The sequence below is a fragment of the Helianthus annuus genome, chromosome 3 (assembly GCF_002127325.2).
Source record: "Helianthus annuus cultivar XRQ/B chromosome 3, HanXRQr2.0-SUNRISE, whole genome shotgun sequence".
NCBI lineage: Eukaryota > Viridiplantae > Streptophyta > Magnoliopsida > Asterales > Asteraceae > Helianthus > Helianthus annuus.
Genome location: NC_035435.2, coordinates 161,632,194 through 161,704,282, shown reverse-complemented (window position 1 = coordinate 161,704,282; position 72,089 = coordinate 161,632,194). Strand labels below are relative to the sequence as shown.

Sequence of the window (72,089 nt, the reverse complement as noted above, 5' to 3'; positions counted from 1 at the left end):
AAGATCAAGCTTCTTAAGTCATATTCAGGAATATATTATGAAAAATATGAGACAACCCATTTTTCAAATATACATATATATGTATTATTATATTATATATTGTAATATAAAGACATTTTTTATATTATATTTGATATAGATGAAATATTGAATTATGCATGAAAGAGAAATAAGTTCTTGATTGATTAGAATCAATCCATGTGGGATAAGGGAATCTTTACTAGAAATATTTTGGTCCATTTATTGTTTGCATATGTCTTGTATTCATCATTGTCAAATTTTATATATAAAATCATTTATAATTTTATATTTGCCCCACAAAAGTCAAATGTGTAATAGTTGTATTAACTTTCTTCACATTATTGTGTTACAATTATTGTAGGTAATAGAGGGGAAGACCGGGTCACATTGACTTGGGAAACCCGTCTTCAAATAGCGGTCGGTGCGGCCCGCGGCATCGCTCGGGTCCACACCGAAGCAGGCGTGAAGCTCGTTCACGGCAACATTAAATCGTCAAACGTTTTCCTAAACTCCCAAAACTATGGGTGCATCTCTGACATCGGTTTGTCAACAGTCATGTCACAAATTGCCACCCCGATTGCCCGGGCCGCGGGTTACCGGGCCCCGGAAGTCACCGACACCCGAAAAGCTACCCAGCCTTCGGATGTCTATAGCTTCGGTGTGCTCTTACTCGAGCTGTTGACTGGTAAGTCACCGGTCCACACCACGAGTGGCGATGAGGTCGTTCATTTGGTTCGGTGGGTCCACTCAGTGGTGCGGGAAGAGTGGACCGGAGAGGTGTTTGATGTGGAATTACTAAAATACCCCAACATTGAGGAGGAGATGGTGGAGATGTTGCAGATTGCAATGTCGTGTGTCGCAAGGGTACCTGATCAGAGACCGAAAATGACCGAGGTTGTTAGAATGTTGGAAGATGTTAGACGGAGTAAGGTACCGGAGAACCGGCCTCGCTTGCCGGAAAGTTCGACGCCGCCAAGGCCGGAGATTTTTGAGACGGAGTCGTCGGGTGTTTAACGAGTGTTCAGTTCTTGCTTCATTAACTCGATGAATTAATTTATGATGGCATTATTTTGTGTTGTATCCTTGCAAAGTTTTCATAGTATTTATTCTGTATGCAAGATTTAATTTTAATCTGAGTTAAATTTCTACTTGTTTTATTTGTGATTGTGGTCTGTTATTTAGTTAGTTAAGTTGTAATGAGCTTTTCAATTTTATTTCATGTTATTATGTAGTTTCATTTTAGTCTTTTAAGTTGAAATAGTTTTTTCTTTGCAATAAGACCATATGTAGTGGTGATACACTATAATGCCCCCACCATGGGGCGTTTTGCGCCATGTGGCGTCCTAGTCAGCATGGGGGCATTATAGAAAAAGTGGTGTAGTGGTATAATGCCCCATAATGCCCCATTCAATCATTTTACAATCATTTCCCAATTATTTTTTTAAATTTAAAACATAAAAAAACTTCATTAATTTAAAAATAAAATTACATACCATGAAAAAAAATAAAAAAAAACTAAAAAAAAAACCGAAAATAAAAAAAAGCAGAAAAAAAAACCGAAAATAAAAAAAAAAACAGAAAAAAAAATACAATACTAGAAAAAAAAAACTAGTTTTCGTCTTCGCTTTCGTCACCCTCGCCAACTTCGTCTTCCTCGTCCTCCGTTTCTTCCTCTCCCTCAGGTGGTACGTAACGAACCGACCATGCGTGGTGTACCAAATCAACCATTAACTGGGAATGGTACGGTTCGTAACGCAACTCTCGCGCGTTACTCACTCTTTCTTCCATTGACGCCTGCGGATGCTCCTGGTGAACGGCTTCTGGCACATAATTCTGGCATATCGCCTTTCCTTCGTCTTCCAAAATCATGTTGTGCATGATTATACAAGCGTACATAGCATCTCTCATTTTTTGCTTGCTCCATGCACGACAAGGATTTCTCAAGTATTGCCAGCGTTGTTTAAGAACCCCAAAGCATCTCTCAATATCTTTTCGTGAAGACTCTTGAACCTTTTTAAAGTATGCTCTTTTCTCATCAATAGGATCACTAAACGTCTTCACAAAAATCGAATACCTAGGATAAATTCCGTCGCTCAAATAATATCCATGGGGGTAGTAGTTTCCATTTGCGTAAAACGACGCTTTTGGAGCTTTGCCAGAAATCCACTCCTCTAACAACGGCGATTGTTCTAAAACATTGATATCATTGCATGACCCGACCACGCCAAAGTAAGCCGACCAAACCCAAAGATCCTGTGAAGCAACCGCCTGAAGAATAATAGTGGGTCCTTTTTGGTCACCACGTGTGTGTTGGCCTCGCCATGCAGTCGGGCAGTTATCCCAACGCCAATGCATGCAATCTATGCTCCCGATCATACCAGGCAAACCATGCTCGGCATTATGTACCTCGTAGATCTTTTGAAGGTCCTCCCATGTAGGCGTTCTAAGATAACGTGCACCGTACACATCAATTATACCTTTATAAAAAAAAATATAGACAAACATAAGATTCAAAAAAAAAAAAATCTAAGCATACGCGTTGTTTAAAAAAAATTAAAACTAAAAAAAAAATTGTACCGCGACAAAAATGTTCCAAGCTATCCCGTGTTGTTTTCTCCGCCATTTTTAGATACCCGTCGTTGATGTCGGTGGTGTTACCATAACCAAGGATTCGTAATGCCGACGTACACTTTTGGATACCGGTGAATCCAAGGTACCCTCTCGCATCCGCTTTTTGTTTAAAATAATCGTAGTTGGCTTCCAAGTCGTTGGTTATGCGTAGAAACAACCGTTTACTCATCCGGAAACGACGCCTAAAAACTTCGTTTGAAAATGTCGGCGCCTCGTCAAAATAGTCTTTCATCAAACGCTCGTGTGCCGCGCGTCGGTCTCGTTCAACATAGCTTCTTTTATTTTTTGGGGCTTCGGGCCGACGAGAATGGTTGACATAACGAACCGCTAGTTGACATGCACTCGTAACCGCCTCTTGCTCAAGCTCCTCATCGGTCGAACCATCGCCATCCGCAAAAAACTCGTTGTAGTAAAAATTCATCATGGATGAAGAACTAGGAGAATCCATCAAGTTTTTTTATAAAATGTGGGATTTTTTAGAGAGGTTTTGAGAGTGTTTTTGTTGAAAATGGATGAGTTTTGATTGTTTATATATATATATATATAAAATAGATTTTAAAAAAAATAAAAAATGGTCAAACTAGCCGTTGGTAAAACTAGCCGTTGATTGGAGGATGGATGGTTCGAATGGCGTTTTAATTTAAACGCCGGAATCAATTTTTTTGAATTATAACGCCTCATAACGCCCCCTGTAATGGGGGGAGGGGCGTTATAGGGCGTTTTCGGCGAAAAATTTTTAAAAACAACGCCCCATTACGCATGGTCTAACAATTCTTTGACATGAATGGTTGTAAATCAACCAAGCATTACTTCATTTCATTTAAAAAGTTAGGGCTATTTGTTTAGCTCTTAACGAGGCTCTTAATGGTCTAAAAAAGTTTCATCATTGCGATTTTAGTCCATTGGGTTAACTTTATCAATTTTTTTCTGTTATCGAGAAGGGCAATTCGGTCATTTTATATGGCCGAATTGTCCTTCTCGTTAACAGCAAAAAAAAAAGATAAAGTTAACCCAGTGGACTAAAATGATAACAGTGAAACATTTTTTTGACCCAAAGACGAAAAATGAAACATTTTGACTAAACTGTCAAAATTGTCTAAACCACAGGAACTAAAATAATATTTAACTCATATTTATATGAAAGTAAAATTAAAAGTTAGCTAAGGAGTATTTATATAAAAGTAAAATTTTTAATTAAAATAGTGAAATAACATCAAAAATCATCAAAAGCAATTAAATATCGTCCAAAAAACAACAAAAGTAATATGTTTTTATTTTTGGAATACGTAGTTATGTGTTGTATAGTTGTAATGTTGCATACGCACTATAATCATGTAGTTATGTATAGTTGTAATGTTGTATACGCATTATAATTATGAACAAAACAATTACAAATGTAGATGAATTCCACAGAATGACATCATATGAACAAATAGTTTGTGCTTGATAAGTTTAGATAATCACGAATTTGAGATCATGTATTGATTCCATGACGAATCCTTCTTCAATTTTTGACATTTTCTTGAGATTTTGGAAGAAGTCTTCTTCCCCTCTCTCTCTATACACGACCTACACACTATGTGTGTGTTTTATTTTCTTTTTCCTTTTATGTTTTCACAAATGTAGGATATGCAATTTTTGACATTTTCTTGAGATTTTGGAAGAAGTCTTCTTCCCCTCTCTCTCTATACACGACCTACACACACTATGTGTGTGTTTTATTTTTTTTTTCCTTTTATGTTTTCACAAATGTAGGATATGCAATTTTAGTCCCTCCGTGTTTTGTTAGTGATTAAGTAGGCCCAACCTACTTAGTTCCATCAATATTGCCTCTTATTAACTAGGTTAACATTTCTAGTTAATTTAGTAGGTTCATAAAGGTTATAATCCGTTTTATTTTAAGTCCCGATAACCCGGGCTTTTTTTAAACTTTATTTACTAAAAAACATTTATATATCTTTTATTTCACATTAGGTTTATTTAATTAAATCTTAATGTTTATCGGGTTAACTTTTACCGCTAACGGTAATTTACCCGCTCATCCCAATTAACTTGGTTTAAATTTCCAAACTCGTTTTTTAGGTGTTACAAGTCTACCCTCCTTAAAGTGGTTTCATCCCCGAAACCCTTCTTACGTAGTTCCTTGGGTCAAGCCTAAGGGAATTACTTTTGGTTTTCACTTGAGCACTGTCGAAACTTTAATTGTTTAATAATATTATTAAGACGAGCGCAATGGCTAGTTTATAAACACTATTTGATCTTTACCGTTTTGTCGGTTAATCTTATTAATCGCCGGTTACTTTATACTCCATTATTCGGGTATATCCACTTTGCATTCCCAAGGCTTTACAGGCATTTATGACCCCATTCCCGCAGCTTCTGCGACAATGTGATAAACATCCCATGTTATTTTCTTGACCGTGATTGCATCACGTCATGTTCAAGTTTAATCATAAACAATTTATTTTTGAAATTTTCCTTTCGAAAACATTGTCTTGCACCTTTTAGTGCCCGAACGTGTTTCTTATAATATTAACCATTTTTTCCTAATCCATTACTTATTATTTACATTTGTTTTAAACGTTATCATTAACTAAACCGAATTTCTTTTTCTTTTTTAATTTGACATTTCTCTTTTTAACTCGTGTCGATTTCTTATATCAAGAAATCGACAATCAAACGTTTTCTCTTTAATAATTTCATTTTATTCGGGGAATCGTACCCGATTTCCACGCCTTAACTCAGTTAACCAATATGCCCTTTTTAGTTTTACCCCATAGGTTATTTCTTTAGTCATCTCTTTTTATTTGTGACCTGGAAGTCACATTGGTCCCATACACCTTTACCACTTATTTACGATCCGAAGGTCGTGATAGTCCAGTATATCATTTTTTTTACCCATGTCATCCTTTAAGTGTGTTTGGTGCTAACACACCCATTTTATGGTTATTAAAATTGTTTTCTTCATCCGTTTTTGACTCGTAAATCATGGCCCATTTTTGTTACACCGACCATAGTCCACGACTATGATCAGTTTCCATTCAGGCAACGCCTCTGCTTCTATGACCCCGTGCGTCATTTATGCGTTGGTTTATTTCACGCTCCAATTACCCCGTTTGCGTTTATGTTCATTTTTAATTACGACCCATTACCCGGGTTCATTATTCTAATGTTTCACTCTCCCGTTACCTGGTTTGCGTTTACATGTATACTCAATTACGTCCCATTACCCGGGCTCATTATTCTAATGTTTCACGCTTCCGTAACCCGGTTTGCGTTTATATTTATATTCAATTATGTCCCATTACCCGGGGTCATTATTCTAATCCGTTCTAGTTAACCATGGCTCTTTCGTTCAAAATGACTAAACTCAAGGATTTCCTTAGGTCACTTATTTATACGCGCGTCATACTTTGTTTTTATGGATCCTGCGAGAACCATTTATATGAGTATGCCCGTAAGGTTTCTTGACCCCAAGGACCCTTCAACTCTTCCCATTAACCTCGTCCTTACTACATCGGAGGTATATGCGTTTATTATAAAAAGTTTATGGTATCATGTGTTTACTACTTACTTGGCCAAGGTAAAAAAAATCAACACATGGTACACGTGAACTTATGATAACTAACACATTACCCCATGTAAGTAAATTCTCAGTTCATGTTCGTATCTCCAATTTTATTTGGTAAAACCTCTTTTTATTGTTATTTAACAATTATTAGTTTTACTCATTTTCGTCTCTAAACATTTAGAATCTTTTCGTTTTATAAAACATTTATGCGATAACATTCATCAATGTGATCGTTACTTTTCCTCAATAAGGTTTTATTGAGAATGCCTACTTGGATTCAACCCCATCCAAGTTTTTAAATCTGAACTCTTATGTACCTTTGTCATTCACGATTATGGATAATGCGAATTACCCACTCAAATTTTTTTCTTAGGAACATCTTCCTGGATGGGTTTCCCATCCAGTTTTCCAAAACTTTTATCCAGTACGCAACCTTCATTCATTACTTGAATGTTGCATAATACTGTTTATACAATAACTAGGTTTTTACCCGGGATTGCTTCCCGGACTCGGGAAACTTAGTTATATTAATTACTATTTGTTACTAATACAACCACATTACATCAACCATCTCATTCGATTCAACAACAATGTCTTCAAATCACCGGATTAGATCATGAACTCATATTAGAGGACAAAAAAAAGCACAACAGGACCATATGAATAATATCATTTCCACTTTTACTTCAATGCACTTACATGATAGGGTGATTTGGGATTTTGTAAAAATCTTTGTTTTTGTACTTCTTTACAAAATAAGATGTTGACCAAATTTCAAACAGATGTTGACCAAAAGTCAATCAAATGTTGACAAATAGTCAAACAGATGTTGAACTTAAACAGATGTTTGGTTTAAGGCCAAACATCTGTTTATGGCCAAACATCTGTTTAAGGTCAACCATCTATTTAAGTCCAAATATCTGATATAGAAGGCGAAACATCTGTTTAAGGCAAAACATATGTTTAAGGTCAAACATGTGTTTAAGGTCAAACAACTGTTTAAGTCCAAACATCTGATATAAAAGGCCAAACATCTGTTAAAGGCCAAACATCTGTTTAAGCCTTAACAGATGTTTAACTTACTAAGATCTACTGTCTTCTCACACTGTTTTCCTCTTCAAAACACTGTTCAACCTAACATGGGTTTCCATTAACTATTTACCAAAAGGCAAACAGATGTTCAAACCACTGTTTGTTATTGAACTTTTTTACAAAATTAGATAGAATTCAAGAAAATGAAACAATGACTTAAAGAACTATAATTTAACACATAATCTAATTGGGCAAATATAAAACATAAAGTGCTAATAAAAGTGTTTTATGATCTTAGCCATACATAGCAACAAATCATCAAGTTAATAATTAAAAAAAAAAACATACAACATCACCATCAAAAAATTCATAGTTATAGTATTTGATATGAGAACAGACTTAAATGTGTTTGTTAAACTGATGTAACTTGATTTAATACAATCTTCTGTTGCGAATACACGTATGTGAAGTGCAACATATCACCAAACCTCAAGTTATTGGCAGTCATAAACTTTCGCCAACCGTCCAACGCACAACGTGGGTTCAATTCATTTAACTCCGACTTAACATCATAAACCTCCACAACTCCAAACGTGTTTTGAACTTTCGAAGGATGAAGATCAAGAGAAAACCTGCTCGTCTGGCAACTTCAGCAGGAAGACACTACATGTATTGTGTGGAAAAAAATAATAGTCAGACAAATAAACATAAATCATTAGTTTGTTATAAAAAATGGTATACCAGCCTATATTCTCCTTTGCGATCAAAATGAAAGAACTCAGGGTCGAGAGGATCTCCAGAATGTTTTTTTGCAGTCTTTGCAATATTATTTCTACGGTTAAGCTTTTTCTGAATGTTGGTGGCTCTCTTCCCTTTGATGAAAAAGTAAACATATACATGTGAATTAAAGGAATGTTGAATATTGTCACACCCCGATTTCCACGTGTCACCGGTGGGCCCGGTGTGGGGTACAGTGACGTAGTTGGCATCGTCATAGACAATCAACACAATATAATAATGCACAGCGGAAGCAGAATAGATACATTTCAACTTTTAAATAAAGTGCAATAATAAATATCACAGTAGTTGAAACGGATCCACAGGCGGATCAAATAAAAATGAAAATAAATAGTTCAGCAGATATTTGTCGTCCGAGCTTGCGAGACTATAGTGGACGCTCTTAGGAAACAGCCAGCCTATTTTCGTATAGTACCTGCACTTAACCTTTTGGGAAAAATACGTCAGTTTACACTGGTAAATACAATTCGACTGACTCATTTTGAAAATGATTGAAAATTGATTTAAATGCACAAGGCATAAATGTTTTTATTAACTTGGGATAATTATACAATATAAACTTGTGAACGATTTACATGCACTCGTATCTTTGGTGGCCCGGGATCTGCTGTCCGGGCTAAGAATTAAATGACACACCACATTAAAGAGTTATACACGCCGAGTGTACGCCTACACCCTGTGCTCTGGTCGTGGCCATCTCGTAAGATAATGCCAAGGATATCCGGGACACGGTCAATAACCCCCAAAGCCTAAAGTAAGACAAGACTGTTTAAACGAGTCGCACAAGCTATTCAAGACTGTACACCCATAAGGCGCAGGACTTGTGCGCCCGATCAAGCGGTATTTTAAATACCGTACCCCAAGCCCGTATAGGGAAAATAAGTCAAAATGTATTTACCTGAGCAAGTATGTAACACAAACGGTAAGTGTGGTAGCTTTTACTGGGCCTCCTAATCTGGAACAAAGGTTTATAATAACCTATTAGATTTCTAACGGGTCTTTTATTTAAGCCTAAGCTTTGACCGGTTAGTTTTAAGGACGATACGGTACAAGCGCGCGATTAAGCGAAAGACCGGATAGAATGTGATTTAGACCCGACAAGTTGGAATACTTGTATAATATGGGTATAATAAATACATTCTGGATTTTGAAATAAAAATGATGTCGTTTGACCCGTTTCGGTCAATTTACGCAAACTAGTTCCGTAAACCGAACCGAACGCAAAAAGGGCGTTACGGGTAGCCAAAAGAATCAAATGCAAGTTTCCTGAGATAATATGCTTTAAATATGATACAACATCAGTAAGTTATGTTCCATATTGCCCGGAATAAGTTTAAACTCAATTTATGCCTTAGAAGGGCATTTTGGTCATTTAAAAGATCATAAAAGAGTAAAATTAAAAGTCTGAGTTTCGGGTCTGGTTCATACAGTAAATATACTTAATTTAACATGTCATAATAGTAGGGTATGACCCATATATCAAATCTATCATTTAAAACCAAACTATGCGCCGTAGGGGTATTTTAGTAATTTCACAAGGGCTAAAAATGCCAAAACTGGAAATCTGAGTTCAACATATTATACTTACTGTTATTATATGAAAATATGCAATTTACATCAGTAGGTATAAGTCTTATAGGTTTAAAACAAGGATAACGCTTACTATGCGCTAAAAACGCTAAAAATGCGATTTAGAGCCGTTTCCGGGTTTATATATGAAAGCTGAGATTTTTATATTTCCAGAAGGCTCAAAATAATTTATTTAACATATAAAATCAGTAGGAAAAGGTTTCGGGTCAAAAGGATGTATAAAACTCGTTTTATGGCTTAAACGGTCAAAGCCGACATAAACCAAAATAACTAAGCGATCTAAGATCCGTTCAGCCAAAAATTAATTAAAAATCATCTAAAATCCCAAAATATTATATATCATCAGTTGGTAAAAAGTTTTGTATCAATTTGTGGTCAGAAATGGTTTCTACGCGAAAAGGACCGTTTATGTAACTTTATAATATAGTTTTACGCTAATGGCCATAACTCAAAATCTGGACCACCAACTGATCCGAAATTTTCGGTGCAAGTTTATATATTAGAAATAAAGATTTCTATCCTTTCACTTTTCCAAAAATCACGTTTTATATCAAAAAGGGCAAAATAGTCAACTTTTAAGCATAATCGGAAACATGCCATTTAATCGGCTAAGTATAGACTCAAACAACAAAAATTCCAGAAAGTTTTACCAAAATAAAAATGGTCAAAAATACTTTCCAATACAGATCTCAAACATGCATGTACGAATCCGAATCGATAGTCTACTAATTAGTCGTTTTACAAGACTTTCGGTTCCGATTCGTGTCTATACTATAGATTGTCGAGTTGATCGTGGTAAAACACATTCTTATATTCATTATGAAGCCATCTATGATGATCAAACAGGTTGCATGTAATTTATATTACCATTCAAGCTTATTTTTGCAAAAATCACTTCTGTTGACTTTTTAGAAACACGTTTGACTCGACAATTAGCATGCATATAGTGGGATTCAGATAATGCCCTTTAGAGGGTTTGTTTCCCACATAAATACCAATATATATCAGGTTTCAATTCGAGAAATGACTGAGTAATTCTCGTTTAATCAGAAAGTCAAAGTTTATGAACAAACAGTTTGACTTTTAGCAATAATCAAAGCACGAACGGATTAAGGACTGAATTAGAAGCTTACCAAGGTCCTATTGATGTTAAGCTATCACTAGAAATCGGCCTTGATGTCCAGAAGTGCTCCAGAAGTCTGCCTTGAATGTTCTTGAGAGTTGAGAGCTTTTGTTTACAATTGCAAGTGCCAAGAAATGAGCTCTTTGATCAATATATGGAGGAAATCAGCTGATAAGAGGAGGTTAATGTGGCCTAGGCATGCATGGATGTTTATTGGAGCTTAAGGGAGGTGAAAACAGCTGGAATGCACACAAAATCGGACCCAAATCGTTGCTGTTTGCGAAATCCGGAGCTGGGCGCTGGGTCGCGGCCCGCGTAGGACCTCAGGCGGGCGCCTGGGGTCAGCAGCTCCAAAGTTTGCTCATTTGTTGCATGTTTGGTCCCTGTACTTTAGTTGCGATGATTTGGCCACGAATCTTGACTCGTAAACCCTCGAATCTGGTTTTTAGGAACCTTAGGACTTTTACCAACATGGTAATGTCCTCGGATAACTTTGCGCTCAACCGAAAAGCCACGAAATTCGACGTTGACGCTTTTAGTCCTTCAAGTACGGTTTTGGCCATAACTTTCTCATACGTTGACGAAACTTCACGAAATTTTAACCACATATTCTAGTGAGTATATTTTAGCTTCTCAAAGCTTCGGGTCTGCCAAAAATTCACTCAGAGGTATAAATTAAACATGTTGACACTTTTGGCCCCTATAGTTTGCAATTCCTCACTTTTGTGCAATTTCCGCGTCGTATGATCCATGAACCATCCGTTTAAGGTTATAAACATTATGTACGGTTATCATAGAGTCTATTTATCCATTGTTGACACTTTGGACCCTTACGTTCCATAGTTTTCACTGTTTGTCACTTTTAGTCCCTCTAAAGTTTACTTTCACATACCGGAACCTTATGACACGTGTCAAGACATTATAGGACGAAATTTTTCGAGGTGTTACATCCTCACCCCCTTAAAAGAAATCTCGTCCCCGAGATTTACTGAAACAAATGGGGATATTTTTCTTGCATCGTGGATTCCACTTCCCACGTGTATTCGGGACCTCTACGGGCATCCCATTTGACCTTTACAATAGGCACGTGCTTCCTTCGAAGCTTCTTTACCTGTCGATCCTCAATCGACAAAGGTTTTTCCACAAATTTCAGACTCTCGTCTATGTGTATATCTGTATGCGGTATAACCAGTGATTCGTCAGCGAAACACTTCTTCAAATTACAGATGTGGAACACATTGTGAATAGCACTAAGCTCTTCAGGCAAGTTTAACTTGTAAGCGACTGACCCGACACGTTCGATAATCTCGAAAGGTCCTATGTATCTCGGGCTCAGCTTGCCTTTCTTTCCAAATCGCATCACACCCTTCCAGGGCGATACTTTAAGCAATACTTAATCACCTACATCAAAGTGAAAATCTTTGCGCTTAGGATCCGCATAACTTTTCTGCCTATCCCTGGCAGCTTTCAAACGATCACGGATCTGAACGATCTTGTCTGTCGTCTCAAAGACGATATCTGGTCCTGACATCTGGACGTCTCCAACTTCTGCCCAACAAATGGGCGATCTACACTTCCTACCGTATAGGGCCTCAAAAGGCGCAGCCTTGATGCTGGAATGGTAGCTATTGTTGTAGGAGAATTCGATCAGTGGTAGGTTCTTATCCCAACTACCACCCAAGTCGATCGCACATGCACGAAGCATGTCTTCCAAAGTCTGAATAGTACGCTCACTCTGACCATCAGTCTGAGGATGATAAGCCGTACTAAAATTCAAACGAGTGCCCAACGATTGTTGGAAACTCTTCCAAAAATGTGACGTATATCTAGTATCTCTATCAGAGATAATAGATATAGGTATACCATGTAACGCTACAATCTTATCGACGTATAATTGAGCTAACATATCGGAGCTATACGTCTCCTTGATGGGTAGAAAATGAGCTGACTTAGTCAGTCTATCTACAATGACCCATATGGTATCATTTCCCTTTTTCGTCTTCGGCAACTTGGTGATGAAATCCATTGTCACCATTTCCCACTTCCATTTGGGAATTTCAGGTTGTTGAAGCAAACCTGACGGCTTCTGATGCTCGGCTTTGACTTGCGCACAAGACAAACACTTAGCCACATGCTCAGCTACTGACTTTTTCAAACCAATCCACCAGTAGTTTGCTTTCAAATCCTGGTACATCTTATCAGCTCCAGGATGAACGGAATATTTAGAGCTGTGGGCTTCCTGGAGGATAACATCCCGAAGTCCTCCATAAACTGGAACCTATATTCGTCCGTTTAGTCGTAGCATTCCATCTTTGTCGTAGGATAACTGCTCCTCAGTTACTCCCAACTTTTCTGCAGGATAGTTAGCTTCCAGGACAGCTTCCTTCTGTGCAGCTAACACCCTTTCATTCAAATTATTTCTTATTTCAATGCGCTTGGCATTGATCCTGATTGGTTTCACCCTTTCCTTTCTGCTTAAGGCGTCGGCAACTACATTTGCCTTACCTGGATGGTATCTTATCTCACAGTCATAATCATTGAGAGTTTCCATCCAACGCCTTTGTCGCATGTTCAATTCCTTCTGATTGAACAAGTGTTGAAGACTCTTGTGATCCGAATAAATTATACACTTGGTTCCGTACAAGTAATGTCTCCATAGCTTCAAAGCAAACACAACAGCACCCAATTCCAAATCGTGGGTGGTGTAGTTCTTCTCATGCACCTTGAGCTGTCGAGAAGCATAGGCAATGACTTTGCCTTTCTGCATGAGTACACAACCCATGCCCGTATGTGATGCGTCACAATACACCACAAATTCCTCTATTCCATCAGGCAATGTCAACACTGGCGCATTGCTCAACTTCTTCTTCAAGATATCGAAGGATTCCTGCTGCTTAGGGCCCCAATCAAACTTAATCTTCTTACGGGTCAATGTAGTTAGGGGTGCAGCAATCCTAGAAAAGTTTTCAATAAATCGTCTATAATATCCTGCCAATCCAAGGAAACTGCGAATCTCGGTGGGAGTCTTCGGCTCCTGCCAGTTCATGACTGCTTCTACTTTAGCGGGATCTACTTGGATACCACGCTCGCTTACTACATGTCCAAGGAATTGGACTTCTCGAAGCCAAAATTCACACTTCGAAAATTTGGCATAAAGCTTTTCTTGATACAAAAGTTTGAGAATACAACGAAGGTGTTTCTCATGTTCAGCTTGGCTCTTCGAGTAGATAAGGATGTCGTCAATAAAGACGATAACGAACTTATCTAAATAGGGTTTGCAGACGCGATTCATGAGATCCATGAACGCGGCTGGTGCGTTAGTGAGCCCAAACGGCATCACTAGGAACTCGTAATGTCCATAACGAGTCCTAAACGCGGTCTTGTGTACGTCTTCATCCTTGACCTTTAACTGATGATAACCTGACCTCAGGTCAATCTTGGAGAAGTAGCTTGCTCCTTGCAACTGATCGAACAGATCGTCGATCCTGGGTAACGGATATCTATTCTTGATAGTGACTTTATTAAGCTCACGGTAATCGATGCACAGACGCATCGATCCATCCTTCTTTTTAACGAACAAGATTGGTGCTCCCCAAGGAGACGAGCTAGGTCTAATAAAACCTTTGGCTAAAAGCTCATCCAACTGCGTCCTCAACTCCTTCATCTCCATTGGTGCCAATCTGTATGGTGCTCTTGCTACAGGTGCGGCGCCTGGAATGATGTCTATCCGAAACTCCACTTGCCTATCCAGTGGCAAACCGGGTAGTTCTTCAGGGAATACTTCAGGATATTCCGAGATAACAGGAATATCTTCAATCATCTGGATGCCTTGAGCATGGACACTTGTGCCATATAAATGACACATCCTTTCTGCAAGCATCTGGATGCCTTGAGCATGGACACTTGCTCCGGCAATCCATGCTGGGTATCTCCCTGGATAGTAAGTGACTCACCAGACGGAGTCTTAACTATTACTTGCTTTCTGTTGCACAGAATCTGGGCCTGGTTACTCGACAACCAATCCATGCCTATCACTATGTCGAATCCAGCTAACTTAAAGGGAAGCAAGGATAACGGGAAAGAATGATTCCTAATGGATATAACACATCCATCTAGAACAGTCGAGGCGGTTTCTATAGTTCCATCGGCTAATTCCACCTCATATTTCACACTTAAGGTTTTAACAGGAAGGTTCAACAATTTACAAAACTTATCATCTACAAACGACTTATCAGCTCCTGAATCAAACAAGACTCTAGCAAAAACATCATTTACAAGAAACGTACCTGTAATGACGTTGTCGTCAAGAACTGCCTCCTTGGCGTCCATTCTGAAGACTCTCGCGTTAGTCTTCTTTCCATCATCAATCTTCTTCGCATTCTTTGGACAGTTGGGCCGAATGTGCCCTTTCTCGTTGCAACCAAAACAAGTTGCATCCTTCATTTTCTTGCAATCCACAGCTTTATGATCTGTGGACTTGCAGATCCCACAACGTTTCTCGAAAGACTGGGACTTAGACTCCTGCCTGCATCTCCCAAAATGATGCCTCTTACAAACCTTGCATTTGGGTTTCTCACCCGACTGATCCCCTTTCTTGAACCCCGACCCTTTCCTATGGTCGTTGTTTCCCTTGTGTCGTTTCTCAGATCTTCGTGAGGTGTCATCCTCACGTTTCCTTTTGTTTTCCTCCGAGCTCTTCAAAGCTCTCAATCTGACAACATCTTGAGTGAGGGAGAGGGATAGATCAGCTACTGATCTAAATGTAGTAGGCCTTGAAGCCTTGATGCTTGCCTTTATCTCCGGTGCCAGACCCCCAATAAATCGAGCGATCCTACGCGGCTCCGGGGTCACCAGATAAGGCACTAACCGGGATAAGGTGTTGAACGTCGTAAGATACACTTGACAATCGAGATTCTTCATAACTAGAGACACAAAATCCGATTCAATTCTTTCGACCTCATGCTGCGGACAGAAATTCTCCTTGATCAGTGCTACAAACTGATCCCATGTCATGCTATACAGAGCGGTCTTTCCAGTAGCTTGTAGAAGCGACTTCCACCATGCTAACGCGTCTCCCTTGAACGACTGGGACGCGTACTTCACAACATCCCTATCAGCACACCCGCTGATATCAACTACAGTATCCATCTCATCAATCCACGTCATACAATCGACGGCCCCCTTTTCCCCAGTGAAATCTCTGGGCTTGCAAGATACGAAATACTTATACGTACAGGACTTGCTGTACGTATCATGCTTCAGCTTAATCTCTTGCTTTGGGACGCTGCTGTGGTTGGAGGAGTGATTATCATCCTCAGCCTTCTTCGGCTCACTCTTTTTAGAAGGTGGCTTACTATGAGCCTCAGAATGAGTCTTGGGCTTTGCGTGCGTTTCTGTTCGGGTCCTACTCCGAGTACCACTAGATTCCCTGAATTGCCTATCCATAGCTTTGGCAACAGCGTTATCTATTAGTGCTTGTAACTCTGCACCGGTGACGTGAATCTTTGCATTATCTGAGTGTTCCCCAGAATGACTGTTGGTCTCCTCCAATTTGGCCATTGTAGCTTTAAGCTACAATAAAGGACAAGGTCTATTTAGAAACCTAACGGTATGATCGTTCTAGACGATTTATTAACCATGGTATCAAGAACCTTAGCAGTTAATTTAATAAATTTCATTCAAGCTCTTATTAGCAATCAAGGAATGAAAATACATATATTGGCACCATAGGCCTAGTCACTTCGGACAATTACTAAATTATAAATTTAGATTTTTATAGGATTATAAATTGTATAATTAAACAAATAATCCTTTTTCTAGACAGAGAGTCATAAACCACAACTGTCACTATATGACATAGTCATAACCCGTAGGTATCAAGTCATTAATAGACTTGTATACAGATATAATCTGTAGATAATTTATTAAAAGGGTGGCTTGTGTGATTCTACCGATCACGCTTAGCCAGGAATGTTAACATGTTTTCAGATGTCAACAGGGAGTTGAATCCTTTCAACCAGGTTTTACCATCATGGCCAGGCCTGTTAATAAGGCATTCAAGCTAGGTTATACCTTACTAAGATTCTTATAAAATGGCAAATCAAATAAAAATTGATATTTTCCATTATTTTAATATTATATTCATGCATATAAATAAAAATGAGAAATTCAAATTAACCATTTCAAATTTTTAAATCAAGTACTAGTACATCTTTGCCCTAAACGGGACTTTAATTCAAATAACATGAATAACATGCCCGCGCAGGGGCTAAACAACTAACAACAATTAAAATAAAACAAACCCACGCAGGGGTTAACAGAACAACATACCCACGCAGGGGTAGAATACAGGAATAGATGTCCACGCAGGGACATGAGTAAATGAGATAACAATCAAAGGATTCAATGATCCTTCTTACTCTTACCCTTGAGTAAGTCAAACACCTTCTTGAACATGCCACTGTTGCGTCGGCGATCGGCTCGCATCTCGTGTTGCAACTCACGTCGCATGCTGTTAATCCCATGCAGGATTTCTTGAACCTGCGGCGGCGACATCATAGGCGCCGGTGGCGGTGGCTGATACTGCTGCGGCTGCGGTGGCTGTGGCTGCTGGTAACCCGGAGGGTAACCAAAAGTAGACTGCCCAGCAGTCCAAGTGTCTCCAAATGGACCACTAGGTGGGAGCGAGCTGTAGTTTACAGCTTGCCAATAAGGGTCTCCTGTGTAATCGTAACCCTGAGGGAAAACCTGCTCGAACGGGTTAAACTGGGCTGCGCTCGCGTAAGCCGGAATCGGCTCTCCATAGTTCTGCGGCGGCAGAGGCGGGATCGGTACTGAAGTGACCTCCGATACGGGATGCGGAGACTCTCCCGTCTCGGACTCCTCGTGAAGAGGCGTGTAGCGACTGCTACCAACGTGTGGAGGGGTGCCTATGCGAATCCCTCCGCGCGTAGACATACGCGCATTCCTCCTTGGCCTCTGAGGCGGAGGAGGTAGAACTGGTGGCGGCGGTGGCGACGGAGTGATCACGTCGCGCCAGAGGGCCTTAGATAGGTCCTGCTGTAGAGGCGGCTGCTGCTGAAGCTGCTGCTGCTGAGAGTGGTGCTGCGAGTGCACCGGCGAACCATGGCGAGACTGGAGCATCGGAGAGTTGTGGCGGCTGGGGGTGTAATACCAATCGTGCTGCCGAAACCTCTCCTGAAAGCTGTCAACACCATTGTAGGGTGATCCCCTAAATGGTGACCCATCCGATATCTCGATGGGATGGTTGGGCGTACCTGACGGTGGCAGTGAAGGGTCCGTGTCTTCGTCTACTTCCATCTCGTGATCACCAGGAAAGTGGTCCTCCGGTCCTAGTGGGTTATGACCCACTGGCTCATCCACAAAAGCATCAGGGTTATACAGACCCTGGTAAACTGGTGCTGGGTATTGGTGAGGCGACTGATGAAGAGGTATATAAGATCCATGGGAACCATGGGGCCCATTCTCCGAGTGGGGCCCAAATGACTGGGGTAGTGATGGCGAAGTGCTCATAGACACCGAGTGTCTAGCCGGCTCGGCGAATGATCCCCAGAGATCATTGGCTGCAGTGTGGTGCGTAGCTGACGGGGCTCGCCTGTGTGAAGGTCCTGCCTCATGGTCGTGAGATGTAGCGAATCCTCCTCGACCTCTCATCCGTGGCGGCATAATGATCCTGTAAAAATTTAAACAAGTTGCACAACAGAATATATAAGACAAAGATAATAATTAAAAATAAAATAAAATAAACGAAATGTTGAACATTTCCTAAGTTCTTTGTCTAGACTCGAAAATCGAGGAATGTGCAATTGTGTAACTGAGATTAAACACAATAGGATAGTGTTTAATTCACTCAGCGTTGGCTCTGATACCAACCTGTCACACCCCGATTTCCACGTGTCACCGGTGGGCCCGGTGTGGGGTACAGTGACGTAGTTGGCATCGTCATAGACAATCAACACAATATAATAATGCACAGCGGAAGCAGAATAGATACATTTCAACTTTTAAATAAAGTGCAATAATAAATATCACAGTAGTTGAAACGGATCCACAGGCGGATCAAATAAAAATGAAAATAAATAGTTCAGCAGATATTTGTCGTCCGAGCTTGCGAGACTATAGTGGACGCTCTTAGGAAACAGCCAGCCTATTTTCGTATAGTACCTGCACTTAACCTTTTGGGAAAAATACGTCAGTTTACACTGGTAAATACAATTCGACTGACTCATTTTGAAAATGATTGAAAATTGATTTAAATGCACAAGGCATAAATGTTTTTATTAACTTGGGATAATTATACAATATAAACTTGTGAACGATTTACATGCACTCGTATCTTTGGTGGCCCGGGATCTGCTGTCCAGGCTAAGAATTAAATGACACACCACATTAAAGAGTTATACACGCCGAGTGTACGCCTACACCCCGTGCTCTGGTCGTGGCCATCTCGTAAGATAATGCCAAGGATATCCGGGACACGGTCAATAACCCCCCAAAGCCTAAAGTAAGACAAGACTGTTTAAACGAGTCGCACAAGCTATTCAAGACTGTACACCCATAAGGCGCAGGACTTGTGCGCCCGATCAAGCGGTATTTTAAATACCGTACCCCAAGCCCGTATAGGGAAAATAAGTCAAAATGTATTTACCTGAGCAAGTATGTAACACAAACGGTAAGTGTGGTAGCTTTTACTGGGCCTCCTAATCTGGAACAAAGGTTTATAATAACCTATTAGATTTCTAACGGGTCTTTTATTTAAGCCTAAGCTTTGACCGGTTAGTTTTAAGGACGATACGGTACAAGCGCGCGATTAAGCGAAAGACCGGATAGAATGTGATTTAGACCCGACAAGTTGGAATACTTGTATAATATGGGTATAATAAATACATTCTGGATTTTGAAATAAAAATGATGTCGTTTGACCCGTTTCGGTCAATTTACGCAAACTAGTTCCGTAAACCGAACCGAACGCAAAAAGGGCGTTACGGGTAGCCAAAAGAATCAAATGCAAGTTTCCTGAGATAATATGCTTTAAATATGATACAACATCAGTAAGTTATGTTCCATATTGCCCGGAATAAGTTTAAACTCAATTTATGCCTTAGAAGGGCATTTTGGTCATTTAAAAGATCATAAAAGAGTAAAATTAAAAGTCTGAGTTTCGGGTCTGGTTCATACAGTAAATATACTTAATTTAACATGTCATAACAGTAGGGTATGACCCATATATCAAATCTATCATTTAAAACCAAACTATGCGCCGTAGGGGTATTTTAGTAATTTCACAAGGGCTAAAAATGCCAAAACTGGAAATCTGAGTTCAACATATTATACTTACTGTTATTATATGAAAATATGCAATTTACATCAGTAGGTATAAGTCTTATAGGTTTAAAACAAGGATAACGCTTACTATGCGCTAAAAACGCTAAAAATGCGATTTAGAGCCGTTTCCGGGTTTATATATGAAAGCTGAGATTTTTATATTTCCAGAAGGCTCAAAATAATTTATTTAACATATAAAATCAGTAGGAAAAGGTTTCGGGTCAAAAGGATGTATAAAACTCGTTTTATGGCTTAAACGGTCAAAGCCGACATAAACCGAAATAACTAAGCGATCTAAGATCCGTTCAGCCAAAAATTAATTAAAAATCATCTAAAATCCCAAAATATTATATATCATCAGTTGGTAAAAAGTTTTGTATCAATTTGTGGTCAGAAATGGTTTCTACGCGAAAAGGACCGTTTATGTAACTTTATAATATAGTTTTACGCTAATGGCCATAACTCAAAATCTGGACCACCAACTGATCCGAAATTTTCGGTGCAAGTTTATATATTAGAAATAAAGATTTCTATCCTTTCACTTTTCCAAAAATCACGTTTTATATCAAAAAGGGCAAAATAGTCAACTTTTAAGCATAATCGGAAACATGCCATTTAATCGGCTAAGTATAGACTCAAACAACAAAAATTCCAGAAAGTTTTACCAAAATAAAAATGGTCAAAAATACTTTCCAATACAGATCTCAAACATGCATGTACGAATCCGAATCGATAGTCTACTAATTAGTCGTTTTACAAGACTTTCGGTTCCGATTCGTGTCTATACTATAGATTGTCGAGTTGATCGTGGTAAAACACATTCTTATATTCATTATGAAGCCATCTATGATGATCAAACAGGTTGCATGTAATTTATATTACCATTCAAGCTTATTTTTGCAAAAATCACTTCTGTTGACTTTTTAGAAACACGTTTGACTCGACAATTAGCATGCATATAGTGGGATTCAGATAATGCCCTTTAGAGGGTTTGTTTCCCACATAAATACCAATATATATCAGGTTTCAATTCGAGAAATGACTGAGTAATTCTCGTTTAATCAGAAAGTCAAAGTTTATGAACAAACAGTTTGACTTTTAGCAATAATCAAAGCACGAACGGATTAAGGACTGAATTAGAAGCTTACCAAGGTCCTATTGATGTTAAGCTATCACTAGAAATCGGCCTTGATGTCCAGAAGTGCTCCAGAAGTCTGCCTTGAATGTTCTTGAGAGTTGAGAGCTTTTGTTTACAATTGCAAGTGCCAAGAAATGAGCTCTTTGATCAATATATGGAGGAAATCAGCTGATAAAAGGAGGTTACTGTGGCCTAGGCATGCATGGATGTTTATTGGAGCTTAAGGGAGGTGAAAACAGCTGGAATGCACACAAAATCGGACCCAAATCGTTGCTGTTTGCGAAATCCGGAGCTGGGCGCTGGGTCGCGGCCCGCGTAGGACCTCAGGCGGGCGCCTGGGGTCAGCAGCTCCAAAGTTTGCTCATTTGTTGCATGTTTGGTCCCTGTACTTTAGTTGCGATGATTTGGCCACGAATCTTGACTCGTAAACCCTCGAATCTGGTTTTTAGGAACCTTAGGACTTTTACCAACATGGTAATGTCCTCGGATAACTTTGCGCTCAACCGAAAAGCCACGAAATTCGACGTTGACGCTTTTAGTCCTTCAAGTACGGTTTTGGCCATAACTTTCTCATACGTTGACGAAACTTCACGAAATTTTAACCACATATTCTAGTGAGTATATTTTAGCTTCTCAAAGCTTCGGGTCTGCCAAAAGTTCACTCAGAGGTATAAATTAAACATGTTGACACTTTTGGCCCCTATAGTTTGCAATTCCTCACTTTTGTGCAATTTCCGCGTCGTATGATCCATGAACCATCCGTTTAAGGTTATAAACATTATGTAGGGTTATCATAGAGTCTATTTATCCATTGTTGACACTTTGGACCCTTACGTTCCATAGTTTTCACTGTTTGTCACTTTTAGTCCCTCTAAAGTTTACTTTCACATACCGGAACCTTATGACACGTGTCAAGACATTATAGGACGAAATTTTTCGAGGTGTTACAAATATATGCACAAAAAAAAAACAGTTTATATAACATATACTAATTAACTGGCAAGTACAGATACCTTAACTTTATGAACAGACGAAGAACATCCAATATGATCACTTGTGTCGACAGGTAAGGCAGCATTTCCCTTAGTCCTATTCTTGACCATCTCTTTTCTCTCAGAAGTAACTTTACATTTCTTCTTAACCTGTTGTCATAGAGTAACTTTAATAACAATAGTAATATAACAATCTTTAAGATAGTAAACTTACATCTTGGGTTTTGTTCAATCGTGAAGACATGCGTCTCTTCGACGTGCATTCGGCATTGGTTGGTAAGTTCTTGTAAATAATACATTATTGGATAATTATAACATCAGTAAACAGCTGTAATGCCTGGATTTTTAAATAATAAAATATTACTTATATTCAATAACAATAACATGTTAATAATGGTATTAGTTAAATACTAAGTTTTCATCATATGTATTTAATATATTTAAAACTATATAGAATGATATATAATAAATAAATGAAATAATCTTGATATATATCTTCAACAAACAGATGGCAGTTACTACCCTACTTCTTGGATGTTCTTTTTAAATTACACCACGTATTGCTTTTGAACACACCTCACCACAACTATATTTTAATTTATTTACCTTTAGCTTATTGAGCAAGGGAAAAATAGTATAAAAGAAAAAAAAGGTAAGACATATTTTATCTCACATCTCTTTACATGGACATATATAAATTTCTATTCCATGCTTTCAACCTTAGATCTTGTTTTTCCGAAGAGATTTAATATGATGAACTAGATTGTTGCAGACACAAAGACAGTGAGGTATCTTTTATTAATTTAATTTTAGAAGATTATTTTTCAAGTTTAGTTTGTTAAATGGGTTTTAATATAATATATATATATATATATATATATATATATGGGGTAAGGAGTTTGAACCCTATAACCTCTTAATTTTATTTTTATAACCAAGTGAGGTTGTCTTGAACAATATTTTATATGGTTTAAGGAAAAGTATTTTACTAAATTGTCGTTACTACTATTTTAAAAAAAAGATTTTGGTTTCATAAATAAAATGTATTAGTTAAATGTAAGTTAGCTTTTAACTATTTTAGTTAGTTTAAAAGTAATAATAAATAAGATATAATAAGTACTTATTTAAAACTTTTGTTAAGACAAGTCTGTATGCATATATTGGTGATTAAGCTATAGTCTTTTAAATATTATATAACCTCTTAAATTTTAGTTACTGATAACCTACAGATTTGTTATTTCATTTTTAAGAATTTTGATTAATGATAACCTATAAAGTTATTATTACGTTTTTATGGAGTGACTTGCAAAGTTTTTTTTAGGTGTCAATATTGACGACAATTATAAACCAACAACCCAATATATTACCAACTTCAACAAACTAATTTGTATAATTTAAAATAAATAAATTTTGTAGGACTCAGTGATCGTAGACGTAATCTATTATCTTAGGTGTGATCATCGCTTAAGGTATGGACCCCTTCCCACATATGTGTACGTATTTAGATTTCCACTACCTCGTAGTTGGAAATTTAGATTCGTTACTGTCTGCTTTTGTGATCTTCAAGATTTTGTGATATTATATTTAAATATATAGTTATATTGTTTTAGCAAATATTGATTATGATGCACTGAACTACTGATTGTGTCGCACCGAAAGGTGACGCGCTGAAAAACTGAATGTGAACTACTGAATGTGATTATGTGACACGCTGAATGTGAACTGACTACGCATTGAACTACTGAATGTGACACACTGAAGGTGACTAACTGAATATGTGTTATATATATTGTTTGATATATAGATATTGTTAAGAAAACGTATATTGCATTGTCTTTGTCCCACTGAGTAAACCTCGTTTACTCAGGCGTACATTTTCCTCCTTATGTACGTTAGGTTGCAAGGATTGTCGTGAAGATTTTGATGGATGGTTCGAGGGATTAAAGACGCACATGGATTTTCATAAAAGTTTAAAATGTTTTGTACAATATTTCGATTCATTTGAAATAATGTAAATTTTTACAATTTATGGAATGATGTTTTGACCTCTGGTATACTGTATAAGTGACACGTCAGCCCAAGCCAGGTTGGGGTGTTACAACAGCATTACTAATAGTTGTAAAATATTAAATTCTTATATGTGTTAAATTAAAAATAAATAATTTTAATAATTTAGCAAGTACATGAGTAACGGTTGTACCTTCACCTACAGACACGACTTCTTCATCCTCATAGATGTCCTGGTCAACATTAATGAAATAATTAATATAATGCTAAAAAAAAATTAAAACTTTTATTGCTAATGCTAAATACTTACGTACCTTGAATGCATTATCAACATAATCAACCTTCGATATCTCAAGTACACTATCACCATCAGATTCAGGTTTCTTCAAAAAGCAAATCTCAGTCTCATCTCTATAAACTACTACCTCAAAAACAACATCATCAATTCTGCTAAACACAAGCAAATCATCCTCCAGTATCCCAACATCGTTGCACATTTCCGACCATCCTCTAGAAAATACAAAGTTGGTATCAACCTTAGACGCCTCAACATTCCAGTATGAACCCTTATAACAGATTTGAAATTTGCCACTTGGTGGGCTGTTTGCGTAAAATTGTTTAATGAAGCAGTCTTCAATTACCTGCATAAAATTAAAAATAATGAATACTATACGTGAAGTATGTATCTTATGAGAATAAGGGTTAACACGTTAAAGATGCAAAAGAATTGAAGTTAAGATCAATACTTGTTAGGAAACTTTATTTGTAAGTATTGAAGAAAATCTCAATCAACTGGATCTCTGAAGAAGATAACAGTCCTGAAGAACACAGCAAGATGAAGAAAAATAGTTGGGACAACTAAAAGGCAAAGTATCTACTACAAAGAATCTCAGGTTGATAAAGAGTTGATTTGTCAGAGAAGGTCGTTTCTGATGGATCTGATGATATTTCTGATGAAATATCATCAGTTTCTGACAAATTCTGATCATCAAACTTTCTGATGATTTGTTCACCAGAATTTCTGATGAAGTGGCTTATCAGAAATTCTGATGACAGACCCACTTGTCTAAAATCACAACTCTATCCTGCCACCCATGACCGAAGCATGACATTATTGGTTTTCATGATTACAAATGCAACTTGAACGATGGATTCAATGAATATGTCAAACTGCTACTTTATGCAGGACTTATTGCATGAATAAACAATTGTTTATTCATGTCCACAGCCGTCTATAAATAGAAGGCTCGAGAGGCAGAAGATACTTGAGTTTAAAGCTTAGCATTCACATACAAACACTCAAACTCCAACTGCTCTTCTCACCCACAGAAATCAAGATTCATTTGTATTAGATAATAATCTTACAATCACCTTGTTAAACTAATTTGTTTCAAAGTGATATAAACTTGATAATTCTGTAGGTCTTGTTTCTTGAAAGTCTGATTTCCATTTCCGCACATCTTTTTCACATATACTGAAATCACTTGCCATATTACGTAAAAAGAAGTTGTTAAGGCCATACTGGGTCCAACAATTGGTATCAGAGCAGATTGAATAAATTATTTTCAAACGATCAATCGCTCTTCTTCTTTTTTCTAAATATGGGCCAGCTTTCAAACCTGGAATAATGCTTTTAACATTGGTTCTATGTCCAAACCTCCGACTCTGGTCAGAGAGGAATACCCCCAATGGAAAATCAGGATGGTCAATTTCCTTAATGGTCATGACCGAGCTCTGTTTCAATCCATTGAAAGGGGTCCACATATACCAATGACTGAAATACCAGCAATTCCAGCAACTGACCAAACACCAGGAATCCCTGCCTCTCGTGCTCCCAAAAGTGAAATAAACTGGAGCCCGGAAGACAAGGATCTGGTGGTTAAGGATGAAAGAGCAAAATCACTCTTAATAATGGCCATCCCTAATGACATATTTTCACAAGTTGATGCTTGTGCATCAGCCAAGGAAATATGGGATCAGTTGGAAAATCTTTGTGAAGGAGGAGAAAGGATGAAAAGAAACAAGAAAACAAACAACGTCTCATCCTATGAAAGGTTTAAAAGTTTACCTAATGAAAAATTAAATGATACATATCAAAGGTTCACAAAACTTTTAAACGAGCTAAAGAAATTTGGAATAACTAAATTAAATGATGAAAGAAACATTAAATTTCTTGATGCTTTGCCTAGAGAATGGAGAAGTCTCACAATGACTTTGTCCTCAACCTTAGAACTAGGAAACATGAGTCTTCACGACTTATATAGCATCTTGATCCCCAGAGAGGAAGAAATATTTGAAGAAACCATTCAAAGAGGGGGATCTTTAGCTCTTATCTCTAACTCACAAAGACAAACAACTTCCAATGATCCACAACCATCAAACAACCAGGCCTTTGAAACTTCTGATTCATCATCAGATTTTTCAGCCTTTGCTGATGCAATAGCACTGCTCACCAAAACATTTGAGCAAAGGTTGAGGGGAGGATGCCAGAGGTACCAGAGGAGTGATAGAAGGAGGATGGATGATAGATCTAAAGATGATGTTAGATCTAAGGATAAAGGAAAGGCTGAGGTGGTGTGTTACAAGTGCAAGCAAAAAGGTCATTATGCATCTGAGTGTAAGACCAAGAAGCTGAAAGATGTTGCTTACTATGAAAAGAAGCTTGAGGAAGCTAAGAAGCAACAACAGCAAGTCAGCTTAATTGCTGGAACAGATACATGGCTATCTGATGACTCTTCTGATGATGAAGAAGAAGAAATGGCCAACTTCTGTCTCATGGCACTTTCTGATGATATACCAGAGACTTCAGGACAACAGGTAAGTTTAGACAATCTTGATCTTGAACACAAGCTAAATGAGCTCATGTCAGATTTTTTAAACCTGCAAGTTAAACACCAATCAGATGGTAAAATATCTGATGAGTTGCAGAGGACTTTGAATAAAATCATTCTTGAAAACCAATTACTGATAGAACAAAGTTTAGATCAAAGAGCTAAAATTGAGTTCTATGAAAATGAAAGAAGAGATCTTTACAAGAAAATCAATGATAAAGAAATTAATGTAAGAGGTTTTCAAGAAGCAAAAGAATTCATAAATTTCATAGAGTCCACTCCAAAGAACAAAGGAGAAGGGTTGGGTTATGTAAAAACAAACAATAACAAACCCACTGTCTTTGTAAAAGCTACTCAACAGAATTCTGATAAAAACTTATCAGAATCTGATTCTGAAACTTGCAAATCAACATGTTCTGAATACTCATTTGACAAGCCAAATTTTGAACCAAAAAGAAGTGAATGCAGTCAAGAGTTTGTAAAAACTCCAGAAGCAGTTCACTCATCTTTTCAAAACTATCCCTTCATTCCATCACAAGAAGGAAAATTAGAAATTTCTGATGACTCCTGTATGTGTGTTGAAATACTGAAGCTTGTTCAACACCATCTCCAAAAGAAAAACAAAAATTCTGTTAATGGCTCAGCATCCAACAGAAATTCTGATGAAAGGTCATCTAGAAGAATAAATAGAACCAGAATATCATCAGAAAGTGTACCCAAGCATACCTGGGTACCTAAATCCCTCTAATCATTTCATTTCAGGACCATCATGTGCAGCAGATCTGGTACTGCGACTCAGGAAGCTCCAAGCACATGACTGGAGATAGGAGCTTACTCAGCAACTTTGTCTCAAAGCTGGGTAAAATGGTGAACTTTGGAAACGGAGTGAAAGGAAGGATAATGGGATACGGATGTATCAGGTATGGATGTTTGACCATTGAAAGAGTAGCTTATGTTGAAGGCTTAAAATATAATTTGTAGAGCTGTGGTCAATTCTGTGACAAAGGTTTTCAGGTAACATTCTTACCAGAAAAAATGCTTGCTAATAGGTATGGATGATAATAAAGTATATTTGAGTGGGAAAAGGATAAGACAATCAATTTATTACTTTGACTTCAAAGAAGAAAATGAACATCCTAAACTATGTTTATTTTCAAAGATTAACAAAGGAAGTAGTTGGTTGTGGCATAAAAGATTGGCTCACTTAAATTTCAAAAACCTAAACAAATTAGCAAGTAAAGGTCTGGTAAAAGGGTTACCTTTCATATCCTCTAAAAAGGATAAAATTTGTGATGCTTGTGAGATGGGAAAGTCAAAAAGAAGCTCTCACAAGTCAATTTCTGAATCTTCCATTACACAAAATTTGGAACTTTTACACATGGATTTGTGTGGACCCATAGGTACAGAAAGTTTTTCTGGAAAGAAATATATACTAGTAATAGTTGATGATTTTTCCAGATATACATGGGTTGAATTTTTGAGAAAGAAAAGTGAAACACCTGATCTGATCATTAATTTTATAAAGAAAATTGAAAATCTGTTAAAACTAACAGTAAGAAGGATCAGATCAGACAATGGGACAGAATTCAAAAATTCTAGAATTGAAAGCTTTCTTGTAAACAAAGGAATCTCTCATGACTTTTCTGCTCCCAGAACCCCTCAACAAAATGGGGTTGTTGAAAGAAAAAATAGAACCTTAGTAGAAGCTGCCAGAACAATGCTTGCATATGCCAAAATGCCCTCTCACTTTTGGGCAGAAGCAATTGCAAATGCATGTTTTACTCAAAACAGAACTCTCATCAACAAAAGGCTAAACAAAACACCCTACAACATAATAAATAATAGAATTCCAAGTGTAAAATTTTTACACACATTTGGTTGTAGATGTTTTGTTTTCAATGATTTTGAAAGCCTTGAAAAATTTGACAGAAAAGCAGAAAAAGGTATTTTTCTTGGATATTCATTGTCCTCAAAAGCTTATAGAATTTTCATTCTTAATACAAGGACAATCAGAGAAAGTTTATATGTCTCATTTGATGACTCATCAGAGACTGAAGTTTCTGATGAATACATGAAAGAAATAAACTTTTCTGACAAACAAGAAAATTATGAGCATCTCTTTGAAATAATATCAGAAGATCTTTTAGAACATGATAAAGCTTGTACATTTAAATCATCAGAAATATCATGTACTAACCCTGAAGAACAAGTAAATAGCACAACAGAAAATCAAAATTCTGATGCTTTACATGAAACAGAGGTAACTGAACAGGGGGAAACTTCAAATCCATCAGAACCAACAGTTGTTCAAAACAGGTTGAGATGGATCAAAGGGCATGTTCATTCTGATATCATTGGCAATCCAGCTGATGGTGTGAGAACAAGATCTGCAACTGCACATGAATGTGCATATGCTGGGTTCTTAAGCACAATAGAACCCAAATCTGCCAAAGAAGCTCTGAATGATCCAGATTGGATACAAGCTATGCAAGAAGAGCTGGATCAATTCGAAAAGAGCAAGGTGTGGGATCTGGTACCCAAGCCCAAAGACAAATCTGTCATAGGCTCAAAATGGGTATACAGGAATAAATCTGATGAAAATGGCATAATCACAAGGAACAAAGCAAGGTTAGTAGTCAAAGGTTACTGTCAACAAGAAGGTATTGATTATGATGAAACCTTTGCACCAGTAGCTAGATTAGAAGCTGTGAGAATTTTTCTTGCTTATGCTGCATCCAAGGATTTCAAAGTTTATCAAATGGATGTAAAATCAGCTTTCCTAAATGGTAAAATTGAAGAAGAAGTTTATGTGCAACAACCTGAAGGCTTTGTTGATCCAAAATTTCAAAATTATGTTTATAGATTAAACAAAGCCTTGTATGGATTGAAGCAAGCTCCAAGAGCCTGGTATGAAACATTATCAAACTTCTTACTCAATTCTGGATTTACCAAAGGTACTATTGACACCACACTGTTTCTCAAAACACACAAAAACCATACCTTGTTGGTTCAGATATATGTTGATGACATTATATTTGGATCAACAAATGAAAAATTTTGCAAAAAGTTTCAAAAGTTAATGACCAGCCATTTTGAAATGAGCATGATGGGTGAATTAACCTTTTTCTTAGGGTTACAAGTCAAACAAAGAATTGATGGAATATTTTTGAGTCAATCAAAATATGTCAAAACAATTCTACAAAAATATTCACTTGAAAACTGCTCAGTTTCAAAAACTCCCATGGCAACAGGGAACAAATTGGATTCTGATAAAGATGGAATAAGTGTAGATATTAAAACCTATAGAGGGATGATAGGGTCATTATTATACTTAACTGCAAGTAGACCAGACATCATGTTTGCTACATGCTTTCTGGCCAGATATCAATGTGACCCTAAGGAATCTCATTTAAAGGCTGTAAAAAGGGTTTTCAAATATCTTAAAGGCACTTCAGAACTTGGTCTCTGGTATCCAAAGGATACAAACCTTGAATTAATTGCATACACAGATGCAGATTATGCAGGGTGTAAGATTGACAGAAAAAGCACATCTGGTGCTTGTCAAATCTTGGGGGAAAAATTGGTATGTTGGGCAAGCAAGAAGCAAAACTGTGTTGCCACATCAACAGCAGAGTCAGAATATGTAGCAGCAGCAAGCTGTTGTTCACAAGTGCTGTGGATGCAAACTCAACTGAAGGACTATGGAGTAAATCTGACAAAAATACCAATTTTGTGTGATTCAAAGAGTGCAATTGCAATAATAGAAAATCCAGTTCATCACTCAAGAACCAAACACATAGATGTCAGATATCACTTCATAAAAGATCATGTGGAGAAAGGTAACATTGAAATGTATTTTGTTCCAACTGAAAACCAAATTGCTGATATATTCACAAAACCTCTTGATGAAAAGAGACATAATTTTTTGATCAGCAAACTTGGCATGGTCAACATAAGAGATGAAAATGTTTCAGAAATAAAAGCAAAACAAAATGAAAACCAAGTTGATAATCATCAAGTTACTGAGAATGAAAGGACAATTAAACAAAATTCTGATGCAGAAATTCATCTATCTGATGAAAAATCAGAAAATTTAATAAATCATCAATAAAATGTGATGATTTACCAGAAATTCTGATTTACATCAGGAACTTTTGTTTAATTGTGCATAATAATCAGTAATCATCAAAAGTCCATATCTTCATACATATTCCATTTGTATAAATTTTTTTATTTTTTTTGTTTGTTTAAAAAAAGGGAGGGAAAACATGACATGCATGAAGATAAAATTAAATCCAAAGAATTCAATCGTCACAATTTTTTTAAAAAAAGGGATTTTTTTAACATGCAACGTCATTCGGTTATAAGGAGTTTAACAGAAACACGTAAGCACCAATATCATTAGGAGCTATGAAAGTAGCCGCCCACCTATTAACTGCTTACTCACATAAAAGGCTCAGTAGACTGTCATATTCACTGCAATAGATATCGTCTTAAATGAAGAGAAGAATTTTTTTTTGTTAATATGAAACTATCACTTTCACCTATAAATATTAACAATCTGAAAAAGACATTCTTCACAACAAAATCTTCTCTTCAAAAGCCTACCATCAGAAAAACTTCTTATTTCAAAATGAACCACCCAAGATCAATGGAATCCAACCAATTTCCTCTCAAACTTTACGAACATCATAATCTCAGATTAAGATCCAACTTAGAAGGACCTGCATGGGAGGACTGCAGGTTTGTGTACAATATGATCATGAGAAGTCCTTTGGGCTTTGCCATGTCTACACATGTCACCATATATCCAGAACTTCTTCAGGAGTTCTGGTGGAATGCTCAAGTTGTTATGAGTGGCACTTCTATGTGGATAAGAAGTGAGGCTATGGGGGTAGAGATCACCCTAAAAGAGGAAACACTTAGAGATGTCCTCAAATTAGGTGATTATCAAAGGATCAGTATATTGGAAAAGGCAGAAGTGCAAAGGACCTTGACTGAAATGGGCTACAATTCAAGCAATGTGTCAAGGCAAATTTGCAAATCTGGGTTCATACCACCTTTTCAATATTTGGTAACACAGCTGAGTGTCTGCTTTTCGAAAAAGACAGGACACTTTAATGAGCTGTCTTACAGGATGATGGAAGTGGCGCATGCTATTGTACAGGAAAAACCTTACAATTATGCTAAGTTTCTCATGAGAGACTTAGAAGGAAACGTCCATGACCGTAATCCTTTTCCGATCTACCCTCGTTTCGTAACCAAAGTAATCACAAGTCAACTTGACTTTGGTGGTGTGAGAAGTTGTTATACAAGAGCTGAACTGGCACTTCAAGAAAACTTAAGAGTTGCTTCCCTGGTTCCATCAACCTTTCATACAGGAAGAATAACCAGTCTCTGGTTATATGTGAAGTGCATGTATAACGTGTTGGATGAAGATGATGAGTAGTTAGGTCTATCTGTGTTTGTTTTAGCTTGTTAAATTTTTTTTGTGTGTTCAAACCTACTTTTGTTCAGTAATATATTCAGTTTTTCTTAATTAAATATTAGTTAAATATGTCAATAGGTCCAGGGGAACTAAGAAATCTTGTCTGATGATAACAAGGAAAATCTGGTAAGAATCAAATGAAATCTGATAGGATATGATAAATCATCAGAATCTGATAAAATTTATCAGAAATTTCATTAAAACATCAGAAATCAGATGCAAAGAAACAAAAAAAATTCTAGATTATTTTTAGATGTGTTTCTTTCAATTTTTTTTTCTGAGGACTGGAACAAGCTATATGAGAGAGACTTCCTGATACATCAGAACAAAAATGCGGAGTTCACAAGATCAAGGTAAGAAATTTTATCAGACTCCACTCATTCCCTCTCATCTTAAAAAAAAAAAAAATTGATTCAGACTCCTATAAATGAATCAAATGTCTTCTGATGATATAAATATAAGAAAATACAACTCTTTATGAAAACATTTAAGAGATCTTATATATATCATTAAAAGGACAACATGGGAAAGCACTCAATTGAAGAAAGGGCTTTTGATTGGACCAATTCTGAAATCGAAAAGGGTCCCACATAAAAAGGTGCAAGTTGGATGCTAGTGTTTATCTTTTAAAAAAAATCGTTGGAATCTCTAATTGTCTTGAATGAGATATACATTAAATTAGAGATAAACCAAGGGTTTTTTTTTTTAAAAAACTGTTACGTCTTTAAAAGATTAAAACATCATTAAGGTGTCATAAAACACCTTGAATACAAACAACCCACGAAAAAACACTCAAAAATCTCTGTCTCAGCTCACTATAAATATCCCCTCCAACAACAGAGACGTCCATCTTCAATCTCAATTCTCAAAACCCTAAAAACCCTTTTTCAAAAGCAAAAAAAAAAAAAACCCAAATCCTAAATGGCTGCCTCAAACAACAGTCCACCTCCAGCTGAACACTCTGTTCCCCTAATCACTGAAGCTGAATATCTTCCTTTGAAGAACAACAATGAAGCAATGAACATCAATATCGAACAATATGATGTGAAGTGTCAAATTCTCATTGAATTTCTGATCAGAATCCCAATAGCTCAAGCTCTTACAAAGACCAGAGAGGTACCAGAAAGATTGATACAACAGGTTGTACACACTCTCGAAGCTCATAGAACAAATATGGAGCTAACAGCACATGTATGGGAAGATATCTTCATCAAAATCACACCAGAGAAAATAAGGGAATGTTTGGAACTACCCTTAAATCAAGAGTATGAAGATGCACCACCAAAAGAAGACATGTTTGAACAACTTGATGCTGTAATGGGATGCAAGGCGAAGATTTCAAAAATCAACGAGTTCAAGAGGAACAAGCTACCTGCCTTCTGGCAAGTATTGATGGAAATATTGAATAAATGCTTATCATCCAAGATCGGAGGTACGGATCAGATAAATATGAATATTCTAACAATCATGTTCAGCCTTATAACTGGGTTGAATATTGATTTTGGAACATAAATATTTAATATGATCAAAAGATCAATTCTGACCAAAACTAGAAAGATAGATTCACATCTACCATTTCCCAGATTTTTATCCATCATAATTTCTGATGCTTTTTCTGAAAGAAATCTGCAAACTCCAAAATCAAAATATATGTGGAGATCAGAAATTATGAGACCTTGGAGTGCTGCAGGGTCATGGAAGTCAGACTTTGATGTACCTGTTCTACCAGAAAATATGATGGATCTTGTACCAGAAAATTCATTATACAGAGCAGAATACATGAGAATGTTAAGTAGGCAAGCAGAAACAAAAGAAGGATTTGAAAAAGTGTCACCCATGGAGCATGATGCAGAAGAATCAAGCACACCAAGAATAGAGCAGCAGGATGAATCTGATCCACATCCAGCTGATAAAGATGTGCATATGACTCACGCAACAGAAGAACATCATGCTGAAGGCTCACACATTGGAGAAACAGGTGCAACAAAATCTAAACTCAATATATTTTATACTTCTGAAAGTGATTCTGATGAATCAATTCAACCAAGATATGAAATATTACAAAGAAGCACTGTTTTTACAAAACAAAATGTGAGTGAAACAAAAGACCCATTTTCTGAGTCAAACTCTGAGGAGGAAAATGTGGTAACAACAGGTGGAAATCAGTTCACTGATCAAGGAAACCAGGGTGAGAAAAATAAAAGTTTCTCAACAACTCATGGAGAACTTGAAAAGGTTCAAGGATGTGAGGAAAACCAGGACTTGAATTTGTTTCAAATTTCTGGTGAGGAAACAGAGAATTTGAATATTTCCAATCCTCTTAACCTCAGAACATCAGAAAATGTGTTTTCTGGTGGTGTTAGAAGGGAAACATCTGTTGTTTCTCCTATTTCCCAAGAACAACCATCTATGTCTCCAAAACAACTTCATAAAGAACTTGAAGATGAAGCAGCTGATGAGAAAACAGTCATGAACGAAAAACTTGATCTGATACTGGAAGAAATCAGAAATCAAAAATCAGAAGTCAAAGCTCTATCAGAGACTGTCAAAGCTGTGCAGAAACAAACTGAAGAAAATAGTGCAGCTCTCAAAGAAATACAAAAGTCATCAGAAAACAAAGGAACTTCTTCAGAAATGGAAAAGGCTCTTAAAGAACTGCGTGATATCAAGAAAAAGATGACAGAGATTGCAATTGCAGGAGAAAGTTCAAGTTCATGAAGGCTTCTTGAAGAAATACAACTGCTCAGAGCCAACAGCAGCAGTCTAACTGAGGCTTTTGAAAATTTGGTACTGGAATTAAGTGAACAAAGAAGTAAAGAAAATCAAGAGTTTCAGAAGATAAAGAAGCAAGAAGAAACAAACAGTCAATCTCTTACTAACATTCACTTGCTAGTAAAAAGACTGCAATACAATGTTGCCACACTGGCAAAAGTTGATCTTCATAAACTAAAGACTCCAATTCCACAAGAAAGCCAAGCAAAAGAGTCAGAAAGTCCCCAACATCAACCAGAAACCATCCAACAAGAACAAATAAAGCAAACAGAAACTGTAACAGTTCAAAAAGAAAAATAGACCATGGGTCCACTACCAGATAAACAAAAGTTACCCATGGGTCCTCCACCAAACATATCAAAGCCAGACACTTCAAGTTTCCAACATAGAGAATACACTTCAGCTCAACCATCAACTACAACCATCACTGGAGAAACAGAATTTAGCATAAGGATGGACACAAAAGAGAAGCGAAGAATGGAACATGAAGTGACCTCTTCAAAAAGGCCAAGAAAAATAATGAGAGAAGACTCAGAAGGCAACATCAAAGAATCAGAAGTGCTGGAAGGTGATCTACACACAATCATGTATCCAGAAGAACATCTGAAGCACTACTATTGGAAAGGTCTAGAAGACAACCCAACAAGGCCACTCTCACCATTGAGTAAAGGTATTTATGAACAAAGAAAAAATGGCAGCTGGGTGATATTGCACAACAAATTGATCAATCCAATAGTATCAATTGAAAGAGTTGATACTTTGACTACTGGAGGAGGCTTACTAGGGAATGAAAGTCAAAACAAGTACACCCTAGTCAGAAAAGACAAAGATGTTCAAAGAGTTACTGATGCAGACCTGGCTGATAAAATTCATCCAATGGACATAGTCAAGATGAAGAACATCTTTGATGAATGGAAAGGTGGTTCAGTAGTGATCAGGAGAGCCCTTGACAGTGTTAAAAATGCAGGAGCGAAATTATACAAAAGAGCAACATTAGCAGACTTTGATCTAAGTATCAATTTTGACTATAGCACTAAGGTGTTAATACCTCCACCCAACACAACTATTCCAGCTGAAATCCCTTCAAAATTGGCAAGAACTGGTGCAATCTTTGACACACCAGAAATCTGTGCAGTCTTCAAAGATGCTCATGATGAGAAAGCTCTATTCAGAATTAGTGAAATTTGCAGGTACTCAAACCAAACTTTAAAGTATATAAGAAACTGCATAAATGAAAAACAAGAGCAACTCAAGATGAAAGGAAAGAACAATGAGCAAAAATTGAAGATTGCATTGAAGATTGGATGGAAGCAAGAGAATGGTACAAATCGATGTACAAGGCAACTCAAAAGATAATTGATCACAAGAAAAAGCTGAAACCAGGAGACAAACACAGAGGTGGAGTGAAGATCAATTGAATGAATTGATGAGATAGAATTTTTTTTTTGAACAATATTTAGAATTTGTTTTTCTGTTTCTTTTACAATGGTTGGATGGTCTATGCTTTAACTTTTATGTTTTATGCTTTATGTCTGTGGGACATAGTCACTTGATCTTTCTTTTTTTTTCAAGAATTAGTTAAAAGTTGTTTACATTTGGACATAGAGATAGTTCATTTTCTTACAATACTTAGGGGGAAACTGTTAGGAAACTTTATTTGTAAGTATTGAAGAAAATCTCAATCAACTGGATCTCTGAAGAAGATAACAGTCCTGAAGAACACAGCAAGATGAAGAAAAATAGTTGGGACAACTAAAAGGCAAAGTATCTACTACAAAGAATCTCAGGTTGATAAAGAGTTGATTTGGATTATCAGAGAAGGTCATTTCTGATGGATCTGATGATATTTCTGATGAAATATCATCAGTTTCTGACAAATTCTGATCATCAAACTTTCTGATGATTTGTTCACCAGAATTTCTGATGAAGTGGCTTATCAGAAATTCTGATGACCAGACCCACTTGTCTAAAATCACAACTCTATCCTGCCACCCATGACCGAAGCATGACATTATTGGTTTTCATGATTACAAATGCAACTTGAACGATGGATTCAATGAATATGTCAAATTGCTACTTTATGCAGGACTTATTGCATGAATAAACAATTGTTTATTCATGTCCACAACCGTCTATAAATAGAAGGCTCGAGAGGCAGGAGATACTTGAGTTTGAAGCTTAGCATTCACATACAAACACTCAAACTCCAACTGCTCTTCTCACCCACAGAAATCAAGATTCATTTGTATTAGATAATAATCTTACAATCACCTTGTTAAACTAATTTGTTTCAAAGTGATATAAACTTGATAATTCTGTAGGTCTTGTTTCTTGAAAGTCTGATTTCCATTTCCGCACATCTTTTTCACATATACTGAAATCACTTGCCATATTACGTAAAAAGTTGTTAAGGCCATACTGGGTCCAACAATACTCATACCGTAAAACCAAATCTTGCATAACGATTAAAGGTGAAATAAGATTCCCCACACATGCCATTAACATAACATGAAAGTTCAAGTCCAAAATCACCTAACGGTTTGAAAACCAACAAAGTATCCCTCGGCAAATTGAGATCTTTAACAACATTGTCCTAACCGTCAGTTATTATCGGTGTTGAATTTTCTGTTCTGACCCTCACAACCCATTTTTTACCAGACTCATGATATATTCGCAACCTATTTTTTTGCCAACAATCTCCCCACTTTTGATTAGCAAAGAATATAGGTACATCCTGTATATAATTTTAAATAGTATAAGAAAATATAAACCATAAGAATTGTTAAATATATATCTCAATAAAAATAAATTATGTATGTAAAAACATGTCATACCAGTTTCAAAGATTTTGGGTTATCAAGAAACTTAACAAATGTAGTATACATCATAAAACCTGAATCAGTAAAGATGTTAAAAGATTGTAATTAAAAAGTTGGCTTTGAAAACGAACATTAACTTTTTGTATTAACAAAGTATGTGGTGAAATTAATCATAGAAACAGAGTAAGAGTTAAAATTTTTCTGCAAATAATAATTATTTTAACATGTTCTTAACAAATGATTCAAACACATAAGTAAACCCTTCTTGAATGTATAGCAATAAACATTTAAAATCGTATTAGTAGCAAGATAGGATTTAAATTAAGATCGATTAAACAATATAAAGTTCATTACAATAGGAATGTACATACCAGTTGCTGAAGAAAAAATAATAAAACCTCAGGTGATTGAAGTGTAGAAGACGGAGGATAAGAAAATTGAAACCCTAGAAAATGACTGGGAAGAAGAGATTTTTGAAAGAAGAGATGATAGATGTTTGATGTGTAATGATGATGAAGAAATAATGACGGTTGTGTTTTTCTCTTCCCATATTTCAACTGATGAAAAATATTTACACATACACCCCTTATTGAATTTGTTATTTACATTTACATTGAGATACAAGAGTAAAGTACATGATTAGCTGAATTGATTTGGTATTCAAATTAACAAAGAAAAATAATTTTTCTTATAGCAAAACCATTAACATATCATATACTTTCAATGCTTTAAATCATGTATTAATCATAATTAGGTTTTAACATAAGTAAGTTTCATGACCTCGAGAAGCAATGCCGGGTGAAAATCCAGTTTTATCTATTATAAGTACCTTTTAACATAAGTAGTTTGACTTTGGTCAAACAGACCTTGGTCAAACAGCGTTTTAACATTGCTGAAACAGTGTTTTATCTATTATAAGTTGCTTTAAACAAAAGTAGTTTGTCGTTGGTGAAACAGACTTTGGTCAAATAGCGTTTTAACATTGCTCAAACAGTGTTTTATCTATTATAATTAGCTTTTAACATAAGTAGTTTGACTTTGGTCAAACAGCGTTTTAACATTGCTCACAATGATTACAAGCTAGTAAAAACTTCTTTGTAAACAACATTAGAAGTCTTATTTGTTGGTTTTCCATCAGCGTCGAATATTAGTATTTTAACGCCTTCTCTGGTCTTGACCCTTGAGAATGCAACATACAACTGACCATGAGTGAAGACAGGATCTTTCAAATAAAGACCAACCTTTGATAACAATTGTCCTTGACTCTTGTTAATTGTCATAACAAAACAAACTGATAACGGAAATTGTCTTCGTTGAAATTGAAAAGGTATTTTTTTTGTCAGACGGGATCATATTAATCCTTGGAATAAAAACTCTCGTGCCATGAATATTAGTATTTTAACGCCTTCTCTGGTCTTGACCCTTGATAATGCAACATACAACTGACCATGAGTGAAGACAGGATCTTTCAAATAAAGACCAACCTTTGATAACAATTGTCCTTGACTCTTGTTAATTGTCATAACAAAACAAACTGATAACGGAAATTGTCTTCGTTGAAATTGAAAAGGTATTTTTTTGTCAGACGGGATCATATTAATCCTTGGAATAAAAACTCTCGTGCCATGTTCTCACCAGATATAACTTCAGCTTCTATAACTCGTTTACCAAGAAAAGTAATTTGAAGCCTTGTACCGTTACATAACCCTTTCTGTTGATCAATATTTCGAAGAAGCATCACAGGAACACCAACTTTAAGAACTAATCTGTGATTAGGCAAGCCAGAAATCTTAAGAGCATTCAAATTTTCTGTTGAGTATAAGCTTTCTTGAAAAGAATCAAGAATTTGTTCAGTTTGACATATACTATCAGAACTCAGATACTCTTTCGCATCACCAGGAAATAACGAAAGCAATCGATTATTAATTTCATGAACTACCTCATTTTTGGGTGCAAGAATTGCTCGCTCAGAAAAAAATCCAGGAAGCCTAAATTGTTCAATAATTGAAGGATATACAAAGTCAATTAAACTTTGTATCGGGTCACAAATATCGGTGATTAGTAAATCATCTGGTATAGCTATAATGGCGTCACCATCATTATCATCTCCAACGTTTCCTTCACCAATATCAATAAGACATTTTGCAAATTCTCTGATAGACTCCATATTCGAACTTTCAGCTCCAATAGTTGGATGCATGTTTTTAGTCAGCCGTAAGAGTCTGCATTTTGCCCATATGTATGAAGAGCTTAAAGATGCACTAACAATTTCTTGTCTAGTACCATTAGGAATAACAGGTAGTATTTGTCTAAAGTCACCACCAAATACAATAACTTTACCTCCAAAAGGAATATCCGAACGGACACTCCTACCTTCCGAAAATACGTCGGTCATTGTCCTATCTAAAGCTTCAAAGGCATGTTTGTGTACCATCGGTGCTTCATCCCATATGATTACTTGGGTTTCCTCTAACTCGCAATATCACTATTTGGCTTAATATTGCACATTGAATCTTCTGTTAAATTAATGGGGATATGGAACCGAGAATGAGCTGTCCTTCCACGGGAAAGTAATAACGAAGCAATACCACGTAAGGAATCGTCATCAGGGTACGGCATAATGACAAACCTTCGTAATGATGAACCATTGGAAATTAATAGTTTTCAATTTTCAACAAAGTAAGGTTCTTAATCTGATATTCAGGAAGCACTAAACCTAGCAAATCAAAAAATAACATTATTAAATAAAAATCAAAATGTAGTATGTGAAATAAAAAAAAATAGATCAGAACCTGAAATATTTGTTTCTTTTTTACATCTATAAACAATACCATCAGCTAAGTATTTCCACGTATTCTCCCAAACAAATTCTGGCCGAGATAGAGTATAAGTCGTGGATATCTTCCAGCAACAAGGTAGATAAGGACACTAATCTACTGTATTTAGAAAATATTAATAAATTTCATAAAGTTAAGCAACCATTTCAAACTTGTGTAGAGATTTTGTACAACAAGTTCTTCTCTCTTTTGAACAGCAAATCCCCACCGATTCACTAAGCAGGTTCGATACTTTGTACAGTTTTTTGTTTATTTAATTTCTCATTTATTATATGTTCTTGAGATTGTTTGGATTTTATTGAAGATTATATGTGTGTTTCGAATGGACGTGATGAAATATTCCAGTTCCGATGTGGTGGTTTTCTTCAGTTGCTACCACATGGCTACCAGCAACAACCGAGTTGGTCATGAGATTTCACGTGGTACTGAGTTTCTGAGCCTCATAAGGTAACTTGGATACTTTTATTAATTTTTATAACTATTGTTGACATTGATCTTTGCACTTTACCCAATATTTCCGATCCGAATCGCGAACCCGTAGCGTTCAGTTCGAATCTGTACCCAATTCTGATACAAGCGATCTGGTTTGCGATAGTTTAAATAAGCTTGTATATTGCATGTGTTGTAAATAGATCTTATCCTCTGGAAATGTATCAGTTGGGGTTTAGAAATTGGTTAAGACCTCGGTTCGATGATGCGTATGATTGTTAACGATGATTTGCGGCAAAACTTGATATGAAGTGGGAAATGCTAAAATCTGTTTACCGCAATCCTTTAAGAAAAATGAGGATGCAAGTCGCATCAAATATGTGGTTATGGCAATCTAAGATTTATTGTCAAAGTGTTGACTTTACAAAATGAAAAGAGTCTATTCAGATAAGTTGTTGAATGAAAATCTGAGATGAATGTTCTGGAATTGCTGACTGTTTGATGATGCTAACAAGAGTGTTTTAATCTTGAGTACTCTGCTCAATGGTTAAATATGATGATATGCTTGTGTGCTTGCTGTTATCCTGCAACTTTATTAATTATCGTGAACATGATTGGATATTTTTGATTCTTTTTTATGCATCTCAATTTCATTCGTGTTATTTCTTTTTTGTTAAAATATCATTCAGGTCACGAACATTTTCAGCAGTTACCTTTCGTGCTTCTTACTCCAAACACAAAATATCAACTTCTGGTCACGTGGACAGAAGTCAAATCCCCGAACCTTCATATCCACATTCCCAACCCACTTTAAATTATCACTATTCTTCACTGGCGGGCACAAAAACCAATGGAGAAGAAGATGATGACTTGGTGGATGGGTTTTCCGAGCTAGAAGATTCTACGACATATGAAGTTCAAGAAAAGAACGTTGAAGACGAAAGTAATGATGGTAATGTTTCAGAACCCGAGCTTTCTGAAGATGAGGAGAATGATATTAATGTACCTGAAAAAACCCGTAAACTGAAACGGGCTTCTTCGGTGTTGTTTAAGGTTATAATGGATTCACCGGCGGGTCCCGTTCAAAAGGCACTTGATAAGTGGCTTAAAAAAGGTGAAACTATAAGCAGATCGGATGTATCTGTAGCTATGTTTGAACTCAGGAGGCGTAGGATGTTTGACAAAGCTTTGCAGGTTCTTTAAATCATTATATTTTTCATTGAGTAAAATCTAGAATGTATAAACATGCAGGTTAATGAACTATCTCAATGAGAATCCTAGATAAACTTTATATGTTTGGATATTTTTAGTATGGTGAAAGAGAAGAGTATTATATTTATTCTGCAATTATGTGGTATTATTTGTGGTTTAGAAAGTGTGGTTTTAGTTCTTAAAATTGCTAGAAAGAAAAAAAAGAAAGAATTTTTGCCTATGGTTTGTGTTTTTGGGACATGAATTTTTCTCATTCTCCATTTTTTCAGCAGCTTGAGTTATATAATATTACTAACTGTAATTTGGTTTTGAACTTCTTATGCATGTTTAGATAACTGTAATTTTTGCCTATGGTTTGTGTTTTTTGGAAATAATATGTACAATCAATTTGCAAACATGTTGGTACTTGACAGTTGTTTATTACTATGTATTAGTCATCAAGGACCCATTGTTGTTGAATCGAATGAGATTGTTGATGTAATGTGGTCGTATTAGTAACAAATAGTAATTAATAGTAATTAATCTGGGTGATATTTGCCCTGATGGGCTTTCATTGTCGTTCAACCTTTATTCCGTATCATTACTTTACTTGATTTATAAAATTTTATTATTAAGAGTAAACTGCCATTTTGGTCCCTGTGGTTTGGGCGCTTTTGCCATTTTAGTCCAAATCTCAAACCTTTTAAATCTGGGTCCTTGTGGTTTCACTTTTATTGCCATTTTAGTACAAAATTCAAAAAACCCCTTATTTGACTATTGAAAACTGCCTATTTTGTCTTTTTGTGTAGGGGCAATTTTGTCCATCTTAATTTATTATAACATATTAATAAACTAAATTAATTATACATAGTGTATTTAACCCCTAAGCAGATTATATTTCTCCCCCATTGCCACACATCATCTTCCCAAAAAAAACCCTAATCCCACAACAATCTTCCCCTGCAATGACATGTGCAAACCACCATTATCGTTGAGGCTCCACATGAGCATCAAGCCTGTTGAGGTCGTTGATCCTGCAACCGATTTGAAGCTGAGAAATATCCTTTTATCTCGTTCCAATACTATAATTGTATTAATACTTGTGTTTGCTTCATTAATTTTTAAGCTGTAATGAAATTATTACATGTTTTTGTTTAATTCTTGACTTGATTTGTGCTCTGGTTTGAGAAACGTGAGCTGTATCATCCGCAAAAGGAACGGAATTCGAAGCAGTTTTGTGAGGCTCTATATCCATTTGAGGTAAAGTGTGTGTGCCAATGGATAATTCAGTTGGTGGTTTAGTGATAATAGGAGTATATGAAGTTATTGATTATGTGTGTTTTTGAATTGAATTACAGTGTAGACAGACGAAAATTTCGTATACCGGTAAGTTCATGGTGGATGTTTGTTTTAAGTATGGTGATGGTCCTGATGGAGCTGTTATTAGAGAGAAGTTCAGTTTTGGACAGTTGCAGGGGAAGATTGTTGTGGGATTAGGGTTTTTTTGGGAAAGATGATGTGCGGCGATTTTGAGGGTAGGGTTTTTTTGGGGGAAGATGATGATTAAATTGGGGAGAAATATAATCTGCTGTTTATATATGGGTTGAATGAATTATGTATGATTAATTTAGGGGCTGTTTGGTAGCCTCTTAATGACCATTCAGATGCTACCTCTTAATGGTTTAAAATCTCTAATCCAATCTTCTTTTTCCAGTTTTTTTTAAATCTAATTCAAACCTCGCTCTGACCCGACTCGAACGAGGACCTACCCAAAAATTTTAACGTTTTGTTATGAAAATTTTTAACACCGAAAAAAATGGACCCATTGGAAAAAAAATCATGGGTCCGCCACTGCTAGGCGATATGGGGGTCGGCTTGGGCTCGGCCTACCCCGTCGCTGCCCCCAACACCATTTCGCCCCCCCCCCCCCTTGTCGTCTTGAGCGTCTGCCTCTCGACGTTAGAGACGCGCAAAAAAGGACAAAAAAAAGAGACGTTGCATTGTTGGGACCGTTGGAAAAGAAAAAAATTAATTTCCCTTTTCAAAAAACAAACAAACAAATGGATACTTTTCAAATTAACCCAAAAACTCATCAAACCTTTTTATAAATAGAACTCGAATACCTCATTTTTTACTCACTTCAACCCTATCTCTCTCTCAATATTTTATAAACTTTTCTACTTTTTTATAAACATTCTTCTATTTGTTACAAAGGATACATACAACCCGAACAACCCAAATCCAAACCCGAACGTTTTTTCAGTGCCCGGCATGTTTGGTTTTTTAATATTAATGAATTTGTTTTTATGTCTTATTTAATAAATGTTAAAAAAATAGATGAAATTAAAAAATAAATAAATAAATAAAGTAGGTAGGGTAGGCTCATCCTCCATTTCCAGTGTTTCTACCTTAGAGAGGCATCCTCCAAGAACTATGACGTGGCGCCTACGTAGCGGATCATCCTCCAAGGGATGACCCTCTACCATACCGCATAGCCTAAGGGATCACTTTGTATCATTTGGTCAAAAGTTTATTATAACAAAAATAAGTCTATGATTGTAATTTGCAAGTGACGCTAGCTTCTGTATATATAATAAAAATAAGTCTATCATATGGTCATGCATAGTAATGTCATCACCACAAGATCTATGAATATAGTTTTTAAAAGACTTGTTTTTCTATTTAAAAAGGGGTAACGGGACAACTTATTGCTCGTTTACCTTCTATTTCGATGTAATGTCTTATCAAGTTTAATATAATTATCAGAATAACACAAAAAAATTTCAATCATTGTAATTTGCAAGAGACACTAGCTCCTTTTATTCTATCATGTTAATTAAATGATGTACATTGACGCCTAATATTTCCATTAGAACCGGTCTTGACCCCAATTCTGCCCATTCTTAACATGGAAATCACAAAATCCGCCTCAAATGATGGTCCAAAAAACGGAGCCCACACATCGAAATACGAATCTACTATTCCCCTTGTTGTCAGGTCGTCCATAAGCTTTGCATCAGATTGTAGCACCGCAAAACCACTCCTAATGTTTTGTAGGATTTGAATGTCAAATGTGTCTTCACTCCCAAGATCCATTGGTAATCTGATGCCAACGTCTCCATTTATAGGGCATGTCAATGTCAGTTCAGGTAGCAAACGAGGGTTGATACTCGGGTCTGGACCACCAAGCGATGCAAAGTTGTAGAGTCGTTCCTCCATGAAGAAGCACGCAGTTGAACCAATAGTATGTGCAGCTGAATATTATCGATAAAAGAAACTATTAAAACTAGGTTTTTTGTCGCGCGTTGCGGCGAAACAAAGCAAATGATAATTTAAAACAAACGTTATTTGAAAATGAAACATGTTGTTTAGAAAGCCCAACCGTTAGAATCGATTCAGTTTATCATCGTACCATTTTACGCTACCAGATACATACTCTATTTTGAGTACAACTTCGGTTTTTATAAAACTTGTACTGGTCGGGGGTAAAAATAAAGCACAACTACGTACTTAAGTTTTTAGAAAACAAAATGTACGAACATAAGTTAATAAAGAAATATCAAAATAATTGATAAAGTAAAGATTATTTAAAAAAAAGGATTATTAAAAATAAAAAATAAATGAGAAAGGATATATGATTTTAGAAAAGAAAAAAAAGAAAATATGTAAAAAGTGCATATAATAATAAAAGGAAAAAATTTGAAAATATGTTAAAAATAAGTATAATGTTATACTATAACATATTCAAATAATAAAATATTAAAAAGCTATATAATATTCTAAATTTATAATTACTAATGGTTCTTCAAAAAATATATAATTCGCATATAATTTTATTCATGTTTTTGTTACAAACTTTTAATATACATATTTCAATATACAAATTGTGTTCTAACGAAAAACAATATTTATTACAAACATTAGTGCACATGATACGGGGGCATTACAACATTATGCCTTTAAATTTTACCTACGCAACCAGGTGAAAATACATTATTTTCTTTTCATGTATTTATAGCTTGACTTTGATTACATGTTAAATTGTTAACATTCGTATTCGACCCCTTGTGATGTCAACTTAATTTCTGAGTGGACCATGTCAATTAATCTAATTTTGTTGTTTTGAACTGATGTTCAAATATCGTAAATTATTATTAAAAGAAAAAAAGAAACTCATGAGAAATTATTTTTTATACATTTATTTGTAATTTATGCAGATAAAGTCTATATTAACGAAGTACACAAAATATTCCTTACAAACTTTAATTTATGCTCACATCTTACTATATAATAAAAGAAACCAATGAGAGGACACATGTCATCCATTGAAGCCATCTATTTTTTATAGTTAATTAATAATATCAATTAAATTAAAAGATAATTATAAAATTTAATTTAATATAAATTGATAATATAATATTTTAAAATATTTATCATTAAAACAATTTCATTTTCTTTTTATCTAAATAGTGCGATCATGTAAAGTTATTTGAGATGTTAGTGTTTGAAAAATATTGATTATTTTTCTTAAGTTTGTTATCTAAATAGTTCGGTCATGTAAAGTTATCTCAGATGTTAGTGTTTGAAAAATATTGATTATTTAGATAAATATTCAATTATTCATTTACTAGGTTAGAATCTCGTGTGTTACACAGGTTGAATAAATGTAATTTTATATATTAAATAATAAAAAAAGTTATATCTTTGAGAACCCCATGTATTGTACGGGTTGAGTAAATTTAATTTTATATATTAAATAATGAAAAAAAGTTACATTTTTAAGAATCTCATGTGTTATACGGGTTGAGCACATTATATACTAAACAATAAAAAGTTATATCTTTATAAACCCTGTGTATTATATAGATTGAATAAATTTAATTTTATATACTACATAATAAAAAGTTATATTTTTTAAAAACCCCGTGTATTACACAAGTTGCATAAATGAAAGTAAATAATTCATCCTTATTATTCAATATACATGGTTCATAAAAATATAACTTTTTATTATTTAATATATAAAATTACATTTACTCAACCCCGTGTAATACACGGGGTTCTAACCTAGTATCAATATAAATAAGAGTTAATTACTGTTTTCGTCCCTGAGGTTTGTCAAAAATAACGGTTTCAGTCCATTAGTTTAAAAATTGCGATTTCAGTCCATTAGTTTCATTTTCGTAACCATTTCAGTCCACTAACTTAACTCCATCCATTTATTTTGTTAACTTTGAGTTAACTAACTAATTCAGGGACGGTTTGCGTCAGTTTTAGAAACACAGGGACTTAAGTGTAAACTCTAAAACATTAAAACAAAAAAAATAGTAAATTCCAAAAAATCAAAAAAATTTCAAAAAACCAAACAAATTCCAAAAAATTCTAAAAAATAATAATAATTCTAAAAAATCATAAAAATTCTAAAAAATTCTAAAAAATCCAAAAAATCCGTTTCGGCGCAAACTGTTTCGAACCCGAACCGTTTCGAGCTGAACCATCCGTACCGTTTCGACCCGAACCGTTTCGAGCCGAACCGTTTCGACCCTTACCGTTTCGAAGCCGAACCGTTTCGAGCTGAACCGTTTCGAACCGAACCGTCTCGAAAACCGTTTCAAGCCGTACCGTTTCGAACCGAACCGTGCCGTTTCGAACCGAACCGTTTCGAGCTGAACCGTTTCGAACCGAACCGTGCCGTATCGAACCGAACCGTTTCGAGTTGAACCGTATCGAACCGTACTGTTTCGACCCGAACCGTTTCGAAGCTGTACCGTTTCGAAGCCGAACCGTTTCGGTTCGATACGGCACGGTTCGATACGGCACGGTTCGCGTCGAAACGGTACAGCTTGAAACGGTTCGGTTCGATACGGCACGGTTCGGTTCGAAACGGTTCAGCTCGAAACGGTTCGGTTCGAAACGGTATGGCTTGAAACGGTTCGGCTTCGAAACGGTACGGGTCGAAACGGTTCGGTTCGAAACGGTTCAGCTCGAAACGATTCGGCTTCGAAACGGTACGGGTCGAAACGGTTCGGCTCGAAACGGTACGGGTCGAAACGGTTCGCGTCGAAACGGTACGGACGGTTCAGCTCGAAACGGTTCGGGTCGAAACGGTTCGCGTCGAAACGGTTAAGCTCGAAACGGTTTAGGTTCGAAACAGTTCGCGCCGAAACGGATTTTTTGGATTTTTTAGAATTTTTTAGAATTTTTATGATTTTTTAGAATTTTTATTATTTTTTAGAATTTTTTGGAATTTGTTTGGTTTTTTTTTTTAATTTTTTTGATTTTTTGGAATTTACTATTTTTTTTTGTTTTAATGTTTTAGAGTTTACACTTAAGTCCCTGTGTTTTTAAAACTGACGCAAACCATCCCTGAATTAGTTAGTTAACTCAAAGTTAACAAAATAAATGGATGGAGTTAAGTTAGTGGACTGAAATGGTTACGAAAATGAAACTAATGGACTGAAATCGCAATTTTTAAACTAATGGACTGAAACCGTTATTTTTGACAAACCTCAGGGACGAAAACAGTAATTAACTCTATAAATAATTAATGCTTTAAATATATAAGCTTATGAGTGGGCTACATGTCGCTTTTTATTAAGTATCTAATTTTCACACATATCTACTTCATTTTCCAGATGTATTTTTATTAATTCAGGAACGTATATTAAATGGATAAATATACGTACTGTATAAATATATTCCAAAATATAATTTTTTAAAATGGATAAATATACGTACTGTATAAATATACTCCAAAATATAATTTTTTAAAATTCCCTACTTAGAAAACTAGACGATTTGCTTTCATTTATGAAACAATAAAAGCATTTCAGGCAGGAAAGAATATGCTTTGTATAATCACAGAAATAGTAAATATTATGATTAATAACACACATATATATTGTTAACTATGTTGAAAGATATCCTATAACATTTCAAAGTGCATGAATGGAACCCAAAAGATTAAAGAAAATTATCAAAATAGTGTAGTTGATCAAATATTTAAAAAAAATAGTCGGTGAATCTTAGCCGTCTTCAAAAGGCGTGGTTAACTCTTAGCATGCACCCAAAGGCGCAGACTTGGCCGACCCTTTTGCTAAAAGTGCAGTCTTAGCCGACGGCCAAAAGTGTAGGCTAAATTTTCGCCATCTCAATTGATGAAGCTTATGTAGCGGGCTTTCAATTTGCGGAAATGAGTGATAAGTACTTTGGTAAAGACTAAATTTCCTTGACTTAGAAAATTGTTTGGTCAACATAACTATTTTTGTAATTTTTCCAAAAGATTAAATAAATATAAACCGAACAAACTTACCACTAAGAATCACAAGGTCTTTTTCATTAAGCCCCTTCTCAATGAACTTTTGTTTCAGAAGCTCAATTGAATCTCTCACATCAGGCATTCTATTAGCAAGATCAATATTTGACACTAGAACATCCTTCCTTCCTGTTTCAACTTGATAAACTGGTCCATGACTCTGTCAGAAAAAAACAATCATTATTAGATGTCATTTTGACTCTCTTTGTCTCACACACATTGTACGTATATGTGTATGTGAGAGAGAGAGATAGATTGATTCATTCAGATTGTGATTGTACGTGTTCTTTAACTTACGAATGCAACAGCATCTCTTGCAGCCATGGCCACAATATCCGCACACGAAACCACACCAGGACATATACTTTCCAACTTTGCTTTTGCATCCTCTATTATGTTAAACCCTGTTAACCCTTGATGCTCGAATGCACCTTTCTCTGAAGTGTTACCCTTATCTATTAATATGGACCCATCACACCCCTACATATAAACACAATTGTAAGAAATACTGCTACAAAGATGACGACATAAACGATCACAAACCGGTCATTTAATAAATTTATAAATGTGTTTGTGAGAGATGGAGAACCTCAACAAAGCAGTCATGAAAGTGAAGCCTGAGCAAGCCAGGAGGAATACGATGGTCGAACTTTCCTGCGTCTCTCACGATATTAGTAACCACCGATTCTGCTTTTGGACACACCTGATTGTAAAACCCTACTTTGAGTTGATCTTGTGAATTAGCTACAACTAAAAACTCAAAAATTATTATGATAGTCAGCACCCCCATGTTCATTTTGATCAATTTCATGATGTATTTGTTAAAAAGAATATGAAATGGATGAAGAAAGGAAGGGAGAGTGGTATCAAATATGAATGCAATGAAGGCTCAACTAAGCATTTAAGTCTTATATTTTGTTTTAATTACACTATTTTATATTTATTTTCTTTGTTTTTTATGTATGCTATCAAAACGTTCACATCCAACACCGTATTTTTTACCATATATTATAATAAAAATTATTATCTTTTCTCTCTCTTTTTAAATTAAATAATATTTTTATCATTATATTTTCTCTTTCTTCCAATCACAACCACTTTCAAAATATATTAAAAATTTATAACGGGTGAACTGTGTGATATGTCTCTTAAAATTTACAGATAAACAATAACATTTTTCTCTATCTTTTACTCACAACTAGTTTTCATAAAATAAAAGTCTCTCACATAATTTTCGAGGGGGGGGGGGTTGTAGATGTGAATACTCTTACTATTCGGTTGCTAATCAACGACAAGTAACACACGTCACGTATATTTCTTTTTTTTTTCTCTTAGAATATGAAAATGATATGGTGACAGAAAAGATACACTTTTAATCACTCTTAAAAAAAATGAAATTTCTTATTCTAGAATGAAAAAAGAAATGAAATTTCTTAATTTGGAATGGTTTTGATCTTGTTGCTAGCTTTGCATTGTACGATAGTTTTCGTTTAATGTCATTCTAATTTGGTATTCAATTTAGTTATTCGTAGTAAATTCGTTCACATCGTAAAACAGATGTTTTTTTTTGCTCCGTGAACTCGATCATTTCCAAAATATGGTATATTTAAAAGTTGGGAAATTGAATTTTAATTCTAATCTAATCTAGAGTTGCTTAAACAATATTAGACCTACATTTGAATATTGTTATTGACAATCTCATCTTTTAAATGTTTTTTTTCCTTACTGTACCTTTGTCAAGGGTGTTCAAAAAAATCATAATCTGAAATATTCGAAAATCCGTATCCGAAATTTTAGATATCTGAAAATTGGATAATCCGAATTTTCAGATTCGGATAATAATTTCTAAAATTTCGGATTATCCGATTATCCGATATCCGAAAACTAAAAAGAAATAGTAAATTTATATAAGAGTTAATTGCCCGGATGGTCCCTGTGGTTTCAGGTTTTTTCACGTTTAGTCCCCACTTTTTTAAAATAGCATGTATGCTCCCTGTGGTTTGTCATCTTGTTACTCGGATAGTCCCCCAACATTTACTCTGGGGACTATCCGAGTAACAAAATGACAAACCATAGGGAGCATACATGCAATTTCCAAACTAACTGACATCTACTCAGGGACTATCCGAGTAACAAAATGACAAACCATAGGGAGCATACCTGTTATTTTTAAAAGGTGGTGAAGGGGTATGGTCCCAGATCTCGCGTCAGCACGACCGCGAGTGACCATTACCCTTATCAAAACCCCCACTAGCTAACAACTTATCTGTGACTGTGCGGGTACGCGCGAACATAGCGGTCAGATCCAATCTGCTCAATGATGGAAGAGGACTTAGCTGGAATATGAGAACGGTATAACAATGCGGCATGGCGCCGCATCTGGTGTATGAAAACGGAAGTATTCATAGCGATGCGGCCTAGCACCGCATCCAGTGAACACTTCTATCAATACAAGGAAGCTGGATAACAGCAACAGTCACCACAAGTGGCGATGCAGCCTGGCACCGCATCCCACAGTCTTCGCCATAGTGAAAACGCGGATACGATAGCGGTTACCGCAGGCAGCGATGCAGCGCAGCACCGCATCCTGCCCACGAGGCAAGTGGGACTGACATCGCATAGCAAGTGGCACCAATGACGGTCCCCCGTCAGACCACACATAAGCAACAGACTGACACTGTAGTAAGACGTGGCTTCACCTCCACAACCGACAAGTCTGACACACCTGCATAAGGGCTGCACGTCGTCAGTCTGTCCCTTCAACTCCTCCTTCACTCCTCGGCTATAAATACTGACCCCAAACCAGGTTTGAGGTTTCTCTTCACAACTCTCTCACTACTACTACTATCACACTTTGCTTCCCAATCAAATTACTGATTCTCACGCCGGAGAGTGGTAACAAGGAGCACCCCCCACCCCATCCTCCTTGTTACGAGTCACGGCTTGTTTCCTTGTGCAGGAGATCAACCGGCGGACGATCCAGCCAGCGATCCTCGAGAGGAAGGGATTAACCCTTCTTGACGAGACCAGTGTGTTAACCCTGCCAGGTTAACCATTGTTTCATCATTGGCGCCCACCGCTACTCTTAGCACTTTTCTTAAACCATCCCTCTCCCTCTCAAAAGATCATGTCTAATCGTCTAAACAACACAACTGGGGATAACCTAAACCCCACCAACACAGGCCGGCGGGGACCACCCCTCCAGTCCCAAATCCTGGCCACATTGGCGCGTCAACCCAAGGGGGCGCATCCCTTACATTTGGACACGACCTATCACAGTACGCACCTGCGATTCCTCCAGGCATGAGTCTTCATGCCTGGTATGACCAGCAAACAGCTTTGCTGGCCGCAATATACAACAGAGCCTGCGCGGATGCGCAGGTACCGGCCGGTCCTACCCCAGCACCACATACCCCTGCGGGTCGTATTTTGCAATACGACGGCAGGGCCCCCACGCATCCAGCCTTTCGGAGTAGGCGTGAAGACCGCGGATCCTCTTACTGTGAGGTCTGCACAATCGATGAGAATGATTCCTCATATGGGTCCCATGCCAGAGGCCCAATACAGAGCCGCATGGGCCCTCAAGGCGATAATAGACGCCAATCCACAGCCCACTGCGGCTCCGGCATTTAAAGCCGGTTGGGACCGCAGTCCCACCACGAAGGATATGGCCGTACCGACCCGGACGACCATACATATTGCGGGGAATCTCATGCTACCAGCAGCAGACCGGGAGGACGCCACTACGTTCCTCCCACTCACCCCCGTAACACATACCTCCGCGCCGCAAAGCGCCCCGAGAGCCAACCCTACCGGCCAAAATCTGCTGCCGAAAACTCCATGTTCGTCCCAAAATCGCTCACGCCGGTGTCAACACCACAAAATTCCCATTGAATATTGGGAAATACAATGGTTCGTCCGATCCGGACGACGACATAAACAACTTCACCGGCGCGGGGTGCAACGGCAATTGGGACGAACCCACCTGGTGTCATTTTTTCCCTCAAACCCTTACGAGTCTGGCAAGGGCTTGGTTCGATTCTTTGCCAGTGGGATCACTGGAATCATTTGAGGACTTGGAGGCCAAGTTCCTCGCGCATTTTAGCCAGCAGCGACGCCATAAACGCGATTCCATGGACGTCATGAACATATGGCGCAGGGACGACGAATCGCTTGAAGCGTTCGTCGTCTGATACAACAAAGAATGTCTGGAGATAGGTGACGTGGCAGACCAAATGGCACGTAACCACTTCATCGTAGCCGTCAGAGACGAACAGATGGTTATGACTATCTCCGGCAAGGACGGCTTGCCAAAGAAATGGGAAGATGTCATGGCTGCGGTCAAGACATACGCCCAGACCCAACGGTCCCTCAAACCGCATGTTGGTAAGGCACCACCCCGGGTGAAAGGCCAGTCTTCCCACCAGGAACCCGGGCGCAATAATAAGTGCAACCGGAACACTTGGAATCGCGGCAGCGAAACCAAGCCATATGTCCCGCACAACAGCCAGCCCGACGCAAGGGCGACCATCAATGCCCAGCGTGAGAACCGGGCGTCGAAAAAACAGTCTCAGGACCGTAACTGTACCGAGATCACCAAGTTACCAAGCGACGTCCTTCTTACGGACGCACAGTACCTGAGACCGGCCCAACCAATGAAGTCCAAGAAAAATCAGGATCTTACTCTCTATTGTGAGTACCACAAGGACCAGGGCCATACAACAAACAACTGCATCAGTCTCCGACTGGAGATTGAGCGAGCCCTAAAGGAGGGGAAGCTGCAACATCTGTTGCCAGGTGAGCAAAAAGCCACCAAGCGCATCAACCCCCCCCCCCCCCCCCGGCGAGGGCACCTCTTCAGGGAAGAGGACCATGTATGTGGCCTCAACCCATATGATCAATGGAGGCAAATGCAGGCCGCGCAAGGCAGCGAGAAGACCGGACAACGACTGGAAAGACGAGCAAGTCGTCTTTCCAAAAGTCCGAGGCGGCCCGCGCGACAGGCGCGCCGTCGTTATTACAGGCCACCTTGCTCATTACTGCACCGAGCGATTATTCATCGACCCGGGCAGTACTTCTGACATCATATATGAGCAATGCTTCAACCAGTTCGATCAGGAAGACAAAGATCGATTGCAACCGGTGGACTACCCTTTGGCCGGGTTCGCAGGGGAAATGGTTTTCCCCCTGGGCCAAATTACTTTTCCTGTGCGCCTCACCAGCGGAAGGCACACAAGAACGGAGGATGTGAACTTCATGGTTTTGCCTCACACCTCCAAATATGACGTGCTCCTCGGGAGAGAATCCCAAGGTGACTTCAACATGATTACGTCCGTACCCCACTCTGCTATCGGTTTCCCAACCGAAACAGGGGTCGCGATAATCTATGCACGCAGAGAAGTCATGTCGTCGAACGAGCTGCGTCCGACCAAGATAGCAAGGCCTACCCCCAACAAACAACCAGAAAAATGGGCTCTCAACGCGAGATACCCAGAACAAAAAGTCACGTTGGGCCACGCCTTATCCCCCAGCATCAAAGCGCACCTGAAGCAGCTTCTCTTCAGGAACCAAGATATTTTTGCGTGGACACCCGCAGACATGACTGGGGTCCCACGCGAAGTTGCGCAGCACTTTTTGAATACCTTGCCAGGTATCAAGCCCCTGATCCAAGGCCAACGCCACCTTGGATCCGCGAAAAACCAGGCGATGCATGAGCAAGTCGAAGAACTGCTCTCCGCGGGCATCCTGCGAGAAGTCAAGTACCAGACTTGGTTGTCCAACCCAGTCATGGTAGAGAAACCATCCGGGGGCTGGCGCATGTGCGTCGATTATAAAGACCTTAACAAAGCCTGTCCCAAGGATTGTTACGCACTTCCAGAGATCGACGAAAAGGTCGATAACCTCGCACCATTTCGATGGAAGTGCTTCCTCGATTGTTACAAAGGCTACCAGCAGGTACAGATGGCATCGAGGATGAAGACAAAACGGCATTCTGCACACCTACCGGAAATTACTGCTATACAAAAATGCCATTCGGGTTGCGCAACGCAGGCGCAACCTGTCAAAAACTGATGAACGACACTTTCCGCGAGCAAATCAGCAAAAGTGTCGAAATCTACATGGACAACCTAGTCGTCATGAGCATGGAAGAGGATACCATGCTCACCGATATCGAAAGAACATTCCAAACTCTGCGAAACGTCAATATGAAGCTCAATCCAGGGAAATGCTCGTTTGGAATGGAAGAAGGCAAATTCCTTGGATTCATCGTAACCAAAGATGGATTCAAGGTAAACCCGGAAAAAGTTCAGTTGATCGAGCGCATGCCATCGCCTTCAACGATGAAAGAAATGCAACGACTAGCCGGCAGGCTAGCCGCACTAAACAGATTCTTAGCCAACCATGCGACTAAGTCTTATCCCTTCATCAAGACCCTGCGGAACTGCCTAAAGAAAGAACAATTCCAATGGACCGCAGAGGCTGAAAACGCTTTCCGGGAGATGAAAGAGTGTTTGATACAACTCCCAAATCTAACCGCACCACGCAAAGATGAACCACTTATATTATACCTATCCGCCGTAGACAACGCGATAGGTGCGGTACTAATAGTGGAACGAGAGGGAGTTCAAACGCCCATCTACTACATCAGCAAGATGCTCGACGACCCAGAGACAAGATATTCAATAATGGAAAAGTTGGTACTAGCACTAGTACACGCGTCAAGACGGTTGCGACGCTACTTCGCAAACCATGTCATCACGGTGTTAACCAACTACAGGATCGGCCCGATCCTATCCAAACCTGACATCTCTGGGAGATTAGCAAAATGGGCAATCGAGCTGGGCACGCACACACTGAACTATAAACCGCGCCCCGCGATTAAAGGCCAAGTCTTAGCTGATTTCGCTGCCGAAGTACCGGCAAATCACATCCAGAATTGCGAAGAAGAACAAAACCCTACACCACCACCGTCCTCCTCCGAAACTTGGGCACTTTTTACCGACGGTGCATCCAACGAGTTAGGTGCAGGCGCAGGTCTGCGACTCGTCAGCCCCGATGGCCAAGAGCCTACCTATGCAATCCGCCTCGATTTCAAAAGCACAAATAACGAGGCAGAGTATGAGGCTCTATTGGCAGGGCTACGTCTGGCAGTCAAGCTCGGCGTACAACATCTGAAAGCACACGTCGACTCCTTGTTAGTTGCAGGGCAGGTGCGCGGTGACTATGCCGCAAAAGGGGATATCATGATCCTCTACCTCGAGCAAGCCCTACAACTAAAATCGAAATTCACTTCCTTCAATATCCGTCATATCAACAGAAGTGAAAACTGGCATCCACCAGCTTCCAGCACCTTGCAAAGGAGATACGCATTGAAATTCTGCAGAATCCCTCAGTACCCCTGCGCCAAGTCAATGTCATCCAGTACAGTACAACATCCTGGATGACACCAATCATTGCATACTTGCAATCAGGTGTGACTCCCGAAAGCAAGTCAGAGACACGAAAATTACAATACAAAGCGTGCTATTATCAAGTGGGAGACGGTATCTTATACCGTAAATCATACCTAGGCCCACTCCTACGTTGCGTCGACCCCCAAGATGCCACATACCTCATCAGAGAGATACACGAGGGAACGTGTGGCATACACGCAGATCCACGCATGATAGTGGCCAAGATTATGAATGTCGGGTACTACTGGCTCGGCATGCACCTAGATGCAGTCAAAGCAGGGGCGGACTTATGTACAAAGTACGGGTTCCCGGGAACCCAGTCTTTTTTTAATTTTTAGTGTAAATATATATAAGAAGCTGAAAAAGAACCCATAAGTATATTATAAAAGGAACCCATAAACATAAAAGGTCTTGGTTCCACTGGTTATGCTGTCGCTTTTCTTCCTAACCACCCGAGTTCGAATCCAGTAACTGCATATTTTGTCCGTTTTTTTTTAATTTCTCTTTTAATTTTTTTTCTTTAAAGTAATAAAACATTTAAAACCCATTTAGGGTTAAATATCAGAAAACATACGCCGCACACAAACAAGCAGCGAACAGAGTTCAAACAACATCAACAGGCAGCAGCTCCGCCTCCGCCCTCGCCCTCCGGCTGCTCCGCCTCCGCCCTCGCCCTCCGGCTGCTCCGCCTCCGACGATTGCTGCCGAAACTTTGTTTTTCTTATACGATTATCATCAGCGAATCAGCGATTAAGGTTAGTTTTATACGATTAATTGATTATCAATTTATCATCATCTCAGTGATTACAGTTTGTGTTGTGACTTGTGAGTAATTTGGGAGTTTGAGTGATGAAGTGAATGTGTAATCTGTTTGTTTTTCGTTAATTTGTTGCAGTATTATTATTATTGTTATTTTTTGTGATTATGTTTTGGGGATTTGAAAGGTAGATGTTTGATTAGCTTGTTTGAATTCAAATTCTGGGTTTTTAGTGATGAATTGAGGCGGATATAATTTGTTTGGATAATTAATTAATTGAAGTCTGGTTGGTAGTATTTTTCAGTAATGTAAATATGTAATTATGTTTTTGGGATATGAAAGTTAGGTGATTATTTAGCATTTGTGTTTTCTTTAAAAGATGTAATTATTTGAGCAATATAATTACTGTATTTGGTGGATTAGTTGATTTGTAATATTGTTTTTTTGTTTTTTTTTTTTTTGCATTTTCTTTTTCTAGTGATTATGTTTTTCAGTTTTTATTGTAATGTAATTAGCTTTAGGAGTAAACTAGTAAAGTAGTAATTAGTTCAACCGAAAAATTAGTGTTATAACTTATATGGATAATCTGCTCAGTTTATATTTTAGCTGATGTTTGGTGGTTTTAGAATATTTGTTTTATCTAGTTCTGTTACAAGATCCTTGGTGTGATGTGGTGGAGATTATATGGACTTTATTTGCAGTCATACGATAATTGTTAAATGTTAACTTAACTGAGTTTATGAGAATGTAAGGTGTATAATTGTTAACAATAACATATACTGATTGTTCTTAACCAAGCCTTGTATTTTACTGTTGCTAATAAGTTAACATGATTGTTTTTTTGGTAATGACATAAACGGTTGATACAAAGCTTGTTAACATTAACTCTTATGTGTGTTTTTTATAATTAATATTGTCCCTCTAGAATTGGTTGGGTAATGGTCAAATTGGGCTTGGGTCAAAATCAGGTTTGGTTGTTCCATCAGCATCGTTTGGTCCTCTTTTTTTATAGTTTCATAAACTATCAATAATACCATACCATCAGGCCGGGGTCTCACTGGAAGCAGCCTCTCTATTTCTACGAGGTAGAGGTAAGGCTGTCTACATCTTACCCTCCTCAAACCCTACCTTAGCTTTGCTATTTGTGGGATTTACTGAGTATGATGATGATGATGATGATCGTATTTTATATTGTGTTTTTAAATTTCTAATGACGATTTTCTTTTCATCATTGTATCGTATTTTTATTATGTGATGAACCTTACCTGATCCGAACTATCGAACCGACCCGAAATTCTTTATGTTCAGTTACATGAAATTGGAGTATCTAAAAAAGTGAACCCAGTGAAAAATATTCCTGGATCCGCCACTGAGTCAAAGTCTTGCGCAAATGTATTAATTGTCAGCGACATGCTCCCAAGACTTTGCGCCCCAAGAACAACTTGATCCCGGTAACCACCGCATGGCCCTTCTAGAAATGGGCAATTGACGTGGTCGGACCTTTCCCGGACGCACCAGGTGCGGTCTAATTTATCATAGTAGCTGTCGATTACTTCACAAAATGGGTAGAGGCAAAACCACTCGCCTCAACCACTGCTATGATAACGAGGAAATTCATTTGTGAACACATCATCTGCCGTTTCGGTTTACCAATGTGCATCGTTACCGACAACGGCACCAACTTTGCTGCCGACGAATTTCAAAAATGGCTAGAAGAACTACATATTGAACACATATTCTCCTCAGTGGCACACCCGCAAGGAAATGGCTAAGTTGAGAGTATCAATAAAAGTCTACTCGAAGGCATCAAAGCAAGGTTGGGAACAGCCAGGCGTGGCTGGGTCGATGAACTCCCAAGCATCTTATGGGCTCACAGAACTAGCCCAAAAACGAGCAACGGGGAGACACCCTTCAGCCTGCTCTATGGCTCAGAAGCGGTAATCCCCGCGGAAGTATGTCTTCCTTCACCTCGAATGTTGGCTATCAACAAAATAGCCAACAATGAAGCACGCAGGCTTGACTTGGACCTCCTGGAAGAAAGGCGCGAAAACGTCGCCATCAACGAGGCCAAGTACAAAACCAAGCTTGAAAAATACTACAATTCACGCGTGCGGGTTTGTACCTTTAACCCGGGAGACTACGTCCTTCGCGATAACGAAGCATCTAACGCTGAACACCCAGGAAAACTTGCCCCCCAAGTGGGAAGGACCCTACCTCATCAAAGAGGTCTTGGACAAAGGCGCGTATAAACTACAAACATTAGAAGGCGAAACTATCGCACGCACATGGAATGCACAACAGCTTCGACGCTGTTACATGTAAGCCATGTTCTTTACATTTCCATGTAACCTATCGGGCCGCAGGCCATTTGCAAATTAATAAATGAATGATTTGCTGCAATATTGTTTATTACTACTATTACAAATGCGTGTTCCACTTTACGGTATCTGCAAAAACAGATTGGCAAAATCTTCATTCGCGATACCCACACAAAGTGGTGACCACATACAAATATTGTAATAGGCCAGCAAAGGCAAAACATTAAGTGTCTATCCGGCCGGATACACACAGGGTTTTTTACAAAGCCTACACAATTCCTAAACCCTAACGTAGCAAACACTGGAATTGAGTAATACTCATACAACAAAGGTATAGAGTATACTCAACCGCGTTTACAACGGGTAGAGTTCTGCATACACATGTTCAAACATGCAAGGAGTAAAAACACTTGTACAAATTGAGCAAAAACAGTTAAACTTTATATTCAACAAATTCTTACACCCACGCGGTGTACAAAGGATTTACATAAACTTCTAACATTTACATAAGAGGAAAATAAAAAAGGGCACACAGGCCAACCTAACCCTACTTTGTACCGCTGGTACCCGCGCCATATTTGCCGACACCAGCAGCCTCTTCCTCTTCCGATTCATCAGCATCAGCATACAACATCCGTAAACGGTCTACATAGTCGTCCGCATCCAAACATTCGTCAAGCTTCTCAAGGGCAGAAATAGACATATCATAGAACGATGCAAGAGTAGCATCAAGAAGCCCTTCGGTATCCACACCATGGAATCCGGACCTTTTATCAGTATATTCGCCCTGAGCCAGAATGTTCATATGACCAATGTATCGGTTGTAACCAGCTTTAAAACCAGCATCCCGGGCACGCTGCTTAATCATATCTATACCAGTTGCAGTCTCAGGCGCATCCAGGATAGCCTTCACAATCTGCAACTCACAGGCAATAAGGTTATCACATGCAAACCCAAACAAAAGCAAACGGTACCAGATACTTACATGCCCAATACCGTGACACCGCATCCACTCACGGTCGGTTTCAAGCTGATTAAACGAAGAGGTAAGGCTATCTCTAGCCTCAGCAACCTCATTAGCTGCTTTTCAGCTTCAGTCGCGCGTGCAGTAGCCTCCACAAGCATGGCCTCGCGATTCTTCACTTCAGCCTTTCAAAAACATGGAACACAAGCATACAAAGATAAGCATTTATGAAACAATACAAGTTCAAAAAGCGAAGACAACTCATACCTGGAGGCTCCCAACGGTCTGATTCAAACGGGCGCGATCAGCATTCGCTTCTTCAAGAGTCTTAGAAATGCGGCCCTCCCTCTCCTTGGCCTCTTCAAGAGCCTTTGCAGCACGGGCCCCCACCTCTTTGGCCTCTTCAAGCGCCTTTGCAGCCCGGGCCTCTGCCTCCTGGGCCGTATTAGCAACCGCTTCAGCCGCAGCTTTCTCCTTGCCCAAAGCAGCATTCGCTGCCTTGACATTAATCAACTCCTGACGCACACGAAACAACGTTTCATTCTGTTTGGCCCAAGATACTTTCCAGCTCTTACGCTCATCAGAAAGTTTTTCGTTCCAACTCTTGCGTTCATCAGAAAGTAACTTGGCAAGAGTACGAACCTGTTTAAGTTCAGCGGTTGTAGCCCACTCCTCGGTCTGCTTATGCTTCTCAAAAGCAGCCTTATCCTTTTCAAGCTGCTCCGCACCCGCACGAGCAGCTTTCACCAAGTCTTCCGCCTCGGCCCGCAGGCGCGCAGTCTCCTCCTCCTTGCGGCCCAATGCTTGGTAGTCCTCCATAATGGCATTCACCATTATGGAACTCCCCACAAGCATGGAAGAAAGTTGATTGACCCGGAGCTTACGCGGCAAGGCGCGAGCTCGGTTAACTTCAAAAGGGGTGCCTACACCGCCCAAAATCTCCTTGCAAAAAGAAGGATTATTTGAAACATCATCCCCCCTGCAAAACACTCCAAGGAGGGCGATGATAGGCCACGGCCCGGTCATCCATGTAGGTGCGATAATAATACTCCAATTCAGACTCTCCAGGCTGAATAGGAGGCCCTTCATAACCCGCACCCCCAGAAGCAGAACCAGAAACCTTCTCGGCGGCAGGAGACTTGTGCTTTTCAGCATCAGACTTTTGTTTTCCAACATCAGAAAACCTCAAATTCAGATCATCAGTATCAGTTGGGGTGATCAGATTATCGGAAGAATCAACAGTGTCAAAAATCTGAGCCACGGTCTTCTCCCCGGTGCCCTCTACTTGCACAGAAGGCTCGCTCACCACCTTGACAAAAGGATCGGCAAATTCTTTATTAACCCCCGCATCCGCAGCTGTGTCATGCGGGGGAGAAGAAGGCATATCAAACAAAGAGGAGAAGTCCTCTTGTTACGGTTCTGCAAAACAAAAAAGCAACCTATCAAAAACAAGTTGTAAATGCAAACACTTACAAAGGTTATAAATCGCTTACCAGAACTGGCCGCATGTTTCTTTTGCGTCGCACCAGTAGACCGCTTGGTCTGGATCCTCCGACACTTTATCTCGCCAGCACCAGCGGTTTTCTCCTCTGGTTTTCTCTTCTTCTCACCAGCAGGACCCGAACCCGCAGAGGTCCCACCTGCAGCCGCACCACCACCTAGAACACCCAAACCCTCAAGGGTGTCAGATACTACCACGTAATCGGTATATCTGCGGTAACAAGAACGAGAGATACCTGACGCCTACGACACCAAAGGAGGGGCAACAGAACCCTCAAGTTTTTCCTTACCGCGACCCCGCGCGGGTTTTTTTCACATACTTCTTCTCCACATGTTTCTTGGGGACAGTTCTCACTTCAAACTTCCCCAAGATCCCAAGATTACCTACGTTTGAAAAACCAAGCAAGTAAATCACAAGGGTGAACTTTAATAACAAGGAAGTTTTAAAATATACATGTGCCTTGCGGCAGGGGTGCATTCAACATATCACGTGTGGGAACGCGGAAATTGCCAACAATCTCCAAGACACGAAAGCAACTCAACCTTGCCATCGAAGGTTTGCTCAAACATCCTCCACAGGGGAGCATTCTCTGATAAAACATACAAAATCAGTACAACAAATAAGGACGCAAGGAAACCGCACAAGAGTGAAAATGCTTACCACCACTCTTTTCTCGAAGAACAGGCCTTGCTCTCCTATCAAGCCTGGTCAACATCATCCGCAGCACCCAAGTTCATTGTTGTCCAGTTTCTTCAACTCAATGGGTTTCAACCTAGAAAACCAATCAACCGACTTGGCGGTAGGAATAGCAATATCCTACGCAGGAATGCCCTCGTTCACATTCCGCAACGTCATGATCGCATGAACCGCACAAGCTTTAATGTAGAAAAACCTCCTCTTCCACTTGGTCAGACCCTTGGGAGGTGTCATCAACTTCATGCTCCCATATCGTTGATTGAAAGAAAAAAATCCGGTGTTTACCATTAACTGGTAAAACCGCTGGAAATTCTCAACAGTAACATCCAAACCGAGGGCACGGAAGGTGTACTCGAAGTTCCTGAACCGAAACATTCCAAACGAACTCAGTTGGGAGATATGAAGGTGATAGTATTCTAACACCTCGGCAATAAACACCGTTACAGGCAGTCGGAGGTTGCCATCATTGAAGAACTCAGCCCACAAAGTGATGAATCCCGCCGGGGCATCGGCTCCGGTGTCACCCTCTTGTGGGTGGGTGGCCCCAAACTCCTTGGCCATTTGTATACTGGTCATCAGGATCTGAAATTGACCCTTAGACCACTTCAGTACCGGTAGGCCACCGCCGGGAACACCACCATCATCTTCGTCTTCCTCAGCCGCCGCCGGCGATTGTTGTTCGGGGTTTTCACCCTCCACATTATGAGGATTCGATGGTTCAGCCATAATGATGATGAGAACAGAAAGTACAAAACGAGTTCCCAAAGAACTTGGAAACCTCACTAGAAAATTCAAATAAACTGATCGGAGAAGATGAAGAACTCTCTCTCTCACCGGGAAATTTTTGAAATTTTGGAACAAGTGAGGGGAAACCACAAACGGTTTCCCCTTATATACTCATCGCAATAAATGCGGAGGAGAAACTGAATCATCACGTCCAAAAAGAACGAATTACGCGGCGCCACGTGTTCAGCGACGGTTCTGCTGACAGTTACCACGCGCGCGTGGCCGCACACGCGCCTGACATAGGAGACGTTTACACTCCTGCTACAGTGCATTTATGACCTCGAGCAGTGCAAACGTCCTTTCATTTCAGCACATGCCAGGAAACCTCACCAACTTCCACCAACTCACATGTGCGCTCAGCCACGTATGCAACAAAAAGCGACAACATTATGCAAACACAAGCAGCATGCGGTTTCTCTGGTATACCGCACCATAACCCATACCGCATGTCGTTTTTTTACACCCCCTCAAAAAAGGCAAAAAATATATATCTCTATATTATATAAGGGGATATAAATTATATCCGCATATACCCACGAGCACACGTGGAATATGCGGAAGTGACACACACGAGCCCGTACAGGTGTGTCAGATGCTCAGAACCAGCGTTGTTCTTTGGACTGAACAGCATCTCAGAAACAGGTAACCCGCATTACCTTCATTCTCTTCAAGCTTCAAATCCCTCGTGTCCGGTTCACAACCATAGAGGGTGAGCAAACAGCTTCTCCTTAAGGAAAAAGGGGGAATGTACGCGACCGCACATCAGCAACCCTGACTCCTGATCCTTCAAGAGCCACATCCAAGCAACACACTCTTTTCAAGCAAGTCTGGGGTTACGAAACCGCAGACACTTATGAGTCACTGCGGACGCACTTATAGCTCCGCAAATGGTTGCTACGGAAGAGCCACGACTAAGTCATCACACAGATGAACGAAGCTATTTCAAGGAAAACTCCTCGGCATTGGAGCGTGAAGGAAAGTGGCTAAAGAACAAATGCGGACGAGATTTCCAATCATTTAAACAGATCTCGTTGAACAACAAGCGGCCGATCAGCGGTAACAAGTCTGCTTATGACTTTCTTGGCCCACTTGTGAGACGGATAGAATAAACAATGGTGGCCATAACCATGCCTATGACCATGTTTATTTGACCATTATCCAGATTCAAATTGTTCGACCAAACACGGCCAACAATAACGCAAGTATCCCACATTGTTCAGCCAAACGTGGCCAACAATGCCAAGCAACGAGGTAACCGCAAAGGACGTGCGGTTACTTGAGAGCTAATGGGAAGAACATGAACACCCCACAAAAAAGGGATCATCATTACATGTCCAATGGCTGGACATAGAGCTTGAGCAAAGGTACTCATACCATTGCATCAGCTGCCGCAGAGGTTACAACTAGATTTGCGACTGCGGATATCTTCCGACACCATTAAAAAAGTTAGTCCGAATACCACTATCTTCTTCATTCACCATCTCAGAGGTTGGTTCGAAGTTTGTGTACATCTTCGACCACACTCTCAGAGGTTGGTTCGAAGTTTGTGGACACTCCCGGCCAAGATCTTAGAGGTTGGTTCGACACACCAACAGGTGGCACACAACCCTGATGACATCAGAAACAGGTAGCCTAGGCTACAAGATCAAAACCCTAGGCTGAGAATTTCGCATCAGACGAAACTTTCTCACCGGTACGGAAGAGGCGTCACACGACTCTACCGGATCTCCAGCTTGATTTACGAAAAACAAGAGCCATCTACATGGCCTAGAATCTTCTCCAGACTCCAAACTACCTTCTAGACACCATAGTCCAGTACTCCTCCCACATGCAACTTGCATATGGCAGCAACACTAGACTGGGGGACTTGAAGGGGTATGGTCCCAGATCTCGCGTCAGCACGACCGCGAGTGACCATTACCCTTATCAAAGCCCCCACTAGCTAACAACTTATCTGTGACCGTGCGGGTACACGCGAACACAGCGGTCAGATCCAATCTGCCCAATGATGGAAGAGGACTTACCTGGAATATGAGAACGGTATAACAATGCGGCATGGCGCCGCATCTGGTGTATGAAAACGGAAGTATTCATAGCGATGCGGCCTAGCACCGCATCCAGTGAACACTTCTATCAATACAAGGGAGCTGGATAACAGCAACAGTCACCACAAGTGGCGATGCGGCCTGGCACCGCATCCCACAGTCTTCGCCATAGTGAGAATGCGGAAACGACAACAGTTACCGCAAGCAGCGATGCAGCGCAGCACCGCATCCTGCCCACGAGGCAAGTGGGACTGACATCGTAGAGCAAGTGGCACCAATGACGGTCGCCCGTCAGACCACACGTAAGCAACAGACTGACACTGCAGTTAGGGCTGGCATATCGTGTATACCCGTACACGATAAGACACGACACGATAAGACACGATAAGACACGATACACGAAATCCCATACATGAACACGACACGATAACTTATCGTGTCCTTTTTTTCAAACACGAACACGAACACGACACGATATACACGAAAATTACCTGTTAATACCTGTTAACACGACTGTTCGACTGTTATACACGAAAATGACCTGTTAATACCTGTTAACACGGACAAAAACACGTACACGACATGCTATTTGAGAGTTACAGAGGGAGTTTAGGGTTTTATTTTTTTTGAATTGAACGAGGAATGAAAATAGAAAGGAATTAAGGAACCCACACACACATTGCTGATGAGTTTTATTTAATTTAATTTCTTATCATGTACTAACGGGTATTAACAGGTAAACAGGTATTTAACCTGTTTATACACAAAAATTAACAGGTAATCTTGTGTCTACCTGTTTGGTACACGATACCTGTTAAGGCCATACACGATACCTGTTAACTTCGTGTAGGTTCGTGTCGTGTATTCGTGTATTCGTGTAAAATTGCCAGCCCTAACTGCAGTAAGACGTGGCTTCACCTCCACAACCGACAAGTCTGACATACCTGCATAAGGGCTGCACGTCGTCAGTCTGTCCCTTCAACTCCTCCTTCACTCCTCAGCTATAAATACCTACCCCAAACCAGGTTTGAGGTATCTCTTCACAACTCTCTCACTACTACTACTATCACACTTTTCTTCCCAAGCAAATTACTGATTCTCACGCCGGAGAGTGGTAACAAAGAGCACCCCCCACCCCATCATCCTTGTTACGAGTCACGGCTTGTTTCCTTGTGCAGGAGATCAACCGGCGGACGATCCAGCCAGCAATCCTCGAGAGGAAGGGATTAACCCTTCTTGACGAGACCAGTATGTTAATCCTGCCAGGTTAACCATTGTTTCATCAGGTGGGGACTAAACGTGAAAAAACATGAAACCACAGGGACCATCCGGGCAATTAACTCTATATATAACATAAGTACTATTTTTAGTTTAAATATAGGAAAACGTAGTAAAAGCTAGTAAATAATTGGATTCGAATGCGGATTTATGAATATTTTTTTTGTTTTCAATGTTCGAAATTTGGATAATCGAATATAGGTTGAATTTTAACTATGCACGAAACAAACTTTTTTGATTTTTTTATAAATTCGGATATTCGTTTAAATATCCGAATCCGTATCCGAAATTTCGGATATCCGTAATTTGGATAATGGTTCGGATATCAATATTCATTATCCGAAATTTTTAGATATCCGAAAAACCGGATAATCCGATTTTGAACACCCCTAACTTTTCATTAAGTTTTTTTTTTCCAAATTTAAAACTTATGTTTTAGGGTTTTTTATTAGAACAATGATACGAGCCAATTGATTTAAAACTTACATCGAAATGATGCTTCAAACGATGAAAACGATGTTTCAATTCAGGTGTTTGAACTTCCAATTAACAAAAATCAAGTCATTTGAAGCACCGTTTCGATGTAAGTTTTACATCAATCGACTCATATCCATGTTTTGACTGAAAGCCCTAAAACATCAGTTTGAAAATTCGAAAAAAACACAACTCCACTAAGTTTTTGTAACGAAGGTGTAATGAAAAAAAATTTAAAAGGTGATACTAACAGTGACAATATTCAAAAGTGGTCTAATATTGGCCAACAGTTGAATTTAAAGTTGATGTAAAGGAATACAAAAAAGTAAAATACTGCTTATATTAGAAAAAAAATACTAGTAAACTTTCATTTTCTTCCCTAAGGTTTGATGGTTTTCGTCACTAAAGTTCAATAGGTTTTGTCAGCTTTATTCAAAATATGTATTTTATTCGCTATTAGAAAATATACGTATCTTGACACGTGAACAATTACACACACTTATTTTATGACATTTAAAAACGTGTTTTAAGAAAAAAATGTTATGGTTTACAAAATTAAATAAATTTATGACACCTTTTTTGTGTGTGATTTTCTTAGCGTCATAAATTTAAAAAAAAAAAAGACCATTTTATGACATTTGAAAGCATATGTCAATAAAAAAATGTCATGATTTACAAAATTCAACAAATTTATGACACTCTTATGTGTGTCGTATTTTTAACATTATTAAAAAAAACAATACCATTTTATGACTTGGAAAACATGTGTCAAGAGGTTTACAAAATTCAAACAAATTTTTGATACTCTTTTTTGTATGTCATCTGGTAAATCCTTTTTTAGTAGGCAAACATTCCAAGAATTCAAGGGGGTCGTGGGTTCACGACGGTGGGGGTGGTTGTGGTGGGTTGACAACGGTTGTGATGGGTGTTAGGTGGTGGAGGGGAGACGATGGTCGAGGTGGTTATGGTGGGTTGACCGCAGTTGTGCGGGAGACGACAGTGGAAGTGGGATGACAGCGGTTGTGGTGAGTTGACGACGGTGGAGGTTGAACGGATATTGTTTTTCTTATGTTGTGGGTTGGTGGTGGTGGAGGTTGAAGAAGAAGGTGGGGGGAAGGGCAGGTATAGGGGCTTAAGTAATAATCTATACTATATAATAAAAGAAACCAATGGATGGACACATATCATTCATTGGAGCATCTATTTTTTAGTTTTCTCATCTTTATCTCCTACTTAATTATAATTAGTATTAATTAAAGATAATTATAAAACAAAATTATACCCTTATACAATTAACAACTTAGGTTGTGTCTCATTTGTTTAAAAGTCACACCATTTAGTTTATTTACCCATACCCTTTCATTAGATATTATACATATTTATAAAAAAGCACAGCTTGATTTGAGAGGCATCGATAAATTCAAAATAAGGCACCGATTCATTCAATTCAAATATATATGCAACCATGTTGATACGATGTAAGGAAAGGCAAAAGGCGCGTCGATATAAATGAACCGTCCCCAAAAGATGCACCGGAAGAACAAGTAAACGTAGACAATCATGAAATTATCTTCCATTTTTATTATATTAGGCTGGACGGTATGGACCCGTCGTCCATTTTTATTATATCTTATCATACAAAACAAAAAAATAACCAACCCACATCATCAAACATTGTGTGTTCTGACGTAGCATCAAATAACTGCTTGACCCTCCATTCAAAACCGTAGTGATTTTATCGGCGGTGAAACATGTCTTAACGGAACCGACAAAAAAACTAAATAACTATAACACCCCAACCCGGAAGGGCTGACGTGTCACAATAACGGTAACATAAACAAAAGTCATAATTCCATTTATTTATTTGTTAAGGATACAACCACACGACCATAAAAATTAAGATTATTATACAAGCGGAGACAGTTGTCTTAATTAACTAACATCTTCAGATTTATTCCTACGCTTTATTCTTCTCTCTTTTCCCCTCCCAAAGTAACCTGTGGACCTGTATATACAAAAAGTTTACGGAATGAGCCGAATGCTCAGTACGGAATTTTAGGCTCAAATAACAAATACTGCTTCATATGAAATCTTATCCAGATGGAACGTTAGGCGAAAATGATACGATGCAAGAACAAAATTTCATAATCATATCTTACGGATGTACCCATGAGCAAACTGAAAACGTGACAATACACAGGTAGCTACTCCTGCATAATTATCACATGAGATGGCGAATTGGCATACCCGTTATCCACCTCCTTATACTTATACTTAAATCCTAGGATCGATCCATACGCCTCCTAATAGCCTTATGTACCACACTTGTACTTAAGAGACGCCGTGAACTGATCTCTCCGTCACGGATGGAGCACATGATGTTGATGCCACAACAACATGCTCGTGGGACACTCCACGAGAAGCGATACTCAGGGTATCAGAGTACAAATGGTCTTATTCACATAACTTATAAAACTTATTTTCATAACAAAACGGAACATATATTGGAACATGCGATAATGAGTATAACAACATAATACTATCGCATGACATGAAAGTTAAATCAAATGATAGGAATCGAACGGACTGTCAAATGAATCGATAATCAAAGACGTGAGGAGTTTTTAACAGATATAGTAACTTAGTGGTTTATAACAATTTGAATATGAAGCAATAAAGAGTGGGGTAAGGATCCGTACCTTAATAACTCCAAAGTGAAGCTACCTTATGCTAATATTTTAGATTTATATGGGCAGAGTTTAGACTACTGATTAATCTTTTGACCTAATTTCACAATAATGTACACAAAACAGGGTTAGTGATCAATACAGCAGTTACGATAATTTACGAGATCAAATTCTCCCAATGAATGACCAAGTGCAATACTTCAACTCATTTATCGTATTAACGACAAACGACAAAGTATAATGTTCAACTCATTTATCGAATTATCGACAAACGACAAAGTATAAGGCTTCAACTCATTTATCAAATTATCGACAAACGACAAAGCATAACCCAATGTGGGCGGCACTTAGACATTCTTTGGACATATTGATCCCGGAAATGAATCGTAATAGCGATCGAGTAATTACCCTGATTGCGGCAGCACTTCGTGATTCGTGTGTGTTTAATTGGATTGTAACTACTCTAATTCGACGTATGTTCAGAGAATTTCCGTCGCTTTGACACCAGAAATCAAGTGCCAAAGTCGGCTATTTATAGCCAGAAATTTGACATGCTTACCTACCTGCTTGACATGCCTACCTACCTGCTTGACATGCCTACCTACCTGCTTGATTGACGTGCCTACCTACCTGCTTGATTGACGTGCCTACCTACCTGCTTGATTGACGTGCCTACCTACCTGCTTGATTGACGTGCCTACCTACCTGCTTGACATGCCTACCTACCTGCTTGATTGACGTGCCTACCTACCTGCTTAATTGACGTGCCTACCTACCTGCTTGACATGCCTACCTACCTGCTTGATTGAAGTGCTTGGGTGTCTTAATTAGGGTTTTCTAGTGGTTAATTTATAAATTACTATTATTCTTTTTATTTCTAAAATAATGATTTTAAATTTATGGGCATTACAACTATTACCCCCTTAAAAGAAATTTCGTCCTCGAAATTTTTTTCAAATAAGAATATAACCTATTGCATAAGTAACAGAAACGAAACTTTTATAGCAGAGTTACTAACTTATATAACCAGAATCTCCTAATCATACATGTGTATCTGAAATTCGTAACTAAAGTCATAACTATACTTGTTAATTACCTAAATATGTGCCCTAATGGTCCTTTTATAACGTATCTTAATAAAATATATTACCGTACGAAAAGTCAATAGAGACTTACGGATACTTAGAGTGACTATTAGT

The 72,089-nt window shown here is 38.3% G+C and overlaps 3 protein-coding genes and 1 long non-coding RNA gene across 5 annotated transcripts in view; 2 read left to right on the top strand and 2 right to left on the bottom strand.

Annotated features, from left to right (window-relative positions):
- LOC110930362 (probable inactive receptor kinase At4g23740) overlaps positions 1-1,235 on the top strand; it is a 4,119-nt gene extending 2,884 nt beyond the window's left edge. Inside the window, exon 2 of the mRNA XM_022173661.2 lies at positions 383-1,235. Within this exon, the coding sequence (XP_022029353.1) occupies positions 383-1,035 (653 nt within the window). The 3' untranslated portion in view covers positions 1,036-1,235. The remainder of the gene's footprint in view (positions 1-382) is intronic.
- Positions 1,236-22,924: 21,689 nt separating this feature from the next.
- On the top strand, positions 22,925-24,288 carry LOC110928191. 2 transcript variants are annotated; one of them, XR_002586198.2, is made up of 3 exons: positions 22,925-23,029; positions 23,658-23,710; positions 24,138-24,288. It is a non-coding gene; the product is annotated as an uncharacterized LOC110928191 (long non-coding RNA). The 2 variants fall into 2 exon arrangements; XR_004888768.1 differs by having other exon boundaries at positions 23,658-24,002.
- Positions 24,289-39,749: 15,461 nt separating this feature from the next.
- LOC118490553 lies at positions 39,750-40,553 on the bottom strand. The gene has a single exon (XM_035988249.1). It carries the CDS (start codon positions 40,551-40,553, stop codon positions 39,750-39,752), a length of 804 nt encoding a protein of 267 aa, XP_035844142.1.
- A 4,858-nt stretch (positions 40,554-45,411) lies between these two features.
- Positions 45,412-50,798, bottom strand: LOC110928192 (peroxidase 43). Its single transcript, XM_022171343.1, has 4 exons — positions 50,520-50,798; positions 50,228-50,410; positions 49,928-50,090; positions 45,412-45,869 (listed from the first exon to the last, which is right to left on the bottom strand). The coding sequence occupies exons 1-4, from the start codon at positions 50,739-50,741 to the stop codon at positions 45,448-45,450; spliced, it is 990 nt and encodes a 329-aa protein (XP_022027035.1). The 5' UTR covers positions 50,742-50,798; the 3' UTR covers positions 45,412-45,447.
- Positions 50,799-72,089: the final 21,291 nt, after the last annotated feature.

Bases quoted from the DNA above. Each gene is read 5' to 3' on its own strand.
- LOC118490553 (XM_035988249.1), bottom strand. From the start codon at position 40,553: ATGACCGACGTATTTTCGGAAGGTAGGAGTGTCCGTTCGGATATTCCT.
- LOC110928192 (XM_022171343.1), bottom strand. From the start codon at position 50,741: ATGAAATTGATCAAAATGAACATGGGGGTGCTGACTATCATAATAATT. The intron at 50,411-50,519 runs GTTCTCCATCTC...GTTTATATGTAG, and splicing joins TTCATGACTGCTTTGTTGAG to GGGTGTGATGGGTCCATATT. The intron at 50,091-50,227 runs GTAAGTTAAAGA...TTTTTCTGACAG, and splicing joins CAAGAGATGCTGTTGCATTC to AGTCATGGACCAGTTTATCA.